The sequence below is a fragment of the Cervus elaphus genome, chromosome 20 (assembly GCF_910594005.1).
Source record: "Cervus elaphus chromosome 20, mCerEla1.1, whole genome shotgun sequence".
NCBI classification, from domain to species: domain Eukaryota; kingdom Metazoa; phylum Chordata; class Mammalia; order Artiodactyla; family Cervidae; genus Cervus; species Cervus elaphus.
The window spans coordinates 51231281-51303369 of NC_057834.1; the positions used below are offsets into that span (position 1 = coordinate 51231281).

General features: G+C 42.9%; 1 protein-coding gene across 1 annotated transcript; it reads right to left on the reverse strand.

Annotated features, from left to right (window-relative positions):
- Window positions 1–20625: 20625 nt before the first annotated feature.
- MAB21L3 (mab-21 like 3) lies at window positions 20626–49793 on the reverse strand. Its single transcript, XM_043878466.1, has 8 exons — window positions 49666–49793; window positions 48771–48826; window positions 48580–48672; window positions 38882–39022; window positions 34330–34621; window positions 29295–29473; window positions 28633–28827; window positions 20626–24151 (listed from the first exon to the last, which is right to left on the reverse strand). The coding sequence occupies exons 3-8, from the start codon at window positions 48613–48615 to the stop codon at window positions 23918–23920; spliced, it is 1077 nt and encodes a 358-aa protein (XP_043734401.1). The 5' UTR covers window positions 48616–48672; window positions 48771–48826; window positions 49666–49793; the 3' UTR covers window positions 20626–23917.
- Window positions 49794–72089: the final 22296 nt, after the last annotated feature.

Sequence of the window (72089 nt, forward strand, 5' to 3'; positions counted from 1 at the left end):
ACCAATGGTTCATAGCTGGTCAAGTCCCCTGTCATTGGGGAAGATATTTCTAAACAAACAAACAAAAATTACTAGTCAAACTAATTCAATGATTTTTCACGTGAGGGCCATATGGGTATATCAAAATGGCAGGCAGAGGTTGGGTGGGTGTGTTTGATTGTCACAATGACTGGGGAGAGGGGTTAGCCACACTTGGTGTTAACAGGTGCACCCAGGATGCTAAGCATCTGGTAATGCTCAGGGCAGTCCTGGATAACGTGTCAGAGACTCACTGAGGCACACAGGCTGGTTGGTTGATGCTTCTTTCTTACTGCTTTCAGTAACATGCAATCATGTTGGGAATTCACTGAAATAAAAGGCATTAGAGAACCACCAGTTCCTTCTCAGATCCAGTTGTTTAGGTGGTACAAATAGGAGAAATGAGACTGTATGCCTTGAGGCAAGGAAGGACCCTCCCTAGGTTTTTCTTGGGATCCCTGGCACAACCTTAAGACCTGCTGTAGCTTCTTGTGGCTTCTAAGCCCTGCCCCAGAGCAGGGTTGTCCCTGGAAGATCACCTGGGGAGTATGAACGGAAGCAGGGATTCACCAAACTGTGTCATAATCAGTCCTGAGCAGGCCAGATCCATCCTTGAGGCCTGTCCCTTGTTGAACTGGGGGAGACGCAAAGCTGTGTGTGGGCGGTTTCACTGGAAGTGGACAACCAAGCCACAAGAAACATGGAGTGGAGAGGCTTGGTTAGTGGTTGATCCAGGAAGCCCAGAGCAGCCTGCAGAACAGCCACCTGACCCCTCTTTATCCCCCACTTCATCCCACCATGGCTTCCCTGGTGGCTCAGATGGTAAGGAATCAGCCTGCAATGCAGGAAACCTGAGTTTGATTCCTGGGTCGGGGAGATCTGGAGAAGGGAACGGCAACCCACTCCAGTATTCTTGCCTGGAGAATCCCAGGGACAGAGGAGCCTGGCAGGCTACAGTCCACGGGGTCAAAAAGAGTTGGACATGACTGATCAAGGAACACTTTCACTTTCATTACATTATGCATCTGGAGTTTAAGCACATGTTTTGATTTAAAAATCTCTCATGCTGTCATCATGAAAACTAATCAAATATTAGTCTAAACTTCTACTTAGACGCCAGCAGGCACTTTAGAAAAATGTACCAATAAGTACAAAAGGGTCCAATCTTCTTTTGAAGAGCTTTAATGGTAGTTCTCTAGACCATAGAGACTTAGAATTGGGCATAAGGGTCTAGATTTGGAGACTACTTCTAGCTCTTATTAGCTATGGGTGAGTTCTCCTTTCTTATTTATTTTTGGTTGCTCTGGGTCTTCTTTGACGTGCCTGGGCCTTCTCTAGTTGTGGCAAGCGAGGGCTACTCTTCCATGCAGTGCAGAGGCTTCTCATTGCAGTGGCTTCTCTTGTTGTGAAGCACAGGCTCTAGTCATGCAGTCTTCAGTAGCTGCAGTCCAGGGGTTCAGTAGTTGTGATGCTTGGGCTTAGATTCATGTGGAGTCTTTCCAGATCAGGGATGAACCCATGTCCCCTACATTGGCAAGCAGATTCTTATCCACTGTACCACCAGGGAAGTCTAGCCATGGGTGAGTTCTCCACTCTCTCTCGGAGTCTTCATTTCCCCATTTGTAAAGCCAGAATGATTGACCCCTTCCCATCCTGTTCTCCGGGGGTGATTTTGGTAATGCAAAAGAGATGAGGCGTGTTAAAGCCTTTTATGAACTATAAAGCATCATAAAAAAACAGAAAATCCCTCAGGACATCTTGTTTTTGCATAAATCAGAAACTAATTTTCTATAAAAATTCCTTTTGCCTTAGAATCACCTCTCTTTAGAACAAACTAGCTTGCTCAAGAAAACAGGTCATACTGACCTTTCATTTGGGGGCCAGACACCAAGGTATCAAGATTAGTTCCAATTTTATAGCATTATACAGAAGTTCCAAGATAGGAATTCATAAAGCATTGGGGTGATTTACTCTGTCACTGATCTATTCATGAAGTTCATATCCATATCTTGCTTCTACACTTGCTCAGCTGTGTAAGATGATTTTTAGATTGCTGTCTTATTGACCTCGTGTCACGGCAACCCCATGAGGTAGGTTTATTACTTCTGTTTTACAGATAAGGAGATTGAGACTAACAGAGTTTAAGTAACTTGCCTGCAGAAATTCAGTGAGAAATTAACGGTTTTCTTTAAAAACCTTTTTTTATAAAATTAAATCTCGTTGTTTTGGGGGGCTGTGCTGTGCAGTATGTGGGATCTTAGTTCCCCTACCAGGCGTCAGATCTGTGCCCCTCTGCACTGGAAGCATGGAGTCTTAACCACTGAACTTCCAGGGAAGTCCGTATCTAGTTATTTTCATCTGTGCTAGAAGATATGAAACAAGTGTCCCCTCCTTATTAAATCATCAACACATGTACAATCATTCTTCAGTTAAAAAAAAAAACATGCAAGTGAAAAATAAATTGACAGAAAATATGCAAAGACCAAAATTTCAGAAATTCTGTTTTGGTTTTGTTTTTATGGGCTGAAAGCAGAAACTTCAAATCAGTTTTTCAAGGAAAAATAGGAAAGGAAGTGAAAATAAGCCTGGAAATTTCAGGAAGAATGAAAAAGACTGGTTTATGAGGACTTTAGGCTGTCAGCTCTCACTTTCGCCAGACATCTCTCTTGTTGGTTGACCGCTCAGATGTCTTGAAGGAATGGGAGCTGTTTTCACCTCACATTTCCCCCTCTGTTCCTTCAGACAATGAACTGGAGCCCTCGGGCCTGAAGCAGATGTTTTCCTCCCCACTCGTTGTCATTTTGCTCTTCTGTGGCTTCTATGAATCCAGTATTTCCTGGCTTCTGTGGGCCAAGCTAATTTGATTCTCAGTTACAACACGGCAGCATCACTTTATTGACCTCATTCCCTTACCTCCACGTTCTTGGCTCAATTTCTGACGAAGCTCAAGGACCAACTCTATCTGTGAGGTTGCAGGATGTGAGGGAAGTAGAATACTCTCTTCATCTTCATTTTATTTCTATAATCCCACCTTCACCTCTGCTGGCCCAGAAGCATCAATACCCGTTTCTCTAAAAGCATTAGGAGCTGTCTCCAACCTTCAGAAGAGCCTCCGTCTAGTGAGTCTGATGAGTCCACTCCCCACAGGTATGTGAATTAAGCAGGTCAACTGTGAGAACTGGCAGCAGGCTTGGCTGGGCACCGGGAGGAGAGGTGTCCACAGGGAAGGAGCTACTGCCACTACCAAGCAAAGTTCTGTCCAGCTAGAAATGGCCTACACTAAGACCATCACTTGGAGAAGGAAATGGCAACCTGCTCCAGTATCCTTGCCTGGGAAGTCCCATGGACAGAAGAGCCTGGTGGGCTGCAGTCCATGGGGTTGCAAGAGTTGGACATGACTAAGTGACTAAACCACCACCCACCAGGACCATCACTATAGAAATCCTACCCATTTTCAAGGTCCATCTCACACTCTTTATATGCATGGCTTCTCTGAGTCTTCATTGCTGTGCACGGGTTTCCTCTAATTGCGAGGAGCAAGCTTCTCATTGAAGTGATTTCTCTTATTGTGAAGCATGGACTCTAGGGTGCGCAGGCTCAGGAGTTGTGGCACACGGGCTAAGTTGTCCCGAGGCATGTGCAATCTTCCCAGACTAGGAATCGAACCTGTGTCCTCTGTATTGACGGGCAGATTCTTAACCACTGGGCCATCAGGGAAGTCCCCACCTCACACTCTTGACCTTGACCATCTCAGCTGGAAGAGACGTCCATTGCAGTGCTGCTCTGTAAAACAGAAGAAGCATGTATCACTGACCACCAGTGGTGTATCATTGACTACCACTTATTTGTCAGAGTGATTTGGTTTCCCTCCTAGACAGTCAATTCCCTGAAGGCTAGAATTAAATCTCATGCAGCCTTGGACCCAAAACAGCACCCAGCCTAGTGCCTTGCACACAGGAGGTGCTCAATAAGTTATTGAGTTTTAAAACTAATGGCTTTTTTAGATTTCTGCAATATTCTAGATGTAATGGTCATAAAAAGCATATGTGAGAAAATCTCTACACCCTTGGAAATTAAATGAAACACTTAAAAATAATCCATTATTCAGAGAGGATGTCTCTAGGAAAATTAGAAAATATTTTGAACCAAATGAAAATGAAGATCTAACATATCAGAATTTATGGAACTTATAACAGTGCTTAGAGGGAAACTTGTGGGATTAAATACTTAGAGTAGAAAAGAAGATTATCTAAGCTTATACCTTGAGAAACTAAAACAAGAAGAGCAAATCAATCTAAAGCAAGCAGAAGGAAGGAAATAACAAAATAAGACTAGATATCAGCAAAGAAAAAAAATAGAGAAAAACAGTGAAACCAAATGATCGTTCTCTGAAAAGATCAATAAAATTGATAAACATCTAACTTAAAAAGGAGAGAAGACACATAATTACAAGCATCAGGAATGTAAGAGAGATATCACTACAGACCCTGTAGACATTAAGGAATAAAGGAATTATTATGAACAACTCTACACACACAAATCTGACAATTTACCTGAAATGGGCCAATTTCTCAGAAACCACAACTATCAATTCAGTCATGATAAAACAGATAATCTGAACAGTCATATAATGATTAAAGACACTGAATTTATAGTTTTAAAACCAGTTGAAAAAGAAATCTTGGGACTTCCCTGTCATCCCAGTGGTCAGGACTCTGTGCTTCCATTGCAGAGGGCACTGGTTCCATCCCTGGTTGGGGAGGAAGATCCCACATTCTGCATGGCAAGGCCAAAAAGAAAAAGAGAAAAGAAATTTCCAGACCCAGATGGCTTCCTGGCAAAGTCTAAGGGCAAAAAGAAGAGGAAGAAACACTTCCCTACTTAAATTTAATGAGGACACCATTATTCTGATACTGAAACCAGACAAGGACTTTACAAGAAAAGAAAACTTGAGATCCATATCCCTCATGACCATATATGTAAAATTCTCAACAAAATATTAGCAACTTGAATCCAGAGATACAAAACAATAAAAGCATGACCAAATGTCCTTCAGTGAGTGGAAGAGGCAATGATAGTATTCTATATTCTCACTGTGGTGATGGGTGCACAAATCTATATATGTATTACAAGTCACAGAAATGTATACACACACACACACAAACTAGTCACTTTTACCATATGTTAATTTCTACAATAAAGTTTAAAAACATGTGTGACGTGTGTATGCTTTGTGATGATAATAACTGGCGTTTGTATTATACTTTATTTTATTTAATCAACAATGTTAATGATTCTTTGAAAAGATCGATAAAATTGATAAATGTTGTGCCAATCTCCGCTTTATTTAATTTTTTATTGAACATTGTTGAAAATCAACAATGTTGATGGTTCTTTGAAAAGATCAATAAAATTGATAAATGTTGTGCCAATCTCCGCTGTACAACAAAGTGGCTCAGTTATACACATATAGACAATCTTTTTTTTAACATTCTTTTCCACTTATCTTTTGACAAAAAGTGCTTTCAAACACGTTTCACAAAATCCCCTCCACGACAATCATATGAGGCATGAATTACTGATCTCATTTTTACAGACAGGGCACCTGAGTCTCAGGTGAAATGTTCTCCTGTGTATTAAAGAGGAGAGTCAAGCTACAGGTCCAGACCCTCAGTGGAAGGTCCCATCAGCCCAGATTCCCACTAGCACCTCCTGGCTCTGTGCTTGTAGCCCTGGATGGGGACGGTGTGAATTCCTTGTCCTCTGGATAGAAAGTGAATCCAGGAGCAATGGCTGTGCGCAAGGGCAGTGGCTGCAGGGATTTCCCTGGAGAAGGAGTTGGGAGCTCACAGTGCAGAGAAGCTCTGGTCGCGCTCCTGGCTATAGCAGGTAACTCCATACAGCTGAGTTCAGTTCACTGGCAACAGAGGAGCTTTCCACTCTGAATGCCTGCTCTCCATGTGGTTTCTTTTCATCTCATGATTTTCTATTCTACAGTGAGGGAAAGGTATTCTACCATGTCCCAGGGAAGTAGTGGGAGGTGCGAGTGGAGGAGTGAGAATGAAGATTGCCAGAGTATTCCATCCTATTTTTTGTAATCCCCTGCAACTTTGTTAAACTCCTTCTCTGAGAGACCCTCTACTCTCCACCCCCACCCTCTTCCAAGAAGCACGTGAGTTAAAGGCAGAGGAGAGAGCAGGACCTGGGGAAGCACACCCACTGGTGTCCTGTTGATGGAGGTGGTCAAGGAGAGTGGGAGATGCGCCGGGAACACACTTATGAGAAACTGCTGATGAGCAACTTTATATATATATATAGTGTGGGCTATATATAACAATACATATATATATATATATATCTCCCCTTGTTCAATTCAACTAGTGTATTAGTATGTATCAAATATAGGCTTCCCAGGTGGCTCAGTGGGAAAGAATCCTCCTGCCAAGTAGGAGACATGGGTTCAATCTGTGGGTCAGGAAGATCCCCTAGAGAAGGAAATGGCAGCCCACTCCAGTATTCTTCCCTGGAGAATTTCATGGACAGAGGAATCTAACAGGCTACAGTCCATAGGGTCTCAGAGAGTCAGACACAACTTAGTGAGTAGGCTCCTCCAGAGGATCTTCCCAAACTAGGGATCAAACCCCAGTCTCCTGCGTCTCCTGCATTGCAGGCAGATTCTTTACCCGCTGAGCCATCTAGGGAAGCCCAAACAACAATAATTCATCAAATATCTAGACAAGTATTTGATACCAAGCAATTGCTTATTTTCCTTCTTCATCAGAGAAATGGATCTTACTGGCCATTTTTAAAGGACTTAATTTTAAAATGGAATCACAGCTCAAGGTGCTGCAGGAACTTGTGCTAAAATGCGAGAACCCCTCAGGAAACTTTGGACAAGCAAGGGGCCAGTTTATTTCCTAGCGGTTGCCCTACTGGAATTATATTTTGCTGGAGTGATATTGTGCTTCAGGCTTGATTCTGGCTGCAGCGTCCTGAGGCTGACTCATTCCCTACCAGTCCAACCTCACGGGAATAAGTCTGGCATAGGGACTGCAGGGATGAGACATTTCTGCAAGGCACAGATGATGTAAAACTGAATCTGAGACTATGTTGGGAGGGAGCAGTGGGCTAAAGGAGAAGTTTGCAGGGTCTCCATATCCTGTGCTTGGTGAGCAGGGAGCATGGGCAAGCCACTTTTCACATACCAGCACGAGCAAATCATAGCAAAGGGGAAAGGATGACTTCATCTTGTTTTTTCCTGGGAGCGTGAGGCACGGGGACACGCTTTTTAGGGAAGCTAGTTGTGTAGCTCCTGTGCTTGAAACACAAATCCTAATAGCTGGAAGAAGCACAACCCTAGGAGGACATATTTTAAGGATGAGTAAGAAAGAATGTGGGCTTCCCTGGTGGCGCAGTGGTAAAGAACTCACCTGCCAATGCGGGAGACACAGGAGATGTGAGTTCAGTCCTGGGGTTGGAAAGATCCCCTGGAGAAGGAAATGACAACCCACTCCAGTATTCTTGTGGGGAAAATTCCATGGACAGAGGAACCTGGCAGACTACAGTCCATGGGGGTCACAAGAGTCAGACATGACTCAGCAACTAAACAACAAGAAAGAACCTAATTGCTCCCCAGGCAGCCCGAGGTTGTCCTGTGAACCCAGGACCCTTTCTTTCTCAAGAATCAAGAATAGTAGACTTGTAAATACTATTTTAAAAATCCCTATATCCAGAAGCTTTCTTCTTTGGGGGGCAGATGGCCTGCCTTAGTGTTCCCGAAACCAAGCCAGTACAAGGACCTAGAATAATTCTGAATTGATTTCAAGATCATGGGGTGCTTTATTTTAGTTTAGGAAGCAATTTCTCACATACTGTCTTCCGTGTGAGAAGACACATTATTTGGTTTTACAATTCTGTGAGGCAGGTTTTATGATCCCCTTTTGAGGAAACCAAGACTCAGAGAGATTAAGGAACTTGCTCAAAATCTCTCAACAACCCCGCGGTGAGGCAGGGATGAAATCCCAGGTTTACTCAGCACCTGGAGGAGGAAATGGCAGCCCACTCCAGGATTCTTGCCTGGGAAAATCCAAGGACAGAGGAGCCTGGTGGGCTATAGTCCACGGGGTCGCAAAGTCATGGCGCAAAGTCGGACATGACTGAGCAAATAATCAGAGCACAGTATGGGAATTGTTCATGTCCCAGACAACAGAAAGAGTGTGGGGCCAAAGAACAAATGGTTGGGGAAAGGACACTGAGTTCAGCTGAAGCACAGGGGGGCACGTGGAGGTGGAATTAGGTTGGGCCGACATGAAGGGACGGACTTCCCTGGCAGCTCAGATGATAAAGACGCTGCCTGCAATGTAGGAGACCAGGTTCAATCCCTGGGTCAGGAAGATTCCCTGGAGAAAGCAATAGCAAACCACTCCAGTATTCTTGCCTGGACAATTCTATGGACAGAGGAACCTGGTGGACTACAGTCCATGGGGTCGCAAAGAGTCAGACACAACTAAGAGAATAACACTCACCCTACATGAAGGGAACCCCAGGTGGCCGTGTTTGTTCACCTGGCCACAGGAAACCATTCAAGTGTCTGTAGTGGGGAGAGTGTTTGCTCGGAGCCAGGGGCTTAGGGCAGTGACCCAGTAGTGACACTTCCTATAGGTGGAGTGGAGAGTGACCGCAGAGGGACTGTTGAGGGCATGAGCGGAAGGGGTGAGAGCTCCCGTGACAGATGACGAGGGCTCGAACTGGGCAGAAGTTGAGACTATGCAGAAATGGAGCACTTCACATAAGACCAGCCTGTTCAAGTCTCAGCAACCAAAGGAATATGGCGGCTGAAGGACAGCAAGCCTGCAAAGATGGTTTGAGGCCCCCAACTCCCAGGCCAGGAAGAGAAGAGGGGAAGTCAGAGGAGTTGGGCTGTGAAGAAAGGCAGAGGGGAGGGGTGATGTGTCTGCCTGGGGCATCTGAAGGTTGAGAGCCCAGTGGGATGTCTAGTGAAAATGTGCAGCTAACTGTCAGAATGTTAGAGATATGGGTGTGGCCGACAAGCCCTCTAATCACTGAGCCAAAAATAGAGCTGGGACAGAACAGAGCTGGGGGAGCCTTTGACAGCAGCCTGCAGGATTACGGACTACAGAGCGCTGGCCTTGATGGGGATCTTGGAGCCCACTCTTCCTAGGTTCAGAAGGGGCATCTGAAGCCTAGAAGGATTGGGTGACTTGCCCAAGGTCACACAGCCTATTTGCCCTCCCTAATTCTTCCAGGAGGTCAACGAACTTTTAGGTGACTGAAGTGTTCAAATTCAGCAGCCCCTAGCCTGCATCTCTTTAAGTGTTAAGCTGATTAGGATACTGTGTGTCCGTGCGTGCTTAGCTGCTCAGTCGTGTCCAACTCTTTGTGACCCCACGGACTGTGGCCTGCCAGGCTCCTCTGTCCATGGAATTTTCCAGGCAAGAATACAGGAATAGGTTGCCATTTCCTACTCCTGGGGTATCTGGATCTAGGGATCGAACTGGGGGCTCCCACATTGCAGGTGGATTCTTGACCATCTGAGCCACCAGGGAAGCCCACCTAGAGAATGAACTCTATTGGTAAACTTAGTTGCCACCCAGGTAAGAGCAAGCTCCTAAAAGAATCAGGTGCAGAATGGGTGGTGGCTTGGATTTTATCGGGCTTTTGTTTGTGGCATGCTTTGTCTCCTAAAGTCTTCTACAGCCAGCACCCCTTCCCCCCAGAGCCACAGCTATAGATGATCCACTTAGTATTCTGAGTCCTGGATTCATAACCTCTCACTGAGCAAATGTTTTTGGGAGATGAAGTGCAAGGAAGAAAACCACAATTTGTCCTAGACCCCCAATTCCTTTCTCCTTTACTGAAAGGATATTGCTCCAATTACAAACTCCAGGACTTTCAAGAAAAGCAAACGAAAGCCCAACCACATGGCAAAGGTCACCGGGCCTGTGGAGAGAGTGAATGATTAACTCCTGTGAAAGCCAGTTTTGAGGATTTTTTTAAAATAGTGTTCAAAGGTGCCACTTAGAAAAATTTAGCCCAGGGCAAATGCTAAGTAGGCCTCCCTCTCACATCATGCCATGTGCTCCACCCATCCCCCCTCCCTGAGGACTCTGACCCCTGCCCATGTGAGGAGTGTCCTATGTCCAGAGCAGAGGGTGTGGGTCCCTTCCCGCCAGGCTCCTTTCCCTTGGTTCCTGCAGGTTCACTCTGCTGCAGAGCCAGCAGGAGGGTCAAGGCTTCCACGTGGAACCCAGGTCCTAGGGTGCTTTGCCCCACGTGTCTGTCAGGTCACCTGCACTGTGAGAATTCCTTAGGCCAAGTGCAAACACATGTCCCTGTTCACCTCCAGTGGGGTGACCTTGGGGGAGTTCCTCTTCTCTCTCAGCTTCCAAATGCTCATCAGCAAAATGAGTTGATGATGCCTACCTACTTCAAAAGGTGGTTGTGGGGATTAAACGAGATAAAGCACTGTGTGCCATTGTTGTGCTTAGTCGTGTCCAACTCTTTGCGACCCCATGGACTGTAGCCCACCAGGCTCCTCTGTCCATGGGGATTCTCCAGGCAAGAATACTGGAGGGGGTTGCCAAACTCCTCCAGGGGATCTTCCCAACCCAGGTATTGAACCCAGGTCTCCAGCATTGCAGGCAGATTCTTTACCGTCTGAGTCACCAGGGAAGCCTGATAAAGCACCCCCCAAACACTGCCCCACACGAGGGACGGCTCAGCACATCTTGGCTTCCTTTCCGATCCTGGAAGTTTCCCCCACCCTCTCCTCAACCCTCCTACCAGGACGCCTCCGGCTTCTACTTTCCCCCTCTCCTTTTCCTTCAGGCATTATCTAACGAAAAGGGCTCCAGGGAGCGCGGCAGCTGTCTTCCCTCTGCCGAGGCCCCTCCAACTTCGCGGGGAAGGTGGCTAAGCGCCCTGCAGCGACATCCGATGGGTCTGCAGGAGCTGACGTCTGTCCTGGGGTGACCATGCCTCCCCTTGTGCAATAAACACTCCCCACTGCAAAGAAGAGCCCAGGGAGGACGCCCCGCCTTGAGGATGGGAACAGCCTTCCTGGGCACTGAGTGAGCTGTGGGTGCGGGGCCCAGGAGCGGCCGCTGGGAGCGGGTACTGCGCGCTCCCGACAGCCGGCGAGGGCGGAGCGGCGCCGAGGGCCGCAGTGTCCTGACCTGGCCCCCGCGGCTGGCTGGCTCCGCGCGGGCGGAATTTCCCCAGGGTCCGATCTGCTGCGGCCGGTCCGCGCGAGGGAGCCGCGGGCGCCCCCTGCTGCCCTAAACAGTGCAGCGCCACGGCCCCCGCACCGCAGATCCCCTCCTTTCTTTCCATCCCTCCCAGCCCAGCCTGCCGAGGACTCTACCAGGCCCGCCTTGCGCAGAGCCGGCTTCCACCCTCTTTCTTGCTCCTTCTCAGTCCTTCAAGAGACCGAGTCCTGGTTACCAAGGCCACCAGTCACTAACGGTAGCCCCTGGACACAGTCAAGGACAGGGAGCGGTCTTGATGCCCCTCGCATCTCACGCGGTGGGCAAAGAACATCCTGGAAGGAATCAGGAGAGGAAAAGAAAGAGCAAGAGGAGAGGAGGGGCCCGCTGAGCGGCTGTGATGATGGCGAGAAGCAGAGTTCACCTCCCTGTGACCACCGCCCCCACCCCTGCCCCACGGCCACCACCAGCGTCCCCAGCTGTGCCTTTTGCTCCCAGGGCAGCCTGGCTTGCTTGGCTGGCTGGTCTCCCAGCCCTGAGAGGGCAGGCTGGGGCACCCTCTAGTGAGCACGCAATGTGTTGGGTGCTGGACCCAATACTCTTAGAGCCCTCTGTGCCCTGAAGAGCGAGGTGACATATCGCATGACCATGAGGGTTCCGCCCGAGGCTGTCCAGGCGTTTTTGTTCATGTACAACCACATTCTCTCTCACAGGAGCCCTCTCACTGGTCTTTTGCACCCGTGTTCAAGGGTGGGTCCTGACAGCACAGTCATCGATTACAAGGTCCAAGTACAGAAGACAGAAGTTCACAAAAGAAAGTCGCACAGCCAAAAATAAGCAGGTTGAATGAGCGGAAATGAATGACCTAGACTCGGAGACTTTCTGCCAAGCCCACTACTGTTCGTCCCCACGCTTGGCAGGAAGGGAGGGTGAGGGCCTTTCTGACATGCTTTGTTTAAACACAAAATGTATGTGTGTATGTGTGGCTTACAGTTCACAAAATGCATGTGTTGAATGCCGACTGAGGAGTAGCCTCTGCAATGAACACACACCCGGATCCCCACTGGCGGTGGCGGAGGCCGAGATGCCCTGACATGTGGGCCCGCCCCTCTGCAGCAGGAGTGAGCATCCTGGATTTGCTGTACCTCTGCTGTGCTACGCAGTGAGAGAGGAGCCAGGCCCTTCCTGGGAAAAAAAAAGGGGGGCTTTTGGAGCCAGAGGTAATTTCTCTTTCTGTAAAGCTATCTATGTGATTCTTCAACCCCTCAAAATGTTACTTTGTGGGGGGAAGAGCCTGACTGGAGAGTGAGAAGACTTGAGTTCAAGTCCAGGCCTTGCCAGGAAGTAGACGATTCCTGCTGCTGCTGCTGCTAAGCCGCTTCAGTCGTGTCCAACTCTGTGCGACCCCGTGGACGGCAGCCCACCAGGCTCCTCTGTCCCTGGGATTCTCCAGGCAAGAATACTGGAGTGGGTTGCCATTTCCTTCTCCAATGCATGCATGCATGCTAAGTCGCTTCAGTCATGTCCAACTCTGTGCGACCCCATGGATGGCAGCCCACCAGGCTCCCCTGTCCACAGGAGTCTCCAGGCAAGAATACTGGAGTGGGTTGCCTATCATGGAGCAAAATCAATTCATTCCTTCATTCATTTAACCAGTATGCACTGAGTACTTGCTGTGCACCAGCGTTGTTCTGGGTGCAGGAGATACAGCAGTGGGGGACCACCTCTGTGTTGGGGCGGAGTTTATACTCTAAGAGGGGACCAGGCAACCCCCTATGGGAGAGTGAAGCAGGGCAGACTGGACAGGGAGGAGTGGGCGGCGACCACAGGTAGGCAGGGGATTTCTGAGCAGAGGGGCGAACAGGTATAAAGGTCCCGGGGCAGGAAGGGACTTGTGTCTGAAACAACTCGAGAGAACAGGTGTCCTGTCCCTGGCACAGAATGAAGGGGAGCAGTAGTGGCCAAGGGCAGAGACAAGAGAGGCAGATCACGTGGGCCTTGTGAGCTGTGGACCAGAGTTTCAAGTTTTTCCTAAGAGTGAAAGAAAGCTGTTGGGAGGATTAGAGCAGGGGAAACACATGGTTTGAAGGGCACATGAATAAGACCACTGTGGCTCTTGTGTGGAGGAGACTCTGGTGGGATAGCGTGGTGTGGCAAGAGCGGATGGAAGGGACAAGTTAGGAAATCCCTGCAGAGTTTAGAAAGGAGAGGAGGATGAACTGGCCCAAGGGTGGGGCAGCTTCGGGGGGGTGTGTGGGAGTCATACTTGAACTACATTTAGGAAGTAGACTGAAAAGGATCTGCTGGTGGATTGAAGGTGTTGGGTGATTGAAAGAGGCTCCAAGGGTGACTCCTGGATTTCTGGCTGAAGCAAATAGTCAAATAATGATTCTACTTACTGAGGTGAGGGTAGGGTTGAGAGGAGAACTTGAGAATTCCATTTGGGACATAATAAATTTGAGCACATAACTTTTCCTCCTCTCTTTTGGCCTCTGTCTTCTCAACTGTAAAGTGAAGGGGATGCCCCCTCCATCCCCAGGATCTCTCTATGGTCATTAGGGTTATTTTTCTTAATTCTTCCTCATTCTCATGTATTTTAGACCCACTAGTATATTTTTAATTCAGAGAAAAGAAGTGATAAGAAGATAGAACATGTCAAGACTGGGGTGAAGAGGAGATGGAGACCAATGATACTATTTTATGTAAAGAAGTTAGGGAAGGTCTTCAGGCAGAGGATAAGATTCTAATTCTTTGGAGGGCGAGAAAGAGATAGAGAACAAAAGCAAGTCTCGGTGTCCCACAAGGGGTCCCACCCATTGCTGATGTTTTGACAACCAGGAAAGGGGAATCAGGGTGGAGGGTGAGGGGAGTGAACCAGAGCAGAGTGCATAGATGAGGAAGAATCAGCAAGTGTGACTGGCCACAGTCTGACTTAGACTTCATTTTCTGTATTTCTTTGGTTTGCTCTTGAGAACTCTCAAGGGCTCCTGAAAGGAAAAGCACTTTAGACTTTCAATTACAAACCACCTCAAAGTTTGTGATTTGAGCCAAAACAGTCATTCAACCTGTATGAAACTCAGTTTCCTCTCCTGGAAATGTGAAGACCTCTACTTTATGAGCTAGAATATTCTGTGATTCTATGGCTTTTAAGGCAATAAACACATCCAAATGCATGTCAAAGTCCAAGAAACAACTGAATGGTTAATTTTTTTTTTTTAAGTTTTGCATTTTCATTCAACACAGTATTTATTGGGCACTTACTATGTGCCCAGGGTTGTAAAGATAACAACCTTAAGAATGCAGATCAAAAGTCCTTTCCTTATGGAGCTTTCAATCTGGTGGAAGATAGATAGACATGGTAGTACCCATTGAAATAAAGCAGAGAAGGAGGGTAGAACATGTCAAGATTGGAGTGAAGAGGAGATGGAGACCAGTGATACTATTTTATGTAAAGAAATTAGGGAAGGTCTTCAGGCAGAGGAAACAGCAAGGACAAAAGTCCTGAGGTGAAGTCACGATTAGAGTGTTCCAGGAAAAACAGGGAAGGCAGCTGTATGACTGGAGATGAATGTTAGAAAAGGGAAAAGGAGGAGGAGATAGATTCAGGGAGGTAGGGGCTCCAGACTATCCAGGGCCTTTGGATTTTTGTGTGAGTGAGATGGGAAGTGACTGGAAGATTGAGTGCTGAGGACTGACATAGAAGAATAGAGTATCCACTTGAGGAATTTTCTATAAGAACGATGTGATTCTTCCTGAGCCTAGCCCAGGTGCTCACCTTTGGGTGTAAAGGCAACACTTGTTAGGTTAGAGCAGCCTGTGAAACATCAGGTGGAGGTGGTCTGTAGGAATTCTCTGCAGTTCACAAGGAAGGCTTGGCCGGAGCGATGCACTTGGACACCCTGGGGTGATGGATGGTATTTGGAGCTACAGGAGTGGTCAAGTTGCCTGGGTTGAATGTGTAAAGTCTGAAGAAGAAGACGGCCCAGGACTGAGCCCTCGAAGGAGGGATGACAACATTTAAGGGTGGACAGAGGAGGGGTCAGAAAGGAGAGTGGGAAGGAGCAGGGGGAGAAGAGAGACAAGGGCGTCACAGGAACCCAGAGGAGAGTGGGGCGAGGAGGAGAGCTGACTGTGCTGACTGTTTCCCAGAGGCTGTACAGGATGGGAACTGAGAAGTGGCATTTGATTTGTCATGCAGGGTCAAGCAGAAGCCACATCTGGGTTGATGTTTTAATTTTCAGCTCCCTTGGGTTGGGCTAACTGGCCAATAGCATAGCAGATTAGGTGTTCTAGATGACCCCTCCCCTCAACTGAAGGAGCTCAAATGCTGGGTTAACCTTTACAAGTGTCTCCCTGAGATAGAATGAAAGCAATAAATCCATAGACCCCCAAAATGAAGTAGAACTAGGAACCCTGGCAGGTGAGTGAACAAATCTCACTTTTACCCTGAGGGTTTGCTGATCCCTAGAGATCTGGACCTTTCATTGGCAGCTGTGCAATTGTAGGGCCTGCCCAAGATGGGAAGTCTAATAGTCTTCTCCTGCATGAATCCAGAGCTCAGAAGGCCATTTCCTCAGAATAAAGGTGAACAAGAAATAAATCTGCCATGAAGAAGGCAACGAGCTTGCCTTAACCTTGGCTCTGAGTGGAGGGAAATGAATCCTCCCAGGATTGCGACCATAAGCTAGCCTCAAATATTTCTGTCTGAATTCATCCATCTGTTGGCCTTGAAAAATCTCAAGCATTTAAACTTAATTTAAATGGACTTGGGTTGGTAGTACTCTCAGATAACTGGAAGAATTAAAAAGAAATCCTTTCTGGGTACTCCAAACAACTTTAGTCCAGACCTCAAACAATTTTCACAGGTAAAGTTTAAAGATAAAATACACAGTTTACCTTAAAAATTTACAAAACACACAAAGAAATAAGCTCTATGTCTGGTAATCAGTTAAAAAAAAAAAGCAAACAACCAAAGGTTTCAGATATTTGAATTTCAGATGTAGAATATAAAACAATTATGTTTAGTACACTTAAATGAATAGAAAAGAAGCTTAAAAACATGAGCAAGAATAAGAGATTTTAAAAGAATGAACAGGCAGGCTTGAGAAATAACCAAAAAGGCCTAAATGAAAACTGAAAATGAGAACTATAACACTAAAAATTTAAGTGGGTGGGTTAAAATTAGATTAGATGCAGCTGAAGAAAGAATTAGTTAACTAGATAACAGACTCAAAGAAATTATTGAGAATGCAGGTTTGAGTGATAAAAAGATGAAATTTATAAAAGAATATGAAAGTCTAGAGGGTAAAATGGTAAACTCTATTATGCATTTAAACTGGATTTCCCTTTCAAATGGAATCTAGAGAGAATGGGAAGGAGGCAACTAGCATTTAGTATTAAATGCTGATAATTTTTCAGAAATACTGGAAATAATTCCTCAGATTCAGGAAGTTTAACAAATCCAAACAAAAAGCAAGATGGGCAGTGGAAGGGAAGGGAAGAGAGAGGGAGAGAGAAAAGAAGGAGGAAGAGGAAGAGGCGGAGGGGGTGGGGGAGGGGGTGGGAGAGGAGAAGAAATTCAAAGCAGCCAGAGAGAAAAAGCAGAGTAACACCAAGTAGTCTAGTGATTGTCTTGTAAACAGAAACACTGACGCCAGAGAAGAGAGTGGAAAATATCTTCAATGTGCTGCGAAAAACTGTGAGGTCCTATAACAAAACACTCAGAAAAACTACCTTTCAAGAATGAAGGCAAATAAGGACAGTTTCAGACAAGCAAAAACAGAAAGCTTACTCTCGTGGACTCTCACTATAGCGCATGCCAGAGCATATCATCCAGGCAGAACGAAAGTGATCCTGAATAGGAAGTTTTAAATTCAAGGAGTAGCAAGTACAGATAGTGATAAATATGTCAGTAGAATATAAAATGATAATTATTACTTATATTATTTATAAAATATTATATTATAAAATTATAATATAGTAAGATGTGGTACAATATAAATATATGAAAGTATATTGTATTTATAAATAATAATAAAATATCCATTTTACATGTGTGTGAATGTGTGTGGAGGGGGGCACGGTGGCAAACAGGCTAGAATCAAAATCCTGCCTCAGAGCAGCAGGTACCAGGGAAGGGGGACTGGAAGGAGCCAAGTCTTCTAGATTCCTTCTTAAGAGAGGAGAGGAAAGGTGTTGGCCAACATTTGACTATAGAGTTTAGTCTTTATGTATAGATTTGGTAACCATTAAAAGGACAGAGATAGGGTATGAGCCTTTTAAAGTGATAAGGGGGGAAAGGAATGAAAAAAGTATTAATTTTTTAAAGGCAAGAAGGTAGTGTGGGAGGCAGGGCAAGAAATGGGTCAAATATACAGAAAGAAAGAAAGGAACAAGAGCTAATTACATCCACATACATTATTCAACAGAAAAGACGTAAATGGACTAAGCATTAGAGTTACAGATCTCAACTGTCAGATAGAATTTTTTAGAAAATCAGCCATTTACAGGAGATAGTTATTAACCACACCAGTAACAAAAACATAACCAGGGAACACAATGTATTTTTGAAAATATTACTTTTTTAAAAATTCTAAGCACCTCATGAGTCAAAGCAGAAATCATGGTAGAAATTGATAAGTAAATAGAACTGAAAGATGAAAATACAATATACCAAAAGAGATACAAATAGAGTAAAATTTGCTGCTGCTGCTGCTGCTGCTGCTGCTGCTGCTAAGTCACGTCAGTCGTGTCCAACTCTGTGCGACCCCATAGACGGCAGCCCACCAGGCTCCCCCGTCCCTGGGATTCTCCAGGCAAGAACACTGAGTGGGTTGCCATTTCCTTCTCCAGTGCATGAAAGTGAAAAGTGAAAGTGAAGTCGCTCAGTCGTATCTGACTCTGTGCGACCCCATGGACTGCAGCCTACCAGGCTCCTCCGTCCATGGGATTTTCCAGGTAAGAGTCCTGGAGTGGGGTGCCTAGAGTAAAAGTTAAAGGATGGGAAATTATGCACTAGGCAACAGGGAAACAAAATAAAGTGATGTCCCTCCATTAATATCAGACAGAATCAATGTTTAGGCAAGATATTTACAATAGTTTAAAAAATGATCCCTTTCCAATGACAGAATCTTGGATTAACTGGGAAGATGTAAAAATTCTAAATCTGTATGTTCCTAACAATATCATCTCGAAGTATATTAAATAAAAGTTTGACAGAATGATAAGGGGAAATGGAAAAATCCAACTCATAATGGGAGATTTTAAAACAACTCTCTCAGTAAATGTTGGAAAATGCAGCCGAAAGATAGTCTGTGATGCACAGAAAATTTGAGCAGTACGTGATCTAGGTGACATTTCTTGAACATTGCCTGTAAACTTGTACCCCTTCTTTGTATGACACAAAGTAATGAAGCGATGCTAGGCTAAAAAAACTGAACTTGAAGGGTATCAGAGGATTGAGGCCTTTCAGACTTCCCTCTGACTATAATGCAATATAGTTAGAAATCAGTAACAAAAACATAACTAGGGAACACAATATATTTTTGAAAATATTACTTTTTAAAAAATTCTAAGCACCTCATGAGTCAAAGTAGAAATCATGGTAGAAATTGGTAAGTAAATAGAACTGAAAGAAGATGAACATATAATATACCAAAAGATGTAAAATTTCACTAAAATGCTATGAACAGGAAATGTATATAGTTAGAAAAGCAGAAAAGCTGTGGAGCTGAGCATTAATTTAAGAAGTTATAGAAAGAACATCAGGATAAACCCAAGAAAGTAGAGGGAAATAAACACATGAGCAGAAATTAACGAAACAGAAAACAAGTGTATAATGGATAAGCACTCACAACTGATTCTTCGATTAGTCTCTAACAGATTGCCAAGAAAGATGTACACAGATGCATCAGAATTCAAATAGATAATAATAAAATATTATGAACAAGTTTGCCAGTAAATTTGAAAACAAATAAAATGGGTAGGTTTCTAATAAAATACAAATTGACAATACCTGCTTAGGAAGACATAGAAAACCTGAATATCCTTTATCCCTTAAGGAAAGAAATTAATAATTTAAAATCTTCTGACCAAAAAAAAAAAAAACCAGAAACACAAGGCCCAGATGGTACGTTAGGGGAGTTTTACCAAACTTTCAATAATAATTTATGCTTAAAATATAAAAAAATAGAAAAAAAATAGAGGGCACTTCCTAAATCCAGTAAAAGGTACAACTATCAAATTTTAGAGAATATAGGAGCATATGTCTATGACCTTAAGAAAGTGGGAACGATTTCTTAAGCAAGACACAAAAGGTGCCCCATTATAATGGAGAAAGTCACTGAAAATTCACATCCATTAAAATGAAGAATTTAGATCTGCGTTACCACTTCAGAAGATATATTGACATTACCTCATAAATTGAAACATAATTTATTCCTGAACCTGAAATTTCACTCTAATGTATGTACGGTTAAAAGACTTGAGACTATCAGAAGACATGTATAAAACTGTGCATAGAAAGAGTTCTAATCATTGAAACTAGGAACAACCCAAAGGCCCAACTGACATAGATACATAAAATGGCATAATCTCACAGTGGAATATTATACAACAGCTAAAAGGAACAACTATGCCACATGCATCCACACGGGAGTTTCAAAGGCATACTGTGGACATAGATGCAAATCACAGAAGACTTCATTCAGGATGGTTCCATTTACATAAAGCTTAAAAACTAAAAAGACAATTGGGATGTACACAGGTCACATTTTGTTCATTCTAAAATATACTTTTTCATATTTTAACCTCTCTAAAATTAGGATGCATCTTATAATTTATGGTGTTTGGTAATTACCCTTAGGAGTAATTTCTCTTTCTTAGACATGAAATAATGATGCATCTCACAATTGGTGAGGACTTAGGTTCAATGAAATATGGTAAAACTAAAGAAAAGCAACAGAATGATGAATGTAAAATTTGGGAGCAGGATGACCTATGTCAAGGAGAGAGGGGCCTGAGGAACAGAGGAGAATTCTAAAGAATTGGCAAAATGTTTTATTTTGTTTTTTTTTTAACCTAGATATTGAGTATATTGGTATTTGTTTTACTATAATTCTTCAAACAGTTTAGACCTTCATATGTATGATACTTTTCACAATGAAAAAAGTGTGAAGAAGCGAGGAAATGGAAACACATGTATAATTGAGGAAGCTGGAGAGAGAAAGGGGAGAAGAGATGCAGGTGATGATTGGGGGAGGGTGCAGAGGACGCTCCAGGAAACACATGGGAATGCCATTTCCAAGATGCCAGGAGGCTTCAGCCCATCACACATGGAGATAGCAGGAGAGAGATCTCTTCCTATACTGCAGCAAGAGTGACAAAAGGAAAAGGTGGGCTTATGGAACATATGGAGTGTTACGGGTATGTTTTCCTTGTGATGATTTTTAATTTCTTAATGAAGGATTTATCTATGGGGTGGCAGTAGTTATCAGGAATGGCAGAGGTGGACAATAGGCATCTAAAATGCTAAACGTTTATTCAACGGTTACATGCCAGCTTTAAACAAACAACTTTTTATATCCATTGTTCTCTTTATCCCCTCCTCAAAGTGATGAGGTATATGTTCTCTTATGATATATTAGTTTCCCAGGGTCACCATAACAAGATACCACTGACTTAAACAGCATAGCTTAAACAACAGGAAATTGTTTTCTCACAGTCTGGAGGCTACAAGTCCAAGATCCAGGTGCCAGCATTGCTGGTTTCTCCTGAGGCTGCTCCGCAATTTTCAGGTGGTCATTTGTTTGCACCCCCGTCCACTGTGTCTCTTCTTCTAAGAACATCAGTCTTATTGGATTAGGACCCCACCCTAACAGCCCCTAGCTCTGAAGCCCCTAGTTCTAAGTACAGTTGCATTCTGAGGTATTGGAGGTTAGGGCTTCAATATATGAATTTTGGGGGGACACAATCCAGTCCATAACAATGCCCATAAAGTAATAGAGATTTAGAGAGGCTTAACAGCTTGCCAAGGGAATGCAGTTAGTTTCAGAAGTGGGATATGAACGCAAGCAGATCAACTGCAATCTCTGAATGCCAACCATTCCACTAAAAAAATAGTTGGGGGACACCTGAAGAGTGGAGGTGAATGAAAAAGGGCTTCGGGAGAATTAAAAAGAAGAAAAAACTGACCTGAAATAAAAGAGTAATATTATGAGATTTCTCAGAGCTGTGTAATCTATCCCAGGAAATGAAATAGATGGACGATCCTCTCATAGACTCCGTTTCTAAATTTGAGCTTTAACCAGAAAGACGGTCATCTTTTGGCCAAAATGGCAGGAAAAGAACAATTCAGCATCAGCTGAAGTCCTCTCCCCTTGGTTCCCTTTTTGCAGAGGCCAGTTTAAATTATGGGCTGAGAGGGGCGACACCTGCTGGGCTCTGCGCTGCATGGGTGGGAACCTGGCTCTTTTTATATGCAGTCCCCCACTGCCCTCTGCTGGCCAGTAGTAGGAACACCCGGGAACGTGCACATAGCTGTACTTTCTTCAAAAAACAAACAAACAAACAAACAAAAACCCCCACAAAACTGTAGGGAAAGGTGGGAAGAATCTACTGGAATCAGGCTGTGGAGTATGTCAGTCCCACTCCTTTCCACACACATACATACACTTCAGTTCAATGGTACAATCAATTTTCACTTTTGGGAATTCTGTGACTGTTTTAAAACTTGCATCAGCTGTTTCCATCATTAAAAAAATATATCTGCCACCTTCTCAAAAATGATGTTTCTCAAGAATATGAGAATTCAAATGCAGAATAACCAACAAAATATTGGTTTGCTCATAATTTCATGTTTTTCAAAACTATAAACTAATGGTATGCTTGTTCAGTATTTTAAAACCATGATTTCCAATGTGACAGTGCAAGGACCCCACTACTTGCTTACAGCATTTTTGTAAAAATAATTGTATCATTTTCATACATGACTTTTCTTTAAAAAAAAAAAAAATCAGTCGTTTATGCTTTTAGGAATTATATATCTGGGGCAAATGTTCTAAGTAATAAGGGATTCCCTTGAATTGAGAAGCATAAATGAGTTCCAGAAGAAACTGTGAATCCCCCAAGAACTCCTAGAATTCCTTGTCTGTGTGTTTCACAGGATGTGTGGCCTTGATGATCTCAAGAGTACTGGAGTGGATTGCCATTTCCTTCTCCAGGGGATCTTCCCAACCCAGGGATCAAACCCAGGTCTCCCGCATTGCGGGCAGATGCTTTACCGTCTGAGCCACCAGGGAAGCCCTTGATGATCTCAGTGAAATTCAAATACGTGGGCTCAAGGGTCTTCAGGGCCCCATCCTAGTGTGGGTCCCCAGACTCCCTTGATACAGTTTCTAGAATGAACATTCAAAATGCAAATCAAGTCATAATACCTTTTGCTTCTGGAGAGGTCAAATGTCACATCTCTGATTTTAGAGTAAAATACAAATTCCTTACCAGCTTTACAAGGCCAAGTGATCTGACTCGTGCCAGCCCCTCCAAGTCTGCCCCTGGCCCTTTTCTTCCCTTTCAGCTGTTCACAATTTCATCCTTCAAGGATCTCTCTGTGGCTCTATTTCAGTATTCTGTTTATTTCCTTTGGGGTATTTGCAACCATCTGTAATAATCATATTTATTTATCAGGTGTTCATTTCCTGTCTCTACCATTAGGTGTCATCTGCATCAGGTGAGTCCTCATCTATCTTGCTTCACTGTATCCCCAGTACCTAATGAACGTATATTTATCAGTGAACAAGTAAGTAAACCAAGTGAGCAAAGGAAGGAACTGACAGGGGAATGACACCAAAGTCATTCCCTGCAGATCACAGTACTGAGTTCTTTCCATAAGGAGAAGTCCCACCCCTGACCCACAGGATGGGAAGCCAGCACTGGGGTCACTGCACATTCACCTTTGACTCCATAACTCATCAAAGCCACGCCCCTTTCTTAGAGAACACCAGGGGACCAGGTAGACCCACAAGCCCCAGCCAGCAGGAGGAGAACTGGAGGGCACAGGGGCAACACAGGCATGCTAACCACCCATCAGATGTAATCATTCAACCAGTTGTGTTGCTACTGATCCTGAATGCAAACCCCAGCCACTAAAGCAACAATAAAACGTTGTGTTGATCCAGCGCCTTCCCCTTGAAAGGGCAGCAGCACAGTTCCGTAGGCTCACAGCCCTGCCCTGGGGGAGGCAAAGAGATAGTTCCATTTAACAAATGGAAAATCACGAGCCTGTGCTCAGTGGGCTGGAGAACCACTCCAGGATGATGCCTGGCCTTTCGGTGGTTCTCATCTATATCCTCCCCATCAGACAATCAGAGCCTGAGTCAGGGAAAATAAATTCAGAACCATCATCAGTTCAGAATCTATGGCTCAGGGAAGCCCGATGAGAGCCGTCCCCAGAAGAGGTAGCTAGTGGGGCAGAAAGGCTTGCTTGGTTGCAGGGAGCATGGACCAGACATCATGGGGCAGAAGTTTCCCCACTGAAATGCTGCTGGGTCGATGTAATTTCCACTGCCATCTGTGGCTTCTCTCCCAGACAGGATCCTGGCGTTTGACTGAGGAACGATCCACGGAGAGTGAGGTCAAGCTTCAATGAAATGTCCAAGAATGTCCCAGGCCAGGCAGCATCAGGGCAGGCTGATCTGGGGGTCCTTCAGGAAGAAGGCCAATGTCTGGGCCAGGGCGTCCAGCTCGCGTGAACTGGCATACTGCAGGAGGTTGCTCTTCCGCACGAAGTAATGCTTGAGGAAGTGCTGACTCACGCACTTGTGCAGCTTCCTCACCAGGCGCAGGAACCCCCTGCTGAAGACCTGCCAGTCCTTGGGATAGGGGTACTTCTCACAAGTCCAGAAGAGCACCGTCTGCGGAAGCAAGAAGTGGTGTCTGACATCATCCTGGGCCACTGAGGAGGGTGTCTTCAGGAGCGTTCCTGAGCTCACGTGGCCTTGGGAGGAGGAGACAGGAGCCCCAGGGTTCTAACCGTGGATTCAGGATCCCTAGCCTCCTCCTCCTGGTCTCCCTGCCTCTTCGGTACTTTCTCCTCTGACTTCCTTACCTGTTATCACTTGGCCATCTGAAAGTTATCTCAGTCCATATGAGGATGAGATGGTTAGATGGTATCACCAACTCAATGGATACGAATTTGAGCAAACTCGGGGAGATAGTGGAAGACAGAGGAGCCTGGCATGCTACAGTCCATAGGGTCACAAAGAGTTGGATATGACTTAGCAACTGAACAAAAACAACAACAGGTCCAAACTAAACTCCTGGGCCTCCCTCATATACCTGGTGTACTTCCAGGGTTGTTTATTCAGCCTGTTATGCAAGATAGAAACCTAGGAGCCAAGCCCCTCCCTTACCACCTCCTATCGAGTCCTGCCAATCCTCCTGCCTATGTATTTCTCAATCCACCCACTTACCTTCATCACTGATATTATCATCCTCTGACACAGCCTGCACCTCTTCTAGTCACCATCCTATCTATTGCCATCCATATTGTAGCCAACGTGATCTTTTTGAAATATCAATCTATGTTTCTTCTTGTCTAAAATACTTCAAAGTCTTCCCATTGCTTGTTAATTAAAAAATACAATTGTTAGCATGGTTTGGTTGACAAAGCTTGGTCCCTGCTTTCTTTTCCAGTCTCACCCTGTGTTCTCCCTCTCTCTCTCTCCTATCCACGCTGGCCTCATTTCATGCTCTCTTCTACCACAGGACCTTGCACAACCCACTTCTGTTTGGAGCATTCTTCCTTCCCGACTTGTCCAGAAAACTCATCCTTCAGCTTAGACTTCCCTACGACACTCTCTTCGTCACATTGTTTTCATTTATTCACCACATTCTCATCATTTCAGCAGCAATGATGACAGTCGTGGTCGTTTTCCTGTGTATTTATGTGTATTACTAGATGGCAAGGGCTTCCCAGGCGGCTCAGTGGTAGAGAACCCACCTGCCAATACAGGAGATGCAGGAGACTGTGGGCTCGATCCCAGGGTGGGAAAGAGCCCCTGGAGAAGGAAATGGCAACCCACTCCAGTATTCTGGCCTGGGAAATCCCATGGACAGAGGAGCCTGGCAGGCTACAGTCCATGGGGTCACAAAGTGTAGGACATGACTAGTGACTAAACAACAACAACTAGATGTCAAACTCCATGTGAGTAGAGAACAAGACCTATTTGTATTCACACTGACATTACTAGCATTCAGCAGAGCGACTGGCCCATGAGAGGTAGTTAGTAAACATTTTTTGACTGAGTGAAATAATGAATTAATGTTTGGGTTTAGATACTGAGTATTTTTAAAATATAGTCTTTACTAAAAAGTAAAAGAGCAGTTTTAGGTTCACAGCAAGATCCTGAGTGTGTTTTGATTTAGAGGACATTGTTTTGAGTAAATGAGTTGGAGATAATTTCATGCTAGTCAAGATAACCTAGATACAAAAACATGTTTTAATTCCTCTTGTAGTTAAGCTTTTATCTCCCTATGCAAACAGAAGCACTTAAGCCTATTATAAGCAAGCCTCTGTGCCTTTGACCAGGTTTAAACATAAATAAGCCAATGAAAGATAAGTTCTTTCTTCAGTTGAAATTGCTATGGGGGAGGGACTTCTCTAGTGGTCCATTGTTTAAGGTTCCATGCTTCCAATGCAGGGGGCATGTGTTTGACCCCTGGTCAGGGAATTAACATTCTACATGGTGTGAGGCAAGACCAAAACAAAACAAAAAAACAACAACAAAAAAAAAACCCACATTAAAATACCCAATTAAAAAAACATTGTTGATGGGGGAAGCCTCTTTGGGAAGGATGTAACAGCCTTCTATGAGGTGACCGAGATTGGCACATCCTTCCTGATGCTGTTTTGCAACCCAGTCTCTCCCACTTTCCCCGGACTAAAGCCTTGGCAAGGATCCTACACACTCAAGCCATCATCCAGGGTGGTGTTTAATAGCACACTGCCATCAGTCAAGTCCATCCCAGTGTCTGCACATGAGAGAATTCTGCCCTTGGAGCAAGAGTGGAAGACAAGAGGAAAAGGCAGTCAGTACTGTTTCGATTTCTCAACAAACAACCCCACCCCCTTTTAAATGCCCACTCTTAAGAATGTACAATTTTATTATGCCATGCAGGTGGGCTAGGGAAGACTAAAACAGAAGACATTTAAGGAGTTGTCCTGAAATCCTCTAGATGAGTTAGAAGTCACTGGAATACAAGTAAATCCTGGCTGGAATGCAGCTTTGAGAGCAGTCAAGGGCAGGAAGACCCCTGGTGGCCCTATTCAATCTTCCTAAAACACTCATGCTACTTAAAGTATTTCCATTCAGCCTGATTATGGAGCAATGAAGTGGGTGGTTAGTTAAAAGTATGAGCTTTGATATGAGATAGCCAAGGGTTTCCTTCTCAGCTCCGACTCTTCCTAGCGTGGTCTGTGAAAAGGTATGTAAGAAAGAAGCTAAACCCCCCAAGTGAATTAGACTACCTTCAGAAAATATGCATCCTCGATCCAGGAGAATAGATGTATGTTTTTAGGGGGACATGCTTGGGGACACTTTAGGAATGCTGAAACAGAAGAGGAAGCCCTCGCTATGTGCAAATGAGATGTTAACAGATTCTCAGGCAGGACAGGGAAATCAGGTTATCAGAAAAGATAGAAAGCAAAGCAAAAAGTAGTGATTCTGCAGGGGAGAAAAGGGGTGAAATGTAAGGTCATTCATAACCATGAGCAGCAAGTATTTACTGAGCAACTACTATGTATGAAGCATTGGGAGAGATACAAAGGGTTTGGTACTAGCTGCCCTTCAATAGCTTGTGTTAGGAGTGAAAGTAACACAGGACTAGAAAACAGTCATCCACTGGATGAGACGGGGCACAGACAGGAGCGTGCAGAAGGGCACAACACACCCCAGGAACTTGCGCTTTCCGGTGTAGGTCAGGGAGAAGGGCTGATGCTCTGAGATGGATAACAGCTGGGCTGGGGCTGTGCCGTCTGTAAGAGTTGGATACCTCCACCCCCAGTGTGATGCACATAGTATTATAGGAGCAACCAGTTCACCAAGTGTGGTTGGAACTTTGAGAAAGAGGAGTTGAGAGTGTGATCAAAAGCCATCTCCCCAGGGTGAGCCCCTGATCCCTTAATCCAGGTCAGGTTCTGCTGCCCTGCATCCTCCTAGAGCAATGCTCCTCTCCTTCCCAGTATTTCCCACATGGCACGATTCTACATGCATTTGTAGACTGTTGACCAACATCAGTCTCCCTTGCTAGACCACAAGCTACACAAGAGCAAGACCACGTCAGCTTGCCCCTCCATGTGTAGAGCGCACAGCAGGTGCGGGGGCAGGTGACTGGCCCACGGACATCTCAATAAACATTTGCTGGGTGAATGAATGCGTGAGTGAATGAGTGCATGCATTTATAACTGTCTAATGCTAAATCCTTGCCAGGGACCTCCCTGGTGGTCCAGTGGTAAAGAATCTGCCTGCCAATGCAGGGGACATGGGTTTGATTCCTGATCTGGGAAGATTCCATATGCCTCAAGAGTAACTAAGCCCGAGCACCACAGCTACTAAGCCTGTGCCCTAGAGCCTCTGCTTCTCAACAAGAGAAGCCACTGCAGCGAGAAGAATAGTCTCGGCTCACCAGAACTAGAGAAACCCATGTGCAGCAACAAAAACCCCTGGCCGTCAAAAATAAATAATTAAAAAAAAAAAAATCCTTGCCAGGTGATTTGCAACCTGGAAGTTCAGGTTTGCTGCCATGTTCGTGGGGTAGCCCCAACATTTCCTGGTTTCCTCCTCTGCACAAAGTGTGTGTGTGTGTGTGTGTGTGTGTGTGTGTGTGTGTGTGTGTGTGTGTGTGTGTGTGTGTGTGTGTGTGTGTGTGTGTGTGTGTGTGTGTGCGCGCGCATGCAGGCACACGAGTGGCTGCACCTGGGATAGAGTGGAGACTGAATGCATGATAACATGAGGGAAAACGTGAATCCACCTGAGGTCTGAGCCCCTCACAAGATCTCACCAGACTGTAGACTTCTCAGGGGTAGAGAATGCATGCTGTAATTCATTTCTGAACCTCAGCAAGGTTTCTGGCACAAAGTGGGCACTTGGGTTGGTTTGTTGAGTGAAATAGTGGGGGAGAGAGGGAGACAGAGTAGGCAAGACAGAAAGGGAGTAAGAGAAGGGGGGAACCGGAAGCGGGAAGGGAGGAGGCGGAAGGAGGAGGCAGAAGACAGGAACTCTGGGCAGGGCTGCTGTGGGCCCGCAGCGGGGCTGTGTTTCCACACTCAGAGACACACACACTGCAGAGAGACCCATCCCGCCGCAGCCCTTCTGCGCTGGGGCCACCCCCTCACCTGCAGGTGGTAGGACGTGATCACAGGCCGTGTCCCCGGACACCAGACGTCCTCCTTCATCTGCCTCAGGGCCTGAAAGCACTTCCGGCGGCAGCCCCCGTCCTCATCCAGCTGCTCCAGCAGCACCTGCTCCGCCCGCAAGAAGCTCAGCTGCCAGTGATAGCTTGAACAGGCCAGCAAGCTGAACCCGAATGACTGGGAGGGAGAGAAACACCGCGGGAAGTGAGAAGGGTGGGCTGGTCCAGGAGAAAGCCATCTCCGAAGCAGCCCACTAGGGTGGGGGCCCTGGCAGTGGGCAGGCAGCACGGCCCACGTGGGGTCACCGAGGGAGCCTCCAGGCCAGCCCCTTGCACGTGGGCAGTTCACGGGGAAGGCTGTGCCCTCTTTCTCTCTGGCAGTGTTCTCCGACTTCAGCCTGCCCCAGAATCACCTGGAGGCCTCATGAGAACACAGACTACTGGGCCCTGCCTCCCGTGTCTCTTCAGCAGGGCCAGAGTGGGGCCCAGGAATCTGCATTTGTAACAGGTTCCCAGGTGCCCCTGCAGGTTCTGGGGATCTAGTGAAATCTCAGTTATCCTTCCGAAGCTGGATGGCAGCCAATGATGCCGTGGGTGGTTAAGCTGAGAGCACCTCTGGTGAGCCAGGTCCCTGCAGGATGATACCTTGATGCACTGCACTGTCTCTGGAGAAGGCCAGCGCTTCAGACACGAAGGCCACTGGGCTTTCTTGGACCAGGCGGTGGGGATGTCCACTGAGGGGGTCAGCTGTAGTTCCACCTGACCCGCAGAGGTTTCCACGACAACTCGAACGACAAGATGGTCCATTAGCATGCGGACCCTACCTGGTGGTAAATGACAGACAGACAGTGAGAAAACAAATAATGGTTCAATACCAGCATTTGAAGAAGGAATTTGTGAGCTGTGGCGTGGACCAGCCCCTTGTAACTGGTGGAGCAACTTTCAGAATTTCGTTAGCACCCGCAAGGTGGCATGTTTAGGTCAAAGTAAAAGTGTTCGTGGCTCAGTTGTGTCTGACTCTGCAACCCCATGGACTGTAGCCCACCAGGCTCCTCTGTCCATGGAATTCTCCAGGTAAGAATATTGCAGTGGATTGCTGTTCCCTTCTCTGGGCAGTCTTCCTGACCCAGGGATTGAACCCACATCTCCTGCATTGCAGGCAGATTCTTTCCCATCTGAGCCACCAGGGAAGCCCATGTTTATGTCAACATGAAACAGTTAGCTAAGTAAATACTGATAGAAACATTACTAGAAAATCTCACTGTTGGTGAGGTTTTCTTTTCTCCTTCATCCTCTCCCACCAAGGTTTTATCATACCTTTTCTAAAAAAGCAGTTGACTCTTTCCAGAAGGCTCAACTGAGACATAGAATACAAGGAAAAGGAATAGTTTTTGCTACTATAAGATGAAACCCAAGCATTTTTCTATAACCCCGGTGTCCAACCACATTTAGGATACCCTCAGACCCCTGACTTATTCATTTGCCTTTGGTGGAGTTCAGCTTAACCTGTCTCTTAACCCAGTCCCAATCTCTGGGATGGTATTTGTTCCCACCACCCATTAACTAGCCCAGCTTTGGAGGGATTTATCACCATAAGCCTTGTAATCATAAAATACTTCCAAGTGTGTCATAGCCACTGGCTTAAAGGGTTAAACGGGTAGAAAGAAGCCCTCCTTGTCTTTTCCAACCAAGCAAAGAGAGAGACAAGGAATGGGTCTGGGGATGTTTTCCAGTTGGTAGACTAGAATTCATTTCTAATCTGTTTCCCCTTTCTTTCAAAAGATAAACAGTAGTTTTTTGGTTTGTTTGTTTGCTTGCCTTCATTATAGATAAGTATGAGCCATCTTGAATCGAAATCTATTATTTTGTTTTTCCTTGCTCAAAGAAGGAAATGAAAACTCATTCATTAATTGTGTTAGGTTGTTCAAAAGGAAAACACTCCTCTCCTTGACTGGGGTGTGATAAAGAGCTTATTGTCTGTATCTCATCAGAGTTGCCCAGACAGGAACATGACAACGTTTGGCACTTCAGTGTTATTTACTGAAAGCACCTCATCAACCTGGCCCAGTTTGAAGCTCTCATTTGCTCTTTCACTGTTAACAGTGTTGAGTACAGAGTGAGGAGGGAAGCGAACATATTGGCTCCAGCCTGCCTGGTCCACACCTGGCTTCTGCAGCTCTGCTTATTTGGTGTGTGAAATTCAGCCTATTACTTGATCTCTCTGAATCTCAGTTTCTTGTTTGTAGAACAGTTAGAAAAATGATCCTAACTCTAACAGGATTGCCAACAGTATTAAATTAAATAATCCATGAAAGCATCCTCCACATTGTAAGAAACCATTCAACATGAACTATCTCCATTACAGAATCTTTCAGAACTATTCTGTCTAGACAAGCAAAAGTACATGCAAATCCTTTGCTTTCTACACAAATGGAGTTTCATATTGTTCAGCAGTTTGGTTTTTCACTTAACGATGTTGCAGGGATGGAAATCAGTCCTGAATATTCATGGGAAGGACTGTTGTTGAAGCTGAAACTCCAATACTTTGGCCACCTGATGCAAAGAGCTGACTCATTTGAAAAGACCCTGATGCTGGGAAAGATTGAAGGTGGGAGGAGAAGGGGACGACAGAGGATGAGATGGTTGGATGGCATCACCAACTCAATGGACATGAGTTCGAGTAAACTCCGGGAGTTGGTGATGGACAGGGAGGCCTGGTGTGCTGCAGTCCATGAGGTCGCAAAGAGTCAGACATGACTGAGCGACTGAACTGATGTTGCACGGGAATTTTTCATAACTCTGTGTGTATACACACACACTCCATTCTTTTTTTAATCCTAATTTCTCTCCATTAGTGAGAAATACATGCAAAATGCAAAAGTCAACAAAGTATTTTAAAAGGGAAATTAAAAGGAGGAATTTCCATTAAAGTCATATATTGGATTGGAGATGTCCAAACCCACGGCCTCTAAGACATAAAAGTTTAAAAACATTATTTGCAAGTAAGGAAAGAGACTGCCAGAAAGTAGGAGACTCGCATGAAACTAGCAATGAAGCAAGAACATCTATCCAGGAAAGTACTAAGTGGGAGAATTGCTAAAATACCCTGATGGCATTAACCCTTGGTACTTACAGCTTCTGTGTATAGAAACAGCACAGAGAGGCAGAGAGGGGGTCTAATGGGCCAAGGCTAGGTGGTGAGCCTCACAAGTCTGGAGTCAGGAAAAGCTGTATCTTGAGGAACATTAGGAACTAAGAGAAATAGACAGGTTTTTCTTGTGGGCTCTGGGTAGTTGATTCAATATAAAACACAACAGCAATAAAAAGCAGGATTTTCCTTCCTCCCTAGAATTTCAAAGGCATTAGTCACCCTCCTGTGTTTAGGGCCTGAATGTTTCCATCCCCAAATCATCCAGGTAAGGTGGAACTTCTGAGAATACCAGGAAAAATCAAACATAAGTCTTCTTAGAGAAACATATCCCAGCACACTCATAGAGCGTGAATAATGTCGCCTAGACAGATGATGTGAGTCAGTCCCGTATTGACAAACTTTTATTATTTTTAAAAGCTGCATGGTAGTCCACTAGGCAGATGTAGCATAATTTATGCAGCCAATGTTCCTTTGTTAGCCATCAGATGATTTCTGATTACTTACTATTACCAAGCTTATTTCGCTGAATATCTTTGTGCCTATTTCTTTGTATATCTGTAAGAATGTATTTTAGAACTGGAATTGTTGAATTGCCAAGTAAGCACATTACAAATATAAAAACCCTTTTTAAAAAATGGGGGCATCAATTTACACTTCCTAGAATAATGCATGAAAAATGCCTATTTAACCATACTCACCCTGCACTGAACAAAATTGTAGGTTTTCACCTCTCAACCTACCAGGTGTTTTAAATGTACATTTCTTAAAATGTATGTTAAATGGGGCAATTTAAAAATTTTACTAGCCTTTTTTTTTTCCTGTGAATCATGTTTTTTGGTCAGTATTTCTATTGGTCTGCTCACAGATTTTCTTATTGGTTTATAAATACGCTTTTATAATTAAGGAAATTAGCCATTTCCACAGTTTGAAATCCACCATTTTACTCTGTGTGAAACGTGAATGTGGGTCTTCTCTGGTGGTCCAGTGGTAAAGAATCTGCCTGCCAAGGCAGAGAACACGAGTTTGACCCCTGGTCCAGGATGATCCTGCATGCTGTGGAACAACTAAGCCCATGTGTCACAACTGCTGAGTCGGAGTGCTGCAACTACTGAATTCCTCATGCTCTAGAGTTGGTGTTCCACAACAAGAGAAGCCACAGCAACTAGAGAGTAGCCCCTGCTTGCCACAACTAGAAAAAAACCTGTGTGCAACAACAAAGACCCAGCACAGCCAAAAATAAATTAATTTCAAAAAAGTATGTGTGTGGGCAGGTGTGCACATATGCTGCACTGAACTATAGCTTAGGATTTGGGGGTTGTGAGAAAGCTACAATTCAAAAAGATTCATGCACACCAAAGTTCATTGCAGCATTATTTACAATAGCCAAGACATGGAAGCAACCTAAATGTCTGTCAACAGATGAATGGATAATGCAGATGTATATATATGTCTATGTGTGTATATATACAATGAAATATTAGCCATCCATAAAAAAGAGGTTATCATACTAAAGTCAGAAAGGGAAAGATATGATATCACTTATATGTGAAATAAAAAAAAGTATACAAAACAACTTATTTACAAAACAAAAATAAAACTATAGACATAGAAAAGAAATTTATGGTTACCAAAGATGAAAGGGGCAGACAGAGGGATAAATTAGTTTGGGATTAGCATATACACACTAATATATAAAAAATAGATTAAAAAAATAGATAACTGGGGGGGCACTCTCTGTCCCCCTTCTGATGTCTATGTCAGAAGATTTCTCTGTCCCTTTTCATACTTCAATAAAACTCTGCTACACACGCACAAAAAAAAATAAAATAGATAACCAACAGGACCTACTGTATAGTACAGGGAACTATACTCAATATTTTGTAGTACCCTATAAGGGAAAAGAATGTGAAAGAGAAAAGACACATATATATCTATAACTGAACCATATTGCTATACACCTGAAACTAACACAACATTGTAAATCAACTATACTCCAATAAAAAAAGGAAAAAGAAAAGATTTTGTGGTTGTCAAACATGATCGGTTCCTTACAGCCTCTGGCTTTTGTGTTCTGGTGTAAGTCAGTGCTTCCGCAGCGTGCTGCCCCAGAACATGGGAAGCATACTGCAGGCAGTTGGAGGGTGTTGTGGTGAAAATGTGCTAATAACAAAGATCTGAGCTTTATGAGGAATTTGCTTGTTCGTGAAAGCACCCAGGTTTTGAAGCTAACATCTTGGAAAGGGTGCACAACCCAAAGACTTCCTTATCTGTGCCAGGGCAGGAATTGACTTAAGGCCACAAACGCGTGTTGTGAGCATGAATTCCATTCTGTGTGTCACACCAGGAAAAAAAAAAAAAAAGAGCTAATTCATGTAATGGGGATTAGGCAGATGTAAAACGCACATGATTTTATCCTCAATTTAGGGGTGTGAGCTTCAGGAAACACCCAAGCAGAGGACACTTTTTTTTTTTTTCAGGGCAGAACAGAAATGCCAGAGACTTTCCTTGTCCGCTTCCGCATTAGCTCACCTGAGAGGCAACAGGTCTCAATTGCGTTTTCGACCAGTTTCCGGAACACCTGGAGGACCTTGGCGGGCACAATGTCTCCCTCGATGTTCACGTCGGCCTCGTGCCACTGCCCGGGGCTCTTCAGGAACTGCTCCACCTCCAGCCACTGCTGCAGGCCGTCCGGGTCCTGCAGGGGACGGGGCAGGCGGGCGCCCCTCAGGCTGTAGTAGCGCCAGCGCTGCTGCCGGGCCTCCCTGTAGCCGGCCAGGCCTCTCATCGGGACTGTGACGAGGAACTGGGAGGGAGCCAAGACCTGCGGTCGGGAGAGGGGAGAGCAGGGGTGTCAGTCCGCAGACTCGGGAGGGGACGGAAGCCCGGGGGAGCCGCCCTGCTGGCCCAGGCCACTCGGTGAACCACTCAACCCTCAGCAATGTGACAAGGAGGACAGAACCGCGCCCACCTGCCCGCCTGTCGGCAGAGGATTCCATCTCTGTTGTGCCACTAGCCCATTGTAACGCTTCGGGCAAAGAAATTAACACAGTGAGGCCTGGGTTTCATGGATCTGCAAGAAAAAGAGTGAAGTGGACCCAGAACTCTAGAGGCACCTGACGTGTGGGGTGGGGTCGGGGTAGGGGAGAAAAAGCAGGGAGGGGAGCTAGTAGTCACTGCATTCTGCACATACCAAGCACTCCAACGCTTGTGCATTCGCCTGTCTCGTGTTCAGAGTCACACACGAGTTGGGCTTTGCTAATATTGACCAAATGAGGAACCTGAGGCTCAGAGGGGTTCCAAGTCTCCCCAGGGACACACAGCCAGTCAGTGGTAGAGCTGGAGCCTGACCTTGGTTCTTCTGATTGCTCATTCAGTGGTTAATTTTCTCTCCTGAGCTGGTTCTTGGTCAAGAATGAATGACCTGGGAGGACTTCCCTGGTAGCCCAGCAGCTAAGTCTCTGTGTTCCCAATGCAGAGAGCCCAGGTTCAATTCCTGGCCAGGGAACTAGATCCCTCATGTTGTAACTAAGAGTTTGCATGCAACTAAAGAACCCAATGCCACAACTAAGACCTGATGCAGTTAAAAAAAAAAAAAAAAAAGAATGAATGACCTGGGATGGGTGAAAGATCTGATAATAAATTAAGGGTGGGAAGGCGTGGAAAGGAGGTGAAACCATTTTGCCAAATGCAGAACTTTTTTTACTTGGACTGGTGATCCACAGACAGTTTTAATGACTAATCCTTACAGAATCACAGAAATGAAAACCTTTTGTTGGGACAATGTGAGTTACCGAGATGATTCTAAGTTAAATGGGAAAAAGGTGAACACTAAGAATCTACTTAACTCCGTTTTTACAAGAACCAGGTAAGCAGCTGTCAAACCAATAGTCCAAGAGATAGAACATGATGGTAAGTGGTGTGGCACCACCAAAGGGAAATGACACTTAACCACATCACACAGCAGCCCACTCCACCCTGTATGTTTCCCCATCACTCAGTTATACACTGAAGGAGCTACCTCCTTTCCATGGAAAGTTCTGACAATGGAATTGGATAACTTTTGCCCAGGGACCTGTCGGTGTGAATTCAGGGGTGAACACTGAAATCAGCAGCAACTGAATCTTCCTCATCCTCAGGGAACAGTAGTTTGATTCTTGAGATGATGGATCTGAAATGGAGCAGGAACCTATGGTCCTTGCCCCCCACCCCTGTCCTCTGCCTGCCTTTTGTCTGTGGAAAACTTTAGTCAAAGAATAAGTTTAATCAAAGAAGTGAGACCATGTGGAAACAAAGGAAAACAGTCAAAGGAGATAAAATAATAATAATGTAGTCATGAAGCATGGTCAAGGACCTTTAGTTCCTCCTCAAGGGTTATCGTTAATATTCTGAGCCATATCCTTGAGATGTACAGATACTGAAACCCCCACCAGCTGGAGAAATTAACTACACAATGACCAGACTATAGCCATGACATAAGCTGCCTCAATTCCGAGAATTGGTCTCAAAGAAACAGAAACAAACTGACCCTGCAACTGAAGATTAACTGTACCTAAAACAACCAAGATGATGCTGGTCAGACCACCGATGACCAAGCTGAAGATGACTGTCAGAGGTGACTGTGCTGTTTTTGCAAGTAGCCCCCTCCCTATTTATAAAAGCTCTTGCCCCTGATTGTCAGGTGGGGAGTCGGCCTTTAGACAGACGTCCTCCCTCCCCCACCAGTTGCCGAATCTGAAATAAACTTTCCTTTCCACCAGTGTGTCCTGTTTATTGGCTTTTAACTGGTGAGCAGCCAGACCCCACAATTCAGTAACAGGTCACATGACTTCTGGTATCCATTGAAATGTGGTAGGATTAAAACAAGGCAGGAGACCCAAACTATGACATTCAAAATCTATACATTTTTTTGAACCCACTTGCATGTGAATCCAAAAACACAAGTATCATGTTATTAATCACATAAATGGTGCTTAATACATACTTATCAAATTTGGCCCAAGAGAAAATAAAAGCATATTTATATGGCCCACTGTAACTATTTTTCAAAACTTAATGTATTATATAGGACACGATGTATATAAATGCAAGATGTATTTTAAGTTATGACTTCTAAGTGAGACCACAGCAAGAAATTTCCCCAGATATAGTTCTAGAAAAAGTGATGTATGTTTCTATTCGTAGTCACTGGTCTATATTTGTCCTGTTTAGGTTGGCAGAGTGGTAGAGGTGGGCAGATGATGTTCTGACGTCCCAAGATCCAATCTAACTTTATAATTAGCATCCTGGGGTAAATTTTCTAAAATCTGATACTGTCCCCAAATCCACAAGTCCCAGAATCTCGTGGGTGGTCCTTGTACCCACCAAACTTGAAATGTACTGGACTGACTTCCCAGGTAGCGCTCGTGCTAAAGAACCTACCTTCCAACGCAGGAGACATAAGAGACTCCGGTTCAATCTATGGGCCAGGAAGATCCCCTGGAGGAGGACATGGCAACCCACCCCAGTATTCTTGCCTGGAGAATCCCACGGACAGAGGGGCCTGGTTGGCTACAGTCCACGGGGTCGCAAAGAGTCGGATACAACTGAAGCAACTCAGCAGAGCAATGGTTTTTCATTCAGGTACTAATTCTTTTGCTTACGCATTCATTCAGCAGAAGCTGAGTGTCCACCATGGGCCACCCACCATGCTGGGGACTATGAAGGGAACAAGCAAGAGACACGATCCTTATAAACAAGGAACTTACGGTCTTCTGTGAGAGCTGGGGCCTGTGTACATGTAAGTTTACTACTTATATTAAAGCTTCCCTCGTGGCTCAGCTGGTAAAGAATCCACCTGCAATGCGGGACCTGGGTTTGATCCCTGGGTTGGGAAGATCCCTGGAGAAGGGAATGGCTACCCATTCCAGTATTTTGGCCTGGAGAATTCCATGGACTGTAGGGTCCATGGGGTCACAAAGAGTTGGACATGACTGAATGACTTTTACTTTCACTTATATTAAAGTATAATATAATTCTTTAATTCTTATGTGTCATAAGAAAAATCAAAATATAGGAGCATGGGGGGCTTCCCTCCTGGCTCAGTGGTAAGAATCCATCTGTCAGTACAGGAGACATGGGTTTGATTCCCGATCCGGGAAGATCCAAACACTGTGGAACAGCTAATCTCTTGGGCCACAACTATTGAGCCATGCTCTAGAGCCCACATGCCGCAACTACTGAAGCCCTCACTCCCTGGAGCCCCTGCTCCACAAGAGGAGCCATCGCAATGAGAAGCCCTTGCACCGCAACTAGAGAGTAGCCCCTGCTCGCCACAAGTAGGGAAGAGCCTGAGCAGCAACGAAGACCCAGCACAGCCAGAAATACATACAATTTTTAAAAAGGGTGCAGGGGGAGGGGCATGCACAGGGATTCAGAACGATTCAGAGCCTTGTTTCTCTCATCTCTAAAAGGGAGCCAACCATAATGCCTCTTCTACTGGGCCGTGTGCAGGTTTGGGTGCGATCTCTGTGATCTCAGTGCGATCACTGCAATGCCTCATGAATGCTGGTTGTCACACAGGGGGCCTGGGGCTCACAGTTCTGTGGGGCTCCTCAGTAGGGACCGGGTTGCCAGGCGGCTCCTGCAATCTCTAAGGGCCACCTCTTCCACTTTCTTTCTTCTCCGACCTGTAGCCCATCGACTATCACTTTCAACTATTTTTCTCATCTATGCCCTGAGTCCTCTCTCTACACAGTGCCTAGTCTATTACGTGTGTGCTTAATAAATGAATGTGTGCTTCACTGAACTTTAGTCGGTACACTAGGACTTGCTTTGGGATCAGAAGCCCTGGGTGGAATTCTGACTTTAGTGCCTAAAAGCCTTGATCAAGTCCTTTGACCTCTCCAAGCTCCCATTTCATCATCCGTTAAGTAGGAATGTGGGGCCTCAACTGCGGCAACATCTATGCGATCAGTGTGCAGATGGTAAATACTAGGAAGCCTTATTGGTTCTCTTAGGGGTGTGGGCGCCTGACACATACTGAGACTACCCACCCACTTCCTGGCTCACTGGGTGGGCACTTAGAGACAAGTCACCTGCTTACCTTAATGTTCTCATTGTACGTGTCACAGTAAGGGACAGCTTGAAATCGAAAGTCTTGGTAGCTTATTTCTGTGGTCAGGTGATGGACAACTTTCTGCACCTCTTCCACCATCTGCGAAATCCACTGGCGCCTCAAGTCCACCTGCATGTGAAGGGATCACAAAGGTGGTTATATCTGGATCAGGCCCCGGGGAAGGGATGAGACAGGGCTTGGTGATGGGGACCAAAGCAGTCAGCTCAGAAAATCCTGCCTACCCAAGAACTCCAGGAGAGATGTACTCACATCTGATGATACTCACTGGTGCCTCAGTGTTCTGTTCTGAAATAGAAGAATTGCTCAATATCGATCTAGAACCTGCCACATGCTATATGCCTGTCTAGGTCCTTGGCACGACAGTAGACAAAACAAAAGCAAACAAGATAGAGATGCTTGCCCTCTAGTTGAAAATACAGGATACATGTATATATGTCTCTCTCTCTCTCTCTCTCTCTCTCTCTCTCTCTATATATATATATATATATATACACACACACAAACACACACATGCTTAATGTAAGATCAGATATTATAAGTCCCAAGAAGAATAATAAAATAGGGGAAAGGACTAGAGAATAAAGGGGCTGCCATTTTAGGACCCCCTGGAGAAGGATATGGCAACTCACTCTAGTATTCTTGCCTGGGAAATCCCATGGATGGAGGAGCCTGATGGGCTATAGTCCTATAAGGTCACAAAAGACTCAGACAGGACTCAGCAGCTGAACAACAACAACTTTTTTTTTTTTTTTACTCTTTGGCCATGCTGTCTGGCATGTTGGATCTCATTCCCTGATCAGAGATCAAAGCCATGCCCCCTGCAATGGAAGTGTACAGTCTTAACCACTGAACCATGAGGAAAGTCCTGGGGCTGCTATTTTAGACTGGGTGGGCAGAGAAGGCTTCTGGAAGGAGGTGACATTGGAGTGAGCCCTGATGACAAACTCCAAGCAAATTGGAATTTGGAAAGCAAATTGGAAAGCAAATTCCAAGACCCCTAAAGCAGGAGTAAGCTTAGCAAGGGCTCAAGGGCCAGCAAGGAAGCTGCTGTCATTATAGGAAAAGAAGGACAGTGAAGAAGATGAACTTGGAAGGGATGGTGGGGGCCAGGCTACCAGAGGGTTTTGTGAACTGTGGTAAGACTCGAAAATGGGACAAGAATACCTGCTTTCCAGGTTGGTGAATATGAAACAGTCTAATGCATGTGAACATGGGACAGCTTGCTTCCTGTATGTCATCAATAAACGATGGTTCCCTTCTCCCCTGTGTTCACTTCCTCCTTTGGCTCCTAGACCCATAAGAAAAGGTGTGCAATGATGTTTCTTCTGACTCTGCACAGAAGGTCTCCAAGAACTGGAAGGGGCTCTTTGCTACTTTACTTGGGAGGCACCGACAGGCTGACGTATGATAAGTATCTCCCTCATAGATGCTGGGGAGCATGTTTCTTGTCTGACCTTAAATATGATGATCAAGTCTATGTGCATTATGTGCTCAGTTTTATTTGACTCTTTGCAGTCCCATGGACTGTAACCCACCAGGTTCCTCCATCCATGGAATTTCCTAGGCAAGAATACTGGAGTGGGTTGCCAGTTCCTTCTCCAGATCTTCCCGACTCAGGGATCGAACTGGCATCTCTTGCATCTCCTGCATTGGCAGGGTGTTTCTTTACCACTACGCCACCTAAGAAGCCCTGATCAGGCTTACACTAGCTTCTAATTTCATCTTCTTGCCACAAGTAAGTTGTGTCTGACTCCTTTGCAACCCCATGGACTATAGTCTGCCAGGCTCTGCACATTCCACACCTCTCTATGTTCTTCTCACGACATTCATCCACAGGAGAAGGGACCAAGGGTAGCTTTCTTGAGCATCTGTAAACTATCAAGATTCCACATCTTTCATCGCTTCTCGGCCTTTTGGCTAAGATCAAGTGAAGATTCTGCATCTTCCAGAGTAAGCAGAAGAGAGAAGGTAGTCACAGAGAGGGGAAGGTCATTTGCCATGCCAAAAATAAAGGCAAATGCTTGTAGAAGCATAATCAAGGGTCCTTTCCAGTGTAGGATTTCTCTCGCATGTTGGGATTCAATTCTATTAGACCAGTTTTTGCTGAACATCCACTTCATGCCAAGTTCTGTGCATACAACGTTGTCAAGAGGTTGACAGCAGACCCATAAATTGGAAGTTAAAATTATAGCCATCTAGTCGTGAATACAGGCTTCCCAGGTGGTACAGTGGTAAAGAATCCACCTGCCAATGCAGGAGATGCAAGAGACATTGCTTCAATCCCTGGGTCGGGAAGATCCCAGGAGTAGGAAATGGGAACTCACTCCAGTATTCTTGCCTGGAAATTCCATGGATAGAGGAGAGCCTGGGAGAATATAGCCCATGGGGTTTCAAAAGAGTCGGACACAACAGAGTAACTGAGCACACACGCATGCACAGTACTAACAATAGGTCTGCACAGGATGCTGTGGGTACAAGGAGAATGGAAGCTGCATCTAGTTTGGAGGCCATCCTGGAAGCCTGGGGCATCAGAGTTGTAACTTAAAAGGCTGGCAGCAGTTATCTAGAAAGAGAAGGGCATGAAGATTGTTCTAGAAAGAGAAAACCTAACCTGAGGAGCACAAGCAGAGAGACACAATCATTTCTACTTTGTCGGAGCAGACGTTACCTTGGAGGAGGATGGTGAGGTGGGAGAACAAACAGTGAGAGGTCTTGAAAGAAAAGGAAGAAGAATGTCAAAAACAAAGTCAACAGTTACTGGCTGAATGAGATAAGGTCCCCAGATGTCCATATAGTTTGGTAACTAGAACCAGAGTGATGTGTTTGGGGAAAACAGTGGGTGTTAAGTCAGGGAGCAGTGGGTTTAGAGAGAATGTGAGATGAGTGAGTAAACTCAGAAGCAAGTGACTTCTCTGGGAAGCCTGGCTGGAGAAGGAAAAAACAAGAATAAGGACAGCAACACGTTTATTTCAAAAGGACGCACAGATTCCAACATGTTCAATGCTGAGAGGAAATAAGCCAGTGGAGAAGGAAGAAGGCAGAGAGCAAAAAACCCCAAGCAAGTGTTTCCCAGCCAGGAGGAGTCACGGAAATCCAGAAACCTGGTGAGGACTGGCCTTGGTGTTTCAGAAGGGACGGAAGATGGGTGCAAATGCAGATAAAGGCACAGAGTTCCTGCCTGACACCTGTTTTCTTTATAGAGCAAGAAACAAGGCAGTGTGCTGACAGTGAGGTGAGAGGAGGAGGGCAGGGGGCTTCAGGGTAACAGACATTGGCAGAAGCTTCTCTAACAGATGAGGGGCTGTTTGGGTCTCCAAAGGTTTGTGTAAAGTTTCTGGGCTTCCCAGGTGGTGCCAGTGCTAAAGAATCTGCCTGCCAACGCAGAGGATGCAAGCAATGTGGGCTTGTTCTCTGGGTTGGGATGATCCTCTGGAAGAGGAAATGCAATCCACTCCAGTATTCTTGAAAATTCCATGGACAGAAGAGACTGGTGGGCTACAGACCAGGGGGTCGCAAAGAGTTGGACATGCCTGAGCACTCATGCATGCGTGGTAGGTAGGCAAAGTTTCCAGGCAGTAGCAACACTCTGCTGTGGGTCCATGAGGCTGCAGATTACCAGTGGGCTGAGTTGTAAGAGGTTGTCCAGTACCTCTCAACTCTCCAGGAGTAACAGTAGAGAGGTTAAGATTAGAGGTTGCTGGGCTTCCCTGGTGGCTGAGTGGTAAAGAATTTGCCTGCCAATGCAGAAGACTCTAGTTCAATTAATCCCTGATCCAGGAAGATCCCACATGCCACAGAGCAACTAAGTCTATGCGCCACAACTACTGAGCCTACAGTCGAGAGCCTGGAAACCACTACTGACCCCACATGCCTCAAACACTGAAGTCCGTGCACCCAGAGCCTGTGCTCCACGAGAGAAGCCACTGCAATGAGAAGCCCACACACCACAGTGAAGAGTAACCCCTGCCATTGGAGAAAAGCCTGCATAGCAACGAAGACCCAGCACGGTCAAAATAAATAAACAAATAGAAAGATTAGAGTTTGCTGGCACCATCTGGAGAAGAGACAGGAAAGGGGTCAGTGGTGGGCCATGTTTTCAAGGCTGGGCAGAGAACGGATGAAGTCAGTTTGGGAGATTAAGGGATACTGGACAAGTTCACCAGTCAGATGTCTGATGAGGAATAGCAGGAAAAAGTAATACAAGGGCTAACTAGATAGAAAACTGCAGTCAGAATGGTTGGGAAATAGTCATTTCAAATAGTTAAGGTCTCAGAATGTGTTAAGGACTAAGGCTAACTTGCCAGATCTTCCAACTCCATTGATGTGAGTCCACAGAACTTGAATGTTAGTAACATAAGGGTGACTCGAGAGGAAGGCTTCCACAGGTGGCTCAGAGGGGAAAGAATTTGCCTGCAATGCAGGAGACATAGGAGACGTGGGTTCAATCTATGGATCAGGAAGATCCCCTGGAGAAGGAAATAGCAGCCTACTCCAGTATATATCTGCATACATATTTTGTTTCTCATGTTAATAAACTAATGGAAGATTTATGACCATATTGATACTATTATATAATTTTTAATTGATAAAAACTTGAGAAAAAGTGTGTGTGTGTGTGTCTGTGTGTCTGTGTCTGTGTCTGTGCCTCTTGGAAACAGTTCTCCATTGGGAATCTCTTCTACAAATTATGCCACCATTCGGTAGTAGAATTTTCTCACTGGCGAGGACAAGTTCAGACACTCCTCAGAAGACACCTATAATTTCTCACTCATTATTCCTCTAAACCAGCAGTCCTCAGCCTTTTTGACACGAGGGACCAGTTTCTTGGAAGACAATTTTTCCACAGACTTGGGGTGGAGAGGGGATGGTTTCAGGATAATTCAAGCACACTACATTTATGGTGCACTTTATTTCTATTATTATTACATCAGCTCCACCTCAGCTCATTAGCATTAGGTCCCACAGTTGGCAGACCCCTGGTCTCAACCACAACCCAGAAACCCCAGGTTGTTTCCCTTCACTTGTCCTGACCATGGCTTAGCGAGGTATAACAAGAAGAGTCTAAATCAGGGTGCAGAAAAGCAGGGAATGGGGCTGGAAGCAGCTTTACAGGGAGCAATCTTGGTGAAAGAAGGGGGCTCCACCAGAAGTAGAGACCTGTCACTAGCCCAACCTCAGAATCCCTTTGATGACTCTCAAACTTCAGGAAGAAAGCTAAGACACCAATTGCAACCTTGATGCAGCCTTGTCATTACATTTATTTCATGGCAAAGCTTTGAAGCAAACTGAAGATGGATCAAAGCTCATTCAGTCCAAACTTTTTTTTTCCCTTTGTGCACCACACAGCTTGCGGGATTTCCCTGACCAGGGATTGACCTTCAGCAGTGAAAGCGCCAAGTCCAAACTACTGAACTGCCAGGGAATTCCCCTATTCAATCCAAATTTGACCTTGGGTGCCTGTTTAAGTTTCATTCACTTTCTCTGCTGATTAGGTCAATGCACAAAGGTGTGTTTCTCTTTCTAAAGAGAAACTTTTTTTTTTTCCTAAAGAGAAACCTTTTTTTTTTTTTTTTTTCTAAAGAGAGCATTGGTGGGTGCGACAGAGCAAAAACAAAAATGAATTATAATAATTTAACCAGGACCAAGATGCTAGATCTATGTAGTTAGATTATCTAGTTCAACCCCTGCATTGCACTGACTGGAAAAGTTATGCCACACTCATTAGCATGCAGATTCAATCACTCTAAGCAAAGTTTACACAGAAGCAGTCCTCAGAGACTGTTGGCACTTTCAAGATTTGGCCATCCATTTTCTGTAGGTCTCCTGCCCTCCAGGGTATGTCTACATGCCCACATGAGTGTCCACCTCCCCAGGTGCAACGTCAGGCCTGTTGTTGTCCCACATCATTTGCTACTATTAATAGCTCAAATCTGTGAACAATTTACTGTTTCAAATATAAATTATTGCCAATTCAAGTGTATTCCTTAAAATAACATCAATCTGACTCACTTGTATTCCCGTATACTTTCCTGAAGGAGGTAGGGGGTGTAAGAAATAGCGTGACAGGAATGCCACAGGGCTGGCCACACCCATGAGCAAGTGGCCAGGGCAAATGTCATCCACAATGAGTGCCGTTGGTGAAAAAAGGCTGAGAACTTCTTTCTAAACAACAGGAAGTCAGACTTTAAATTCTGGAATTGCCTTAGCTCCAATAATCAGTTTAAAAAAGTGGTGCTGTGGGACTCCCCTGGTGGTCCAGTGATTAAGAATCTGCCTTCCGATGCAGTGGATGTGGGTTCAATTCCTGGTCAGGAAACTAAGATTCCATAAGTTTCAGGGCAACGAAACTCATGTGCCACACCTGGAGAAGCCTGTGCGCCACAACGAACTCTCAGAATAAAAAAAAAAAAAAATAGTGGTGGTCATGGGACAGACACTGTTTCTATCTTTCAGGGGTTAATAATTTAAAGGACTGGAGACTTAAATACAGTGATCCATACAGAGAAGACATCACATTCCCTATCTTTTTAGACTAATTCTTCCATGACCCAAATGCTTGGACCCCACAGGATATTTGCAATTCATATATATAGCAGAAGCCAGAATAACAGCAGCCCTGCAGAGGCGAGGCTGGTGAGGCTTTGCAGTGAAAGATACTTTATAAGGCTTAGCTCCTTTGAGGCTTCCCTGGTGGCTCAGACATAAAGAATCTGCCTGCAGTGCAAGAGACCCAGGTTGGATCCCTGGGTCAGGAAGATCCCCTAGAGGAGGAACCGGCAACCGACACTAGTATTCTTGCCTGGGAAGTCCCAGGGACAAAGGAGTCTGGAGGGCCTCAGTCCATGGAGTCACAGAGTTGGACACATCTGAGTAACTAACACACACACATACACATATAGATCCTTAGAGCCTCTGGATAATCCTTTAAGGTAGACGCTCTGGTAATCCTCATTTTACAGAGGAGAAAACAAGTTCAGAAAGTGTAAGTAATTTACCCAAGGCCTGGGAGTCGGCAAGTCACAGGAATCCATCCCCAGGCAGTGCCCTTGTTCACAACCACTGCACCACTCTGCCTCCGCAAGGACAAGGCGACTGGGAATGAAACCCATGCTAACTGCTTGAATGGGGTTTCCTGAGCTGGAAGTCCTCTCCGCTTGTTAAAACTCGACTCATTAAGCATGTGCTGCTAAGACTTTGTCTTGACTCTGTGAAAAACCTCTTCCATCAGAGCTCACAGTGCTCTCTTCCCCTCCAGCACCCTGTTCAAATCTCTATGTAGCACTTGTGATGTTAAACATTTGCCTGTCTGCATGGGGGAACATCCTCCTTTTAGCTTTGGGCTTATGTGCAAAATCTGCAGGTGAGACAGGGCCACCCTTAAAGACACCCAGACACAAAACGTCTCTCACACTGAGCAGGCCATACCCGGATCTGTGTTTTGAGCGCTGTGTTTTGTGTTGTGTGTGTTTATGGTGATATAGAGGGTTTAGCAGAGGAAATGTAATTTGGAACATAACAGAGTAGGGTGAAACCTCAGCACCTTCATTAACTCTGTGACTTTGGATACGTTTAATTCACACGAGCCTCTGCTCCTTTCTATAAAAATGAAGGTCATATGCATGTATCATATGGTTGTTGCTTAAATGACACTGTAGGGCCTCAACCTGCCAGCACCTTTAACACTCATCTCACATTATCTTCAATGAGGCCTGAAGATACTTCTAACTACATACATGCAATGATCCTATGTGAATGTCAAGAGGGAACAAAGATATCCAAGGCACTGCTCTTCCTTCTGGAAACTTATCCAGAATAAAATGATATAGTTAAGTCACCACCAAGATAACAATAGGAAAGGTGTCAGGAACTAAGATACAATTAAATAAATATTATCAGTGATGATTATGATGGGAAGTCATAGAAAGGCAAAATGCTTTGTGTTGGGGTGTCAGGTTAATCCTTCATGAGAAGGTGGACTCAGAGCTGAGTTTGAAGGATGAGTATGAGCCAGAAAAATGAAAAAGAGGGGGATGTCTCCCTGAGTGGTGGAGGGAGAGCTTCAGCCTGAGACCTTTTCAGGGCACAGTTCTTACAGGACAGGACTGTCAGACCCAACCACCTGTAGGGGCAGAACAGTGGACACACGCAGGAGAGGGAAGACTGGGGAGAGGGACTGTCAGACTCAGCAGTGCCACAGCCTCCAGTGGGACAGACACTCAACTCCAGTCCATGGCTGCCAGACAAGAAACTAGGACCTAGTTTCAACACCTGCATTGCACTGACTAGAAAAGTTATGCCACAGATACTCTGATTTTTTTTTTTTTTATTCCAGAGAGGAAGGAAATCTGGATTTCTATGCAAAATCTCACTATTTGGAAATGCTTGTCACAAAATTGAAAAATTTGAAAAATTCTCTGTGGGCCAAAGAAAACACATGCACAGGCTGGAGTCAACACAGAGAGCTTTTGTTTAGAATTTCTGTGATTGAAGATGCAGGGAAGCAGAGGGTAGAAAGATAAAGTATTATTTGAATGCCAGGCTAAAATATTTGAACTTTTTTCTTTCAGAAAACACAGGACTATGGGGAAATGCCAGGTTACACACTTTCTCCAAAGGGAGAAATCACTTTGTTTGCTGTAATTTTTATTATCATAAGTTTTCCCTATTTATCTCTCTTAATGGATTTGGCTAAGAAATCAACTTGATTTGTCACTATAATAATGAATTATACTTTGTTAACTTATAAAGGCATGAAAACACTAGACTAATCTCTAACTCTTAATGTTTTAGTTTAAAGGGTGGTGCTGTCTTAGCAGCTTCATCTGTAAACAGAAAGGTTTAAATTAGATAATATTTATGGTTTCTTCAAGTTCTAATATCCTAAGAGCCTATGACTCTACAGAGAAGACATTAAATTGGTTGTTAATCCATGTGTACTAAAAATATAGTCAATTCATTCAGTTGCTCAGCAGTGTCTGACTTTGAGACCCCATGGACTATAGCACGCCAGGTTCCCTATCCATCACCTTTATATTGTAATCTAGCAGTTTTATAGTTTTCAAAAAGCTGTCTTATTTACTCTTTTTCAAAGCCCCCCACTAAGATCCTATTATCACTCCCATTTTACAGAGAAAAATCTGAGGCTTAGACAGGTTAAGTGCTTTGCTTATGACCACCCAGACATCAGGCTTCCCAGGTGGCGCTAGTGGTAAAGAACCTGTCTGCCAGTACAGGAGACTAAGAGACAGGGTTCCATCTCTGGGCTGGGAAGATCCCCTGGAGGAGGGCATGGCAACCCACTCCAGTATTCTTGTCTGGAGAATCCCATGGACAGAGGAGCCTGGAGGGCTATAGTCCATGGGGTCGCAGAGGGAGACACCACTGAAGTGATTTAGCATACCTGCATGCACCCAGGCATCAGTGGGGAGCTGGAGTTCCAACCAAGCTGTAACTCTCTATTCCACATTATATACCCAACATACCTCTTGCACTGGAATCTCAAAGACAGGGCTGAAATATGGTAAATCCCTGAACACTCTTATGGGTGATGGTCTTGGGGCATTTTCTATGTCTTTGGAAACAGCCTGAAATCCTTTCTGCATCAAGGTTGGTGGGGTAGGAGGAGTGGGAGAGAGCATGTGGGAGAGACTGGTATTTGTCCTTACCTTATTCAGCAGGCAGTCTTCTAAGTAGCCTTCCATCCGAGATTTCACGGCTTCCTGGTCAATTCTGAGCAGAACGGCGGCGTCTCGGTTTGTCTGTCAGTGGAGACGGCGCTTGTGCGTGGCTTTCCCAGTGATGTTAATCTCTGGGGCCTGAATTTCTCTGGGAACGTGTGTGTGGACCAGAGACTTACCTTCTCAACTCTTCATTCAAGTTCTTATTTCCAAACTGTGAGCATCCGTCTTTTATCTTTGGGGATACAAAAATCAGAAAAGAATTGAAGGAGAGTTGATGAAATTGAACTGGAGTCCAACCTAATTTTACTCTATTCAGCTCTACTGACATATGCTTTGACCGAAGGGCAATTTTCCAAGTTGTATTTTCCACTCAAATACTCAAAACTTCCATTCAAGATAGAAATGCCTGTAGGTGGCTCCTTCCCACTTGTTTATGCTCTTATCCTGACACTAGATGCATCTGTGAGCTCAGTATCTTATATCTCCTTGTTCTAATCCTGTTGACAGTAAATAGTTTCCTTGCTCCCCCATCCAGAAAATCCTGCAGATGAATCTACCTTCTTTACAATAAACAAATAGGAAACTGCCAAACAACCAGCGGCACCCGTCATTATGTCTACAAATAAGTGATCAAGACACAACAATTTGCACGTGGAAACGCACACACACAGGTGTGGACACACACAGACACAAACACAGAGGTACACACACACAAACGCACCCAGGAACGGCAGGACAAGAATCCTTCTGTTCATCTGCTGGCCTTCCCCCCGGAAAGCTAGCAGTAAAAATACAGACAGTGTAAACAGGTCCCTCAGGAGTTGAGGAAACACTCACATCTGATTTTGCCAGCAAAACCATGTTGGAAAACAGCTCAGGCAGCAAATTCCCAATCTGGCTGGCTGAGGCTAGTTTTATTACAGAAAAAAAAAAAAAATCGAAATGGCTTGATCTCTGAACTCGGTAAACATCAGAGTCAGCTATTGGATGATCTAAAGAAATTACAGTGTTTCTGGGAGCTCAGCTCTATTCGGAGCAGTGTTCCAAAGGCGAGTGTCTTTCCAAACCCACCTCTGAGAGCTGTCTCTGAGTGCTGGGCAGCCACACTGGGCGCCTGGGCCACTGTGTTCTGTAACCACAGCATTTGCATATATTTCCTGAACGTGGCATCATCTGAAAGCCACACCAGAGCTCGGGCGGCCCGGCAGGTGCTCCACCCACCTCACTAATCCCAGTGTTCTGTCCAGCTCCTACAGCTCACCTCTGGGAACCTGTGTGTGTGCGTGCATGCTAAGTCTATTCAGTCGGGTCCAACTCTTTGTGACCCCACCAACTGTAGCCCACCAGATTCTTCTGTCCATGGGATTCTCCAGGCATGAATACTGGAGTGGGTTGCCATGCCCTCCTCCAGGGGATCTTCCCGACCCAGGGTTGGAACAGTTGTCTCTCAGTCTCCTGTATTGGCAGGCAGTATCTTTACCATTCGGGCCACCTGGGAAGTCCTGGGAGGGAACCTATACGCTGATATATTAATATTAATACATCTGGTAAAGCCACCACTCCTCAATACTGCCTCAATTTTTCATTTTCTTCTATTTGTAATTTTAAATCTCCTGCTTTTGATGGCAAGTGCTCCCAAATATTTCTGAATCTTCTTCCTTTGCCTTCTCTTACCATTGGCTAGTTCCTCCAAACTATTGGTTTTTCACAGGAGGAACAAGAGCCTCTCCCTCTGAGCTTCTTGCAATTCTGAGTTCTCTTTCCAATTCATTTTCAACTTCACCAATGTCATCCTGCTTTTCCCAGGTGTTTTTGCTGTTTCCTTTCTGCTGCTTCACTGTAATTATTAACATGGGAATCCCTTTCCTCTGGTGGGGCCTTTCCTACTAGTCTAAGGTTACTCCAGATGCCTGTCATCAGATGCACAAACTTTCATCCTTTTGTGCTTGAGGTGGTCCTACCTACTGCGATTGCTTCAGTCCTACAGCTGAAAGTAGCATTCTTCCCTCACGCTAGGGTCCAGTGACACCGGCCTGAAGTGAGCAGTGAAAGCAATGAACAGGGCCAAGTAAGAAGATTGGAGGAAGAAGGAGCACGTACAGGGTGGCTTATTAGACTCCAATTTTACCTGGATGCTGTACCCAGGAAATAGAGAGTTATGTAAACACAGCCAGTTGCCTGCTTTGTGATATGGTTCCTTACGGGCAAAGGTTCTGAAATACAGGGCAGATCCACAAACACAGACTCTCTGAGAGGTTGGCAAAGACAAGCTTTTTTGGTTGATAGAGATCTCTGGCTAATTGGATATGGGATCAGCAAATATTTATTGAACAACAGACTGCCTGAGGCATTGTGCTGTGTCACTGAGAGGGACTCATTGAGGACTCAGATTCTCCTCCTTCTTCAGGAAACAAATATCCTCATTTCCCATGACTCACATCAAATGCAAGAATGAACATGTAGACCAGTGTTGGCTCAATTTCAGGTGTGACGACCAAGAAGTCATCCTTTAAAGGCAGTTTAACAAGGTATTTGAACCCTACACCATCAATATGAGAAGCCCTGGGAGGATCATATCACCTGGTTCACCAGCAAAGCTGTTTGCTACAGATTTAGCCTCAGTGGCCAGGACTTTCATACCCAAAAGTGAAAGGGTTGGCTTGATCCAAATCAATCTTAAATATACAAATCTGTTAAAGTTCACCAAGGTTACAAATTCTGACTTATTCTTTCAAAGAGTTCTTTTAATCCTGGGGTGACTCAAACATGACAGCTCAGAGGACCAAATAGAGATAATTGTTTAAGCTGTTAGGAAGCTCCCAACAATGAACAGCCAGGCAGGGACTCTGTTCTGTGTCACCTGGGTAGCCCAGTACCTAATACATAACTGACCCTCGATACCTAGTGGTGAATATTTTGTTGCATTAAATGCTAAAGTGACCATTCTAATAAATAAAATAACTTTGAGATGCATAAAACAGCAATGATGACCTGTTACAAAATAGTATATACTCAGTGATCCCAGATTGGGCTACAGGAAGGAAAAGGAAACTGTCTGGGCCTGTGTCCATCTGTCTGTGTGTCCATCCATTTATGTATCTGTACACTGGGATGTCATTCTGACTCTTTCTCATTCAAAAGGCCCAGTGTTGAAAGGCAATCCAGAAACTTATTTTGAACAGAGACCAGCTGTTGATGTAATAAAACTCTCACTATGACTTGGATGATATTGTGTATTTTCAAGTTAAATAGTAAGGTATTTCCACGTTCATACCTCTCTACCTGGTAAACAGAGTTATATTTTCATCTGAAACTTTTCCTTAAGTCAGGGTGCTACTCCCTTGCCTCTGCTCAAAGTCATACGAGGCTGGCATATCTTTCAGTTGACATCACCAGAAAAACACTAGGAGTGGAGAAAAACTTTAAGGAAGAAGACATTTGGTTTCATTAATTTGCTAACCCATGAAACTAACTGGTTCACCTCAGTTTCTGTGATACCTAAGTGACGAAGTGGCAGGAAACAGATGACGGGAGAAATTAATTATTCCTAATTCTTGGGTACACAGGGGACTGCTTTTCCTCCGAGCCTCTTTGCTCATGACACATGACAAGTTTGTCTGTTTTTAGTTAAAGGAAACCCAAACAGAAGATAAAGACATAGAGATCAATAGAACAAAATAGAAATTCCGGAAACTGACTCACACAAACATAGTCATTTGATCTTTGATAAAAATGTAAACACAGTTCAGTGGAGGGAAGATATTTCTTTTCACTAATGTGTGTTTGACCAGTTGGTCATTGATAGGAAGGAAAAGAAATAAGCCTTGATATAAAGTTCATACCTTACATAAAGACTAACTCAAAATGGATCGTAGGTCTAAATGAAAAGCATAAACTAAATCCTTGTGATCTGGAGTTAGGCCAAGAGTTCTTAGGAATGACACCAAATAGATTATCTATGTAAAAAAATTGATAAATTAGACTTCATAAATTTCCTTTTGTTCTTCCAAAGATATTGTCATGAGAATGAAGAGACAAGATATGGACTAGAAGGATATATTTGAAAACTACAGACCTAACAAAGGACTTGTATCCACAACATGTAAAGCACTCTCAAATCCAATGATAAGAGAACAACACAACCTAAGGAAAAGTAAAGGACTTGAGTAGACATTTAACAAAGAGGGTATAAAGATGGCAAATAAAAATGTGAAAAAGACAGTATCATAAAGCACTGGATAAATGTAAATTAAAAACACGAATAGATATAATTATTTACATACTTATTTGAACAACTAAAATGAAAAAGTGCTGTCAATACCTAATGCTGACAAGTATTTGAAGCAACTGAAAGTCTCATACATTTCTGATGGGAATGGAAATTGGCTGGGTAATTTCTTATGAAGTTGTAAATACATATTTGACCCCCAGCAATTCCACTCCTAGGTATATATCCTAGAGAAATGAAAACTTGGTTTACACAAAAACATGTACATGAATATTCACAGCACTGTTATTTGTGTTAGCCAAAATGTGGACCCTACCCCAAAGCTTTTCAAGAGGTGAATTGATCAACTGTGGTACATCCATACCATAGAATAATATACAACAATAAAAAGGAACAAACTATTGATACCCACAACTTGGATCAATCTTAAATACACTGTGCTGAGTGAGAAAACCCAATTTCAAAATTTACACATTGTATGATTCCTTTAATTTAGCTTCCTGCAATGCAGGAGACCTGGGTTCAATCCCTAGGAAGATTCCTTGGAAGATCTCTTAGAGAAGGGAATGGCTACCCACTTCAGTATTGTTGCCTGGAGAATCCCAATGGACAGAGGAACCTGGCAGGCTACAGTCTCTGGGGTGGCAAAGAGTCAGACACGACTGAGCTACTAACACTTTCACTTTTCATTAATTTGGCATTCTCAAAAATTCTTGAAAAAAGATCAGGTTATACTGGTGGAAAACAAATTAGTGTTTGCCAGGGGTTTGAGGTGAGGTGAGGGCATGACTATCAACAGATGCTATGACAGAGCTTTTAGGGATGGTCTGTTCTGTGTTCTGATTTTGGTGGGGTTTTCATGAATCTGTATATATGTTAAAATCCTAGAACTTTTCAATAGAAAAAAAAGTGTTACTATAGATAATTTTTAAAATAAAGAAACCCAAGGATATTGATTATAATGAAAACATAATCAAGTTACTAGGGTCCTCATAGATAATATTTTCTGTTATTTTATTGGAAAATATAAGTATTGTGAAACAAAACAGTGTCCTTAAAAAAATCTTTTTAGAGCAATTTTAGGTTCACAGAAAAACTGAGAGAAAGGTAAAGATTTCCCATATATTCCCTCCCCTGACACGTGCATAGCCTCCCTCATTATCAACATCTGCTACCAGAGAGGGACATTTGTCACAGCTGGTGGACATTCACTGCCATGTCCTTGTCACCCAAGTCCCAGTTTACATTATGGTTGACATTTTGTACGTTTATGGGTTTGGACAAATGTATACATCATTGCAATATTGTACAAAGTATTTTCACTATCTTAAAAATAGTCTGTGTTCTGTCTCTTCATCCCTCCTCCATCACCCTTCCCCTAACTCCTGGTAATTACTCTTTTTTTTTTTTTTTTTTTTGCTGTCTCCATAGTTTTGCCCTTTCCAGAATGTCATATCAGTTCAGTTCAGTCACTCAGTTGTGTCCAATTCTTTGCGACCCCATGGATTGCAGCATGCCAGGCTTCCGTGTCCATCACCAAATCCCGGAGCTTACTCAAACTCATGTCCATCAAGCCAATGATGCCATCCAACCATCTCATCCTCTGTCACTCCCTTCTCCTCCCGCCTTCAATCTTTCCCAGCATCAGGGTCTTTTCTAAGTGAGTCAGTTCTCCACAACAGGTGGCCAAAGTATTAGAGTTTCAGTTTCAGCATCAGTCTTTCCAATGAATATTCAGGACTGATTTCCTTTAGGATAGACTGGTTGGATCTCCTTGCAGTCCAAGGGACTCTCAAGAGTCTTCTCCAACACCACAGTTCAAAAGCATCAATTCTTTGGTGCTCAACTTTTTAATAGTCCAACTCTCACATCCATACACGACTACTGGAAAAAACCATAGCCTTGACTAGATGGACCTTTGTTGGCAAAGTAGTGTCTCTGCTTTTTAATATGCTGTCAAGGTTGGTCATAGCTTTTCTTCCAAGGAGCAAGCATCCTCTAATTTCAGGGCTGAAGTCACCATCTGCAGTGATTTTGGAGGCCCCAAAAATACTCTCTCACTGTTTCTATTGTTTCCTCATCTATTTGCCATGAAGTGTTGGGACCGGATGCCATGATCTTAGTTTTCTGAATGTTGAGTTTTAAGCCAACTTTATCACTCTCCTCTTTCACTGTCATCAAGAGGCTCTTTAGTTCTTCTTTGCTTTCTGCCATAAGGGTGGTGTCATCTGTGTATCTGAGGTTATTGATATTTCCCTGTAACTTATTATATAACTGGAGTTTTGTAACTCTTAATTCCCTTCATCTATTTAACTCCCTTCACTTCCCTCTTTTCTGGTAATTGTACCTCGTATTGATGGTGTTGTTGAGTTCAACTATGTCTTTACTGATTTTCTGTTTGCTGGGTCTGTTCATTTCTGATAGAGGGTTATTGATGTCTTCAACTATGATAATGGTGTCATCTATTTCTCCTTGCAGTTCTACTGGTTTTTGCTCATCTAATTTGATACTACGTTGTTAAGTGCATACATGTTAAAAATTGCTCTGTTTTCTTGGAGTATTGACTCCTTTATCATTATGTAATGTCCTTCTTTATCCTTGATAACTTTCTTTGCTTTGAAGTCTGCTCTGTCTGAAATTTATATAATTACCTCTGCTTTCTTTCTATGAGTTAGCATGGCTTTCCAGTTGATAAAGAATCTGCCTGCAATGTGGGAGACCTGGGTTCAATCCCTGGGTTGGGAAGATCCCCTGGAGAAGGGAAACGCTACCCACTCCAGTATTCTGGCCTGGAGAATTCCATGGACTGTATAGTCCATGAGGTCGCAAAGAGTCAGACATGACTGAGTGACTTTCACTTTTGCTTTTCATGGAGTATTTTCTTCATTTATTTCCCCTTTATCTTTATACCAAAAGTGTGTTTCTTATAGATAACATATAGTTGGGCCTTGGACCTTAGTTTTTGATCCACTCTGACAATCTATGGCTTTTAATTGGTGAACTTAGACAATTGACATTCAAAGTGATTATTGATATAGTTGGATTATATCTATCATGTTTGTGACAGTTTTCTATTTGTTGCTCTTATTCTTTGTGGCTGTTTTGTCTTCCACTCTTTATTTTTGCCTTTGGGGGTTTTAGTTGAGCATTTTATATGATATCATTTTCTATCCTTTCTTAGAATGTCATTTAATTAGTTAACTTATTTTTAAAAAATTTTCAGCGGTTGATCTAGAGTTTGCAATATATAACTAACCCAAGTCTGTTCTCAGAGAACACTATACCACTTCACAGATGGTGTGAGTACCTTATAATAACAAAATAATCCTAATTCCTTACTCCTTCCATCCCTTATATTATTGTTATCATTAATTTTATTTATGTATAAGCAAACATAAATGTGTGTATATATAAATTTATTATAGTTAGACACACATGTAATATACAGAAATATACATAATCAAATTCACTCTTGCCATTATTATTTTGAACAAACTGTTTTGTTCAATCAATTAATTAAAAAATTTTTTTATTTTACTTCATATATTCCTTCTACAATGCTCTTCTTTTCTTTATATAGGTGCAAGCTTCTGACTTATTTTCCTACTCTAGAGAACTTCAACATTTCTTACAAGGCAAATCTAATGACAACATATTCTCTCAATTTTTATTTGCTCAAGAAAGTCTTTCTTTCTCTTTCATTTCTGAAGAATAATTTCATAGGTTACAGAATACTATGTTGGTGGTTTTTATTCTTGCAACACTTTAAATATTTCGCTCCTGCTGCTAAGTCACTTCAGTCGTGTCCAACCCTGTGCGACCCCATAGACGGCAGCCCACCAGGTTCCCCCATCCCTGGGACTCTCCAGGCAAGAACACTGGAGCCGGTTGCCATTTCCTTCTCCAAATATTTTGCACCACCCTTTTATTACTTGCATCATTTCTAAGAAATCAGATATAATTCTTTTCTTTTGTTTCCTTATGTGCATTTAGTTGCTCAGTCATGTCCGACTCTTTGCAACCCCATGAACTGTAGCCTGCCAGGCTCCCCTATCCCTGAGATTCTCCAGGCAAGAACACTGGAGTGGGTGGCCATTTCCTTCTCCAATGCATGAAAGTGAAAAATGAAAGTGAAGTCGCTCAGTCATGTCCGACTCTCAGCGACCCCATGGACTGCAGCCTACCAGGCTCCTCCGTCCATGGGATTTTCCAGGCAAGAGTACTGGAGTGGGGTGCCATTGCCTTCTCCGATGTTTCCATATAGATAGGTGTATTTTCTTTCTTTTGATATTTTTTCCTTATCCTTGATTTTCTATAATTTGAATATGATATGCCTCAGTGTGGTTTTTATGGCACTTATTATGCTTGGTATTCTCTGAGCTTCCTGATCTGTGGTTGTGGTATTTACAATTTATTGAGGGGGAATTCCCAGTCATTATTGTTTCAAATATTTATTGTTTCTCCCTTTTCCTTCTGATATACTCATTATGTGTATTTTACACCTTTTGTAGTTTTCCCACAGTCCTTAAGTGTTTGTTTTTTACAGGCTTTGTTGTATTTATTTTTCAGTTTTGGAGGTTTCTATTGAAATAGCCTCTAGCTCAGAGAGTTTTTTTCCCCACAGTCATGTCCAGTCTACTAATAAGTCCATTAATGGCATTTTCATTCCTGTTTCTGTGGTTTTTTTAATCTCTAGCACTTCTTTTTTTTTTTTAAGGATTTCCATCTTTCTGCTTACATTACCTGTTATTAGATGCTATTTTACCCAATAGAACCTTAGCATATTTTTAAAATATTTATTTATACATTTGACTGTGTCAGTCTTAGTTGCAGCAAATGGGATCTAGTTCCCTGACCAGCAATCATGCCCAGGTCCCCTGTATTGGGAGCCTGGTGTCTTAGCCACTAGACCACCAGGGAACTCCCTTAGAATATTAATCATTGTTGTTTTAAATTCCCTACCTGAAAATTCCAACATCTCTGCCATGTCCAATTCAAATTGTTTCTTGTCTTTTCTTATGTCTTTCATATGTCTTGACATACGAAAGACATATGCTTTTTCATATGTCATTTTTTCTTGTCAGCCATAATGTACTGGGTGTAAGGAAGTGATGTAAATTGAACCCCTGTCTCTTGCATCTCCAGCACTGGGAGGTGGATTCTTGCCCACTGCACCACGTAATGCAGGGGCGGAGGGGTGGGGCGGAATTCTAGTCCTGTGATTGTGCTGCGCTGTGCTAAGTCACTTCAGTCATGACGACTCTTTGCGACCCTATGGACTGCCAGGTAGTCCGCCAGGCTCCTCCAACCATGGAAATCTCCAGGCAAGAATACTGGAGTGGGTTGCCATGCTTTCCTCCAAGAGATCTTCCCAACTCAGGGACGGAACCCGAGTCTCCTACATTGGCAGGCGGGTTCTTTACCACTAGCGCCACCTAAGAAGCCCAGTCCCATGACTAAAAGATCAGTCTTTAGCAAGCCTGTGCTTTTGGACCATAGACTTCACTAGTGCTTCTCAGCCTTCCTTTTTTTCTCTCTCCTGAATTGAGACAGGATGGCTGAGTGGGCTGGAGTTGGCTATTCTCCTTCTCCCTTGTAGAAGGCTAGAGGTTACTACTAACTAGAGTTGGTACTTCCCTTCTCCCAGGCCTGACAATATAGCAGCAGACTAGGTCTTGGTTGACCAGTTTCTGCTGAGCATAGGCCTTGCAAAGAAGAATACATTGATCTGCTGTATTTAAAAATGGTTCCTTTCTTCTCCCTTGCAGGAAGCACAAAAGCTTTTTTCTCCCTCCTGATATTTACTGTGAGGATCTGGTGGACAACCTAGAGGTAAATCTCACAAAATTGTGGCGGCCCCCCATGACCAAGTCCCTGGAGCTTTCTGCACTGAGCTTCCAGCAATCCATCAGCTACAGTGCAGGCTTCTCTGCCTTGGTACTGGTTCTCTGATGGTTTCTACATCCAGATCTCTTCTCTGTGTCTCCCTGTATTTGCTTGTCTGTCTCTTCAATTTTGGAGACAGTGGCTACCTTGTGTTACCTCCTCTCTTACAAATCCAGGACAGTTGTTGACTTTTCAGTCTGTTCAGCCTTTTGTGTTGTTGTGAGGATCAAATGGCAACTTCCAAGCTCTACATGTAGAACCAGAGACCAGACATCCAATGGTGTCATTTCAAATTCTCATTATTAGAGTTCAAATACTGCTAATTATTAAAATGCTAATAATAATTTAAAATTTTAAAATAAAATGGCTAGCAAGTCAGATTTAAATAATTAAATCTAATATTATGAGTGAAAGATCAGGCAGGTCATTCTGGATATGTAAATGTGCTATTACTGCTGTGGCTAGTGGCCTTTCTGAAAATATATTTTAATAAACAGATAAATTTTTAAGAATTTAAAGGAGATCAAACCAGTCAATCCTAAAGAAAATCAACCCTGAATATTCATTGGAAGGACTGATGCTGAAGTTGAAGCTCCAATACTTTGGCCACCTGATGCGAAGAGCTGACCCATTGGAAAAGACCCTGATGCTAAGAAAGGTTGAAGGCAAAAGGAGAAGAAGCAACAGAAGATAAAATGGTTAGCTAGCATCAACAACTTAACGGACATGAGTTTGAGCAAACTCTGGGAGATAATGGAGGACAGAGGAGCCTGGCGTGCTGCAGTCCATGGGGTTGCCAAGAGTTAGACACGACTTAGAGACTAATTAGCAACAACAAAGTTTTAAGAATATGTCGAAGAAAGAGAAAGTGGAGAAAATATGCAAGAAAATTAATGGCTGTTATTCTGGGATGGTGGAACAATTACAGGCTTATTTCTTTTGGTGAATTGGTTTGTATACATTTACTACAATGAGTATATGCTATTTATAATCAGAAAAAAGGTAAAAATAATACAAATGCTATTTAAAACAAAATGAACTCACTTCTTGGTGCTTCTTTTTATATTTGCTTTCCAGTTTTGCTCACATTGTTTTGCATAATTAGAAAACATCAATCTTATAAATGTTAAAAAGTAGGAAAATACTATCACTCAACTGTAAAGTATATACTTCTATGTTGGCTTTTTTTTTTCAGTTGTATCATGCTGAGGCAGGAAATAAATAATCAAAAAAAGAAACAAAAATATATGTAGGTCAGAGGCAGTAAGAGAACTGCCATAATGATCCATAAATCATTTCACAGTACACGTCTAACTTTTCAAGGTAGCTACACAATTTCAAGGAGAAGCATATAATATTTGCAAGTACACTGGGAAATTTTAAAAGACAGGCAATACGACCAAACTCATTGCCCTCTTGCTTTGTACAAGTCCTATGCTGGCTGCCCCAAATGCAAAGATCCTATAGATTCCATAGGTTTCTCTCTTAGGTTAAGTTAGAGAATGGCGGCCATAGTATAAAGAGTGGTACCACCAGCCCTGTACTGAAGGGTTAAATCCCAGCTGGCCCAGACAGGAATTGCTGCAGGGAAGCATGGGAAGGAAGGTTTAGTGCACACCGAGGAGGTGAGGAATGAGAGGTTGATGGGAGGGGGCATCCTAAGCCAGGAATGACAGCTGGGAACAGGCAGAGAGAAGCAGCCAGGAAACGTGGTCAAACAGCACACCTGGCGGATGCCTGAGTGCTTTGAAGAGATTACACAAGAGGCTGAATTCAAGCCTAGGGGATTTTGGTTTTTCTTTGTAGGCAATGGAGAGCCTTTGAAGGATTTTGAACATGCACTGATAAGATAGATATTGTTCTCTCAGTTCAGTTCAGTCACTCAGTCGTGTCTGACTCTTTGTGACCCCATGAATCGCAGCACGCCAGGCCTCCCTGTCCATCACCAACTCCCAGAGTTCACCCAAACCCATGTCCATTGAGTCGGTGATGCCATCAAGCCATCTCATCCTCTGTCGTCCCCTTCTCCTCCTGCCCCCAATCCTTCCCAGCATTAGGGTCTTTTCCAATGAGTCAACTCTTCACATGAGATGGCCAAAGTATTGGAGTTTCAGCTTCAGCATCAGTCCTTCCAATGAACACCTAGGACTGATCTCCTTTAGGATGGACTGGGTGGATCTCCTTGCTGTCCAAGGGACTGTCAAGGGTCTTCCCCAACACCATAGTTCAAAAGCATCAATTCTTCGGCGCTCAGCTTTCTTCACCGTCCAACTCTCAGGGTTGCCATGCCCTCCTCCAGGGCATCTTCCCAACCCAGGGATCGAACCCAGGTCTCCCGCATTGCAGGCAGTTTCTTTACCACCTGAGCCACCGGGGAAGAGCAATTGTTCTGTAGAGCGACTTATTTTGCACTGTGGGGTTATCCATCTCTCTGTAGCCTTGCAGGCATAGATTGTGTCTGATTCACTGCTGTCACCACACTCAGGGCCGATTCTGGCTGCTTCAACACCACTGTGCAAAGCAGAAAGGGTGGATAGACTCAGTCCTCCAAGGCCAACGCTTGGTGAGCTGACCATACCTGTGTGAAAAAGATCTTCTGGAAGAAGCACCCCTCACAAAGTTCCGTGGCTTGATGAGTAAATAAGATAATATTATATACACTTTCTCTGCATCTCATTCTCTAACAGTACAGAGTGGCTATTCCCATCCCCTCACCCTGCCATGTTTACTGCTAAAGACAGAATTCACTGTTTGAACAGCTGGATAATCATGTCATAATTTATTCTACTTCTGTTGGGCATTCCCTTTGTTTTGAGGTTTCTACCTGGAAACAAACAATGTTGCAATTCATTTATATTTTTTGAGAGTATGGTATGGCTTAAATAATGTAAGAAATGTCTTTTCTTCAAAGCTTAGAGACAACTCAGCTGCCAAAACATTTTGGCTTGATCCTTGTCAAAGTGAGAAATCTATTTTTTAACATCTCTCAAGGCTATTGATATGCTTAATTTTTTTTTACCTCTTCTAGGGTCAATGTTAACAGTTTATGTTTGAGTCAAAAATCATCCATTGCCTCTAAATTTTCAAGTTTATTGCCACAGACTTTTATATAATCATATTTCTTTATGATTATTTTCATTTTTTTCACACTAAATTCTTGATATTTCTCCCAAATCTGCTCTTTGTCCAGTTTTATGGAGATCAGAAAAAGAAGCCATCAGCATCATACCAAATTTAAAGTCATCTTTAAACTTCTATCCCTCACCTCCCATATTCAATCTTCCATTCAGTCCTGTCTGCCTCTAAAATAACTCTTCAGTCCATCCATCCATTCCTCCTGACTGCCATTGCCATTACTTCGCTACCTTAGCCTTGGGAATCTAATCCAAAGAAATAAGTAATCACATATAAGGATGCCAGATACGAGTAATAATAACAATACAATCAATAATAATAACCAACATATACAAAACACATTTTATATGCCAGATACTATTTAAAATGTTTTACAAATAATAAGCCATTTTATCAACATGGCAACCCAATAAGGTAAATACTATTACTTTTCCCATTTTACAAGTATACTAGAAAATATAAGTACAAGGATGTTTATCACAATATCATTTATAATAAGGACAAAGAGATTGCCGATCATTGCTGGAATAGTTGAATAAAATGTGACCATCCAATGGAAGCAAACTGAGTGTCCATTAACAGATGAATGGATAAAGAAGATGTGGTGAATATATAAACAGAATACTGCTTAACCATTAAGAAGAACAAAATTTTGCCATTTGCAGCAACATGGGTGGATGTGGAGGGTATGATGCTAAGTGAAACAAGCCAGAGAAATACAAATGGTGTATAATATTACCTATATGTGGAATATAAAAAATACAACAAACTAGTGAATATAACAAAAAAGAAGAAGATTCACAAACACAGCAAACAAACCAGTGGTTACCAGTGGGGAGAGGGAAGGAAGAAGGCGCAATATAGGGTTAGGGGAGTAAGAGATACAAACTATTAGGTATAAAATAAGCTACAAGGATATATTGTACAACATGGAAAAATAGCCAGTATTTTATAATAACTGTAAATGGAGTATGACTTTTAAAAATTGTGAATCACTGTATTGTACACCTGTAACTTATATAGTATTATACAGCAACTATACTTCAATAAAATTTTTTTAAAAACTAGACCATACATATCATATAATAGTGTGTAACTAAAAGAATGATTTGGATTAGTTCTCAACCCTGGTTACACACAGGATTATCTGAGTAGCTTTTGAAAAATAGCTGCTGGAGTCCCACCCCAAACCAATTAAATCAATCTCTTGGTGTAAGTTAGGGTGAGAGTCACTGAGTTATATTTGGTAGTTACCTTGGAGGGACGTCCATAACAAATCACCAAAGATTCCAAGAAGGATACATAACATAATGCCATTTTTTAACAACAAGGACAAAGAGCCTCAATATGAGTGTGTGTATCTATATCTTTATACTACATTTATGTTTAGTGTCTATAGATACACTATATAGATATAATATACTTACATGTCATATATTACATATAGTATATATAACATAATTTCCCCAGTGGCTCAGCAGTAAAGAATCTACCTGCAATGCAGGAGACCCAGGTTTGATCCCTGGGTTGGGAAGATCCCCTGGAGAAGGACATGGCAGCCCACTCCAGTATTCTTGCCGGGAGAATCCCATGGACAAAGGAGCCTGGCGGGCTACAGTCCATGGGGTCACAAAGAGTACAACATGAATGAGCACACACTGCACGTATATAACATACAGTAACACATGGAAAAGGTGCATATATGTCAACATGAAAAAAATACATAAATATACACACATTAGGTAAGAAATGGGGTACAAATGGTTCATAAGTGGGAGACAGAGAGAGGAAGCAGAGGGAAGATAGGAAGAAGCTTAAAAAAGAAAAAGAAGCTTACAGTTGCTCTTCACCATATAAAACAGCATATATTCTCATAGCAATTATCTCAAGGAAGTGAAATTTCAGGTAAGTATTTATAAATCTCTGGGTTAAAAAAAACATTTTCTAAATGTAAAAAACATTTTCATGGGGTTTCCCCAGTGGTACAGTGGATAGAAATCTGTCTGCTAATCAGGGGACACGGGTTGGATCCCTGGTCTGGGAAGCAACTAAGCCCCTATGCCACAACTACTGAGACTGCACCCTAGAACCTGCAAGCCACAACAAGTGCAGCCCACGGGCGCCTAGAGAAGCCACCGCAATGAGACGCCTGCACACCACAAGAGTAGCCCCCATTCTCTGCAACTAGAGAAAGCCCATGTACAGCTTGTGTGCAATTGTACCAGTGCAACCAAAAATAATAAATGAATGAATTATGAAAAAATTGTCATTGTTTATATAATCAGAAAAAACTTTTACATTATCTTTTTTTTTTTTTTTTCCCAAGCTGTCTTCTGCTTATGGCTTTAGCACACACAGTGTTCCCTGCTGGAAGAATGCGCCTCTGATCCTCTGCCTGGCTAACTCTTCCTTATCTTTAAGAGCTCAACTTACGTATCAGTTCCTCAGGACTCCTTCCAGTTGGATCAGAATGTGTTCCCTCTGTCACGTTCAATCCTATCCCGCTGTCCTTTGCTGTCAGAGCCCTTATCAGAGTTTGAGATGAGATGTGTACTTAGAGCACATACATGTGTGGACACAGGGCATGTCTTTTCCCCGCTCTAGAGTGGGAGCCACAAGCAGTCGGGACCAGCTCTGCTTGGCTCCCAGTGAATTCCCATTCCTTGCCCAGGGTTGGGCACACACAGAGATCTCACAAAAAAAACAAACAAAAACAACCTTGGTAAGTGCTTGGATCATTTCTCTGAATTTAGGAACTTTCCACATGTCCCTACTTGCACCTTAACGAGATTTTGTGCTCTCTGATGTCTGAGACTGTGCCTTCTACCTTTCAGGTGTCTCTTGAGTGCTCTACAGATCTCTGGCTGATTGGATAAGTTGCTAACCCTGGTTTCCCCACGAGTAATAGCATTTTTCCTACCAGGACCACTGCTGCTGTCTCCTCCTGCTGCTCTGGGAGAAAGATAAGTGGAGATAAAGTTCCCAACTACCCCCAGAGGTCTCAGCTCTTTTGAGTATACTTAGATGTTCTTTAGTTGCCAAGACAATTACAAGTCTTTTTTTTATTTTGTAGGTTGTTCCCTTCTTCACTCCCCCCAATGGTGGAGCTTACTGTCTCCTCTTACTATGGACTTCATTACAGCCCCCCCAAACACCTATGTTGAATTCCTAATCCCTAGTATCTCAGAATGTGACTATATTTTGAATGAGGGCCTTTAAAGAAGTAATGAAATTAAAATGAAGCCATTTGAGTGGGTCTTAATCCAATCTGACTAGTGGCCTTATGAAAAGAGGGAGAAACACCAAGGATGCACGTGAACAAAGGCAAGGCCATGTAAGGACAGAGAAAGTGGCCACCTGCAGACCAAGGACAGCTCTCAAGAGAAACCAAACCTGCTGACTCCTTGATCTTGGCCTTCTAACCGCTAGGACCATGAGAAGATAAATTTCATTGTTAAGCCATCCAGCCTGCAGTATTTCGTTCCGGCAGCCATGGCACAGCAGTTTATCTCTGCTGAAGAACTCAGTGAGGTCCCAAGGGCTCTCCAGGCCACTGAGAGGCCCCACCCTTTGTTCCCTCCATGATGTCAATCAACTACTTGCCCCAGGAAGGGCAACAACCTTTCAGCCAGTGTCTTCTGAAGGGTGAGTCTCTTACTCTTCTGGGTCATGTTTCTGCCACTCTCTCCACCTCTACTAGAAGCTGGGGACAGCTTTATCTTTTCTCTGTTCCTAGGACTTTTCAATCCTAGGACCACAGAAAGCTCGCTCTCTGAGAAACGTAAAACCACTCAGAGTGCCTGCCAGAGGTTTTGTCACCAAAAGGAACACTCAGACCCCACTCCTCTGCTTCACTAGTCAGAAACCACAATATTTGTTCTGGAAACATGATTAAGGAAATAAAATGACAAGGAAAACACAGCTTTTTACCATATGTTTATGGCAGTTTATAATCTACAATCAATGTTGAGAAAATAAAAATTGGCCTTTTGGGCATATGTTTCTTCAATAAAAGTGATCAAGGTGAACCCAGTCAGAGAAAACAGTAACAAGAAATAGAAAAGAATGAATGAAGTTTGATACCTTGACATCAAGGAGTCTTTATTATTAAACATTTTATTTTTAAAAATGGTAGAACAAAGTGCGAAATGACTGGCACCAACTGAAATAACTCTTTTACATTTTGCTTTATCATATAAACAGTAACATTTTTCTTACTACCAAGTCTCTGTCTCACGATGTAAGCCTCATTGGGTTCATGGGATAATGGAGTGAACACAGAGACAAGTCTGATTTGCAGAACCACAGGATACTTTTACTGTCCTCATTTCACACTCCAGCATCAGGAGAGGCAACATGATATTACAAGCCCTCTTCAGAGGAAGGCTATAACAAAGGCCTACAAAGGATATGTAGGTTAAGCCCCCTTCTCCCACACTGCAATGTCCATCCCAGCCACCACCCAATTCATGCTCTCTCATCACCATGACAACCTCCATCAGTCATAAGCAGCCAGAATACTATCAACCAAGAAGTAAAGCATAAGCCTTTATCCTCAGCTGATGTGGGTTTATTTCAAATAATGATCTTGTTTCTCAGCATAAATTCTTGCCTTATTACAACAACAAGTAGCCAGTCACCAGCACTGGAGAGATACAAGGGCTTCTGGGCTCTTGGTGCCAAAAATTGCTTAGATTTTGATTTCCTTTTCAATATCCAATTAAGGGTAAGACTACATAAATCGTCAGCTTCCCAGCTAACTCCAACTATAGCTCAGTCATTAAATGAGACTAAAATGATCTCAAATAAAAGGCAATGCCGAATGATACTAGGCAACAAATTAATCACACACAGTCCTTACCAAAAAGAAAATGAAAGTAATATCATAAAGGCCAACTATGTCTGCAGTTGTTTTAACCTCAGCTTGGGTGCCCAGTGCAGCATAACCCCTTTTGATGAACTATTTCTAGAAGCTTCCTAAACCAAAATATCTGTTAAAAATATTTCAGTGTATTTGAGATGACTCAGTTAAAGATAGAGCAATCCATGGCTGTAATTATGAGGGAATTATAATAGCTTTTCTACACAAGCTGAGGGCAGAGTAATTATTCTTCATATAGTTTGCAACCCTGAACTGAGTAAAAGTCAACACTGCTATGTAAAGCGGATAGAAGAACACATAATTGACAAATATGTCTGCCATTTGGAGGTCTACTGATAAGTTGGTTTTCATCTCTTGATAAGTGAATTTTGTATTGTCTACTTTAAAGGCTTAAGTACAATCTCTGAGGGTAGCTGTGTGCATTTAAATTAAACTGTAGGACACTGAGGACACTTTTCTTTACATTGAACATAACACCACACTGAAGAGTTCCAAACTCATGGAAGGGAAACGAAAGGGCCTGTTTTAATGATGAGAGAAACACAGACACTTAATTGTAATACAGGTCAATAGTATGTACATCAGTGGTAAGGACAAGCAAGACCATTAACTGTGCTAAAGTAAATAACATCAATATTGCCTGGAAGGTTAAGGAAAAACTCAATGAAGAAGGAATATTTAGATTGAGTCTTGAAAGGTGAAAAGGACCCTATGAGGGAGTTTAAGTAAAACAATCTCTATCTGAAGATGACATTAAAAAAATCATAAGGAATCCACACACACACAAATCTGTTGGTGCTAATAAACAAGTTCAGCAAACTTGATGGATATAAGATCAAAATCAGTATACTAAATAGTTAAGTCAGTTTTATTAACATACACTTGGAAATGAACAATGTGAAAATAAAATTAAGAAAATAATTCAACTTAAAATAGCATTAAAAAAGAATAAAATATGAGCAAATTTAACAAAAAAGCCTAAGACTTATACACTTAAAATTTAAAAGAAAAACACTGACAGAAATTAAATAAAACTTAAGTAGGCAGAAAAATACTTCATGTTCATTAAATGGAAGACTTACTGTTCTTAAGATGGAAATACTCCCAAACTGGTCTACAAATTCAGTACAGTCCCTACAAAAATTCCAGCTATCTTTTGGGGCAGAAACTGACAAGCTGATTCTGAAATATATATGCAAATATAAGGGACAAAGAACAGCCAAAAAATCTTGAAAAATAAGAACAAAGTAGGACTTATGTTTTCTGATCTACTTTGAAACAGCAATTATTTCTTGGACATGATACCTAAAGTACAAGCAATTAAAGAATAAATTAGATTTCATAAAAATTAAAAACTATTGTGTGTTAAAGATCACTATCAAAATGTGAAAAGATAACTCATAGAATGGGAGAATATATTTGCAAATTTATATTTCTGATAGTTTGTTATCCAAAGTCTACAAAAAGCCTTAAAACTCAACAATAAAAAGACAGTTAATTAAGAACTAGGCAAAGGATCTGAATACACATATCAACAAAACAGACATGCAAATAAGTCAATAAGCACACGAAATGATATTCAATACCATTAGTCATTAGGAAAATGCAAATTAAAACCACAACAATTTATCTACTTAAAACAGACAACTGTAATATATAGTTGAACTACACACGCAATTTTGTTCTGTTATTTTCCAAGTCTCCTGTAAATGTGTTAACATATTTTCATAATTAAAAGAAAGGATAAAAAGAAAAAAAAACATAAAGAGATGCCACTTCACTTTCAGTAGGATGGGCTATAATCAAAATGACAGACAAGAACAAATGTTCGGAGGATGTAGGAAGTCAGAATTTTCAAAACTGCTGGTAGGAATGTAACATGGAGCAGTCACATTGGGAAACAATTTTTCAGGACCTCGAAAAGTTAATTAGAGAGTTATCTTATGATCCAGCACTCCTAGGTATATACCCAAGACAAATGTCCATACAATAATCTGTACCTGAATGTTCATAGCAGCATTACTAATAGCTCCAAAGTAGAAACGACCTAATTGTCTACCGACTGATGAATGAATAAATAACAGTAGTGATTCTATACCATGGAATATTATTTGGTAACAAAAAAGGAATGAAATGCTGATATATATGTGCTACAATATGAATAAAGGTTGAAAACATGCTAAATGAAAGAAATTGGATGCAAAGAGCCACAAATTATATGAAGTAATTATTGAATATGTAATAAGTAAGTCCATGGAGACAGAAAAGAGATTAGTAATTGCCAGTGTCTGGGGACAAGTAGGAATGAGGAACAGCTGCCAATGGGTATAAGGTTTCTTTTGGAGTGATGAAAAAATTTTCTGGCAATAGTTACATAACCTTGTGAATATGCTTTAAAAAAAGTGAATCATACATTTTAAAAGAGTGGATTTTATGGTATGTGAATTACATCTCAACAAAAAAACATGGAGTCATAACAACTTCCCTAAAGCATTCTCTATATGCTTCCTGCAAACCACTGATACAATCTTCTGTCTCCTCACCCAGTCTTATAAGATCCTTAAAATTAGAATTTATTAGAAAGACTTTGTTTTCCCAGAGTCTAGCATAACACTTAGAGGAAAGTAGGCTTAAGGTATTTAAGCAACTGGAATGAATTTGTTGTTGCTGGAGTCAGGTGAAAGAAGAGTGGTCTGATCTGAAACCCTAGAGGTCATCAGTGTCCAGACAATGGCTGGGCCTAACAGGAGGAGACGTCTGAACTTTGTCCTGCAGGTACTGGGGAACCCTTGAGAGTTTTTAAACTGGGGAATAAAATGATAACATTTGTATCTAGAAATAAATCCCTCTGAGGGCAGAAAGATGGCAACAAAATAGAGATGTTAAGTTAGGAGGCACTAGATGACCATAGATGTGCAGTGAAATGACAAAATAAGCCCATGTATCAAAAACCTTCCTCTACTCTCAGCCTCAAGCCAACTGAATTGACCAATGAAAAATATGTTTGTTTTCTAATTCACACTGGAACTAAGGGGTGATATTATCCATTTGTCACAACCTGCAGAGGGATACAAATTGGAAGGCACCAGGAGCCAATTGCTTTTAATGATAGTAAGGATGGGATATATCTTACAGTAGGTAGGTATAAAGAGCTTCTGCAACTCAGAAACAAAAAAAAAACTCAATAAAAAAATGGGCAAATGACTTGAATTGTCATTTCTCTAAAGAAGATCTACAGATAGCCAATAAGCACATGAAAAGATGTTCAGCATCACTAATCATTAGGAAAATACAAATCAAAACTACGATAAAGTACCATTTCACGCCCTTTAGGACAACTATAATTTAAAAAATCAGAAAATAACAAAAGTTGGTGAGGATGTAGAGAAATTGGAACACTTGTACATTGCTGCTGGACATGTAAAATTGTGCACTGGCTATGAGAAATGGTATCACAAATTTAATTTTAAATTAACTTCTAAATTTTAATTTAAATTTAATTTCCTCCCAAATTAAACTTATAGTAACTACCTGACCCAGTGATTTCACTTGTGGGTACTGTACTCAAAAGCATCAGAGCAGGGACTTGGACAGGTATTGCATGCCCATGTTCACAGCAGTATTATTCACAACAGCCAAAAGGGAGAAACAATCCAAATGTCCATCAACAGATGAATGGATAAACAAAATATAGTCTACATAAACAATGGAATAGCACACAACCTTAGGAAATTCTGACAACACGCAACAACGTGTATGAAGCTTGAAGACATTATGAGTGAGATAAGCTAGTCACAAAAGGACAAATGTTGTACAAGTCCACTTGTACGAAGTACCTAAAGCAGTCAGATTCACAGAGTCAGGAAACAGAAAAGCGGTTCCCAGGGGCTGGGAAGAGAAAGAATGGAGGTTTAGTGTTTATTAAATGGAGTTTCAGTTTGGAAGATGAAAAATTTCTCAACATGGATGGAGGTGATGGTTGTACAACAATGTGAGTGTACTTAATGCCACAGAACTGTACACTTAGAAATGATTAAAATGGTAAATTTTATGTTATGTATATTTTATCACAATGAAAAATGCAACATATAGAAAAAGATAGAAAATTTACAATATGGCAAGAAAACATACAAGCCAGGAAACATAAGATGACAGAAGTCCAAAGCAGCAATTATGACAATAAATATCAGTGGATTAAACTCCCTATAGACTCTCATATGGAACACAATTATCTCAATTTTCTGCTGTTTTCAATAAGCACTGTAAATATGTAGTAGTCAAGCAAGAATCTTCATGTACCATTACTAATATTAAGAATAATGACATAAAGCATAAACTACTAGAAGTACAAAAAGAATTTGGCATAAACACAACTGTGATAGGAAGCTTTAACACACCTCTTTCAGTCCTTGGCAGATCAAGTAGGTAAAAATTAAAGCAGAAACATGAACAGTCTTATCAAATGCTCACAAAAAATATGGAAAAATCATGACAGAGAATTTTCAATATTCTAAAAAGAAACTGTACTGACTACATCTTTTGACCAGTACAAAACAACAATAAAAAATAATGATTATATACAAAATAATTCCAACTACTTGGAAATTTTTAAAAAATAACTTAAAACAACAGAAACACAAAGACACTTCAGTTAATCTCATCAAATAAAAAGACAATTACAGTATGAAAATTTGAAATCAGAAAGATATAGTCACAGGTATAAAGAGATTATTCTTCTAAACCATATGCTAATTAATTCAACATCTGAAATAAAGTGGATGAAGTCCTAGAAGAAAATTAATGAGGAAAATCAACTCAAAAGAAGTAAGAACATTTTAAGGGCAACCACTATAGAAGAAATAATAAAATTGTTAAGAAGATGCCAGACTCCATTTACTGGTGACTCCAGGGAATATACAGTTCCCATAAATTTTTTCAGAGTGCCAGAAAAACATAGAAAATACTTCTAGGTCCAAATATCCAGACTTTACAAATGAAAACATTTGTCACTTTTGCTACTTATCTTTTTTTAAAAAAAAAAAGTGTAATTGATACAATAATTCTCATAAAATTGAAGTCTCCTCACTGACTGCCTTTCTCAAGCCCCATTCCCTCCCACCCACCCGCCTTCTTCCGCTTTAACAATCCTGACCGTGCATGAGTTCTGGATCCTTACAGACTGTTTTCTTTTTAAAGGGGAAGCTTTTAATCTGTGAGGATAACAGGAACCACTGAGATGAAAGAAAAATGCTCAGCTATTTAGGGGGAAAAAAAAAAGTCAGTTCCCTGTATCCCTTCACTGTTGTTTAGTCACTAAGTCTATCTGACTCTTTGCAACCCTAGGGACCATAGACCTCCAGGCTC

Coding starts and splice junctions, on each gene's coding strand:
- MAB21L3 (XM_043878466.1), bottom strand. CDS start 48,615: ATGGAAGGCTACTTAGAAGACTGCCTGCTGAATAAG. Junction 34,622..38,881: donor CGTACAATGAGAACATTAAG/GTAAGCAGGTGA, acceptor TCCCGACCGCAG/GTCTTGGCTCCCTCCCAGTT. Junction 24,152..28,632: donor TCACGTCCTACCACCTGCAG/GTGAGGGGGTGG, acceptor TTGCTTCCGCAG/ACGGTGCTCTTCTGGACTTG.